The following is a 72089-nucleotide window of genomic DNA, read 5'->3' as shown; positions in this document are numbered from 1 at the left end:
TGGGATGAGTGGCCTGGTAAGCGGCGGTTAGCTGGTCATGTAAAGAATAAAAAGCAACAAAAAAAACGAAATAAAAGAGAAACTTTACTTGTTGCTACCACTGACAATTGGCGTTGTATCAAAGTGCTTGATGGCTGTTACAAAGGCTGCGCTCCCTTCCTTCAGCTCCTTCTCCAACTTTGCTCAATCCAGTGACAATATGAAGGTAAGTATCGGGTTCAGGACTTCAGATGTTTCCTACACAGTGACAGAAAAAGACTTGATTTGAATAGCGTCCAGGGCTACCTATTGTATGGTCTATATCATTGAGCTGATTATTTGTACATTCCACAGATAAATTATTCATTATTTTACTTAAACTTCACAAATGTGTCAGTCTTGCACTTTAATGCTACACTTGTGATTTGTTTGTAGGTTCTTTAGACAAAAGCATCTGCTAATGTAATGTAGCAATGTAACTCAAAATCAGCGAAGGTCTGCAGGGAGTAAAATGTTAGTTTTATGACCTGGTTCAATTGATGTCTTAAAGGATCTGACATGCCCATATGTACAGTAAAAAAGTTATCGGTGACTGTGCTGTCCGTCCTGGCTGCAAAGATTTCCCTTCCTAAAGTAGTTACAACAATGTAAGTGACGGGGGACAGAATCCATAATCCTCCTTATGTATAAAAATGACTTCTTAAATTCAACTGGATCTAATGTGAGGTTTCAGCAGTCTGAGTCAGACAAATCAAGTTGGTATCTTGTGAAGTTAGTCTTTGTAGTAAAGAATTCCCACTTTGTGTTTTCACTGACAGTGTTTCCCTGCAGAGCCACAGTGGATGAACACAAAGTGGGAATTTTGTACAAAAAAACAAACATTTGGAAGATAAACACTTGATCGAGGGATTAACACAGACTGCTGATGCCTCATATTAGCCTCAGCTGATCATTCAGCAGCCAGTATGGACAGTAACAATTACAGCAACCATTAATGCTTTGAATGTACATATGGACATGTGGGTATTGTTTAAGCTTTAGTGTGTAACTTTTTTATATTGTTGAATGCCCGTTACGTTGCCAAATGAATTGCTACAAAGCTAATTAAGACCATCAGCTCCAAACAACTCTCTCTGGATTTCTCAGTATGGCCATGTTCAGAAGATTGTGTTACTCACAGTATATGGAGTAAAGATAATTACCTCTGAAGAGTCCATCATGTTGTTTTAATCTTCCGTGTCCTCCTTGTATACTACTAATTGTGTGGAGGAGGAGTGGGGGGTGCGTGCGATCACGTAAGGCTTGTATCATGTGGACACACCGACAGTTTTATTGTCATTACTTAGAATTCGTCATGGCGGAGACAGAATCTACGCACTATAGCTTTAATACAGACTTGCAAAAATTGCAAACCTGTCCTTTAAATGCAAAAGCAATGTGCAGGAATGTCTTATTTTCAATATGTTTTCCTTGGTGATCATCCCTTCTCTCCAACACCGTCTAGGTGTGGAAGTCTGAGGGTGACTCTCTCCCTTTGGACTCTCTTAGCAACAAACTGTCACCAAGCAGCTCTGAGCAGCTGCAGTTCTCTAAAAAAACGACAGAAGAGCTCCTGGATGACGACAGCCAAGCATCCTGGGACATTGAGTTCCTGCTGTCTGATTGGAGCAGCCCATCGCCTGACCTTAACCCCTCTCAGGACAACAATGATCACCAGCTGCCACAGTTGGACCCAAACACAGCGTACCAAGAGGTGACCCTGTTTAAGGACCAACCAGGACAGGAGCATCTGCAGATAAACACTGGCTGCCTCATGACAGAGCTCCTGTCCCCTGCTGAAACCACAACATCGGTCCAGCCGGAGCTGTACCACCATGGTTATATCAACGACCAAACAGGTCAGGTTTCCTTCCCCAGTCTACCTAACGCCGATCAATTTGGGTTCACTCAGGGAGGCAGTGTGGAGAGGCACAGCAGAGGAAACCTCACTAAAGTCTTATCATGGGACTTGAATTCTTACTATTCCCAGCAACACCCCTCCATGGTGACCTACCCCGACAGCAGGTTCATACCACCTCAAATCGTGACCCCTGACGCTCGACACTACAGCTACATGCCACACTTTCATCACAACGCCACCCTTTTCTGTGACTACACTCATAGCCAGGCCACCAGTCATCTGCCCCTTCACCAGCAGCCCCTGCTGGTTGGGCCACAGCTGCCCCCTGGTGGGGTGGAGGGGAAGCGTGGTCGAAAGGCTCCAGGGAAGAAGAGGCCCGCCATCCACAGCTGTGAATACCCTGGCTGCAGCAAGACCTACACCAAGAGCTCACACCTCAAGGCTCACCTCCGCACCCACACAGGTACAACCCCATTGGCTCTACAACTGAAACAACAACAAAGTTGGTCACAATTAGTCTCAAGATATGATTTTGTCTATTTGTTTTGTTTTCTATTTGATTACCATTTGTTTTATTGTTAACTCTTCAGGGGAAAAGCCTTACCAATGCTCATGGGAGGGCTGCAGCTGGAAATTTGCCCGCTCAGATGAGCTGACGCGTCACTACCGCAAGCACACGGGCCAAAAACCCTACGAGTGTCTGCTGTGTCAGAGGGCCTTCTCCCGCTCCGACCACCTGGCTCTGCACATGAAAAGACACACCTGACCTGATACACACACACACACACACACACACACACACACACACACACACACACACAAAACACAAATCACTGCCATTTAAACAAAGATATTAAAAGGTAGAAGATTTGGATATTCTTTATAGTTTGAATTTATGTCCCAAATCAGTACACTGAACAGTTACATTTGGGACTCATAGGGACCTCAGATATTAACTGAACATCTTAACCAAAATTACCTTGAAATCTGCACTTGGTTATCTGGCTGGTTAAGAATACAAGCCCACATGTAGACTAGACTCTCATGTCACTCAACAAGTGGTAGGATGACATCACAAAGCATTGTGTGCATGCTGCCTCGGGGGAGTTGTCCGTTTTTGGTTTACTTCAGAAGACAAATGAGACAAATTTAATTCAGAAGCCTTCGATATATGAAATACTTTCATCTTTTTATTTTTTAGAAATGATTTATATTCACAGCTTAAAGAGTCACCATCAGGTAATGAATAACTTTTAAGAGTACTCCACTGATATAGCAAGGCACTCCTATAATAACATTGTTGGACTATAAAAAAACAATATAAAAATGGGTGTGGCAGAACCAGAGATATCGTTGCATTGCGTGTACAATAGCCACAACGCAATTAGGCCATTAACAGTTCTGTTGAAGATTCGGGTGTGGCATTCTAGTAGCAGCTAATGTAGCCGCTAGCCTGAAGCAGAGATGAGGAGCGGGCTACAGAGTTCTGGTAGGCTCACTTCTTTCTAACTCCACACACCCAGAAGTCTTTCATTTTCAAACTTGTATTCTTCAAGTGACATAACCATCATCACAAAAGGCTTTAGACTAAACTTTTTAACAAACACACACACACACACACACACACACACACACACACACACAAAGGACCAATACAAGAACACACTCATGTAAAGTTCAAATGCTTTCAGCAATAAGGGCCACTTGGACAAAGACTACACACGGTGGGCATGTAGCCAGCAAATATTAACACTAAGAAAAGACCTACCAAAAAGTGTGTGTAATACGGGTTATAATACAATACACAGCAGTATGTCCTGTCGGATCTCATGGTATGTTTGAATTCCCATTAGAACTTTAGTTGTTTGTAATATTGAATATTGTAATACAAATAAATAAACCATGAAGTATATGTGATGAGTATTCAGTAAATGCAGGTTTATGCATTTTTGTCACCTAACTCTGTTTGTCTTTTTGGGGTTTTTAATTTAAGAAAAACATATATGCTTTTGTCTCTCGCATCAAGCAGAATTTAAAACTGTAAATAATCCAGCATCTTTCTCAGTTGTTTTTCATCTAAACATGCAAGCAACATATTTATTAACATAATATTTTACATCAACAGAAGATACTATATTATTGTATAGTGTTTTTTTATTCTCAAAAGAGTGCTTTAAAGTCTAATAAAGACCTGTAATGCTGTAAAACTGTCTCGGAGTGTGACATGATTGATTCAGGCAGCTGACCCTTACAATAACCATGATTTCAATAACTCAACATTTAAAGTGCTTTACTCACAGATGGATTTGTCCTGCATAATGCATATGAATACAGTACATCTTTCTTAGAGCTTTTCAGGAGTCATTCTCACATGTAATTTCAGTCCTTGCTCTTTAGGTGGCGGCCTTCTGTTAGTATATCAGCCCTTATGGTCAGCAGGCTGTTGGCAGCCATGTCTGCATTGTTTCTAATCTGGGTGAGGGTGAGGGTAGGATAAGAATCTTCTTATGTAACTCGGCACTCACTGATTCATCCTGATTATGTCAGATGATGTAGGGCCGTCATGACATTATGGAACTCTCTCTCTCTCTCTCTCTCTCTCTCTCTCTCTCTCTCTCTCTTTATACACTTGCACAGACTTACTGTATATATTACGCCTCAGGAAAGACAAACACAGGAAAGCAAACACAATTACACCCTCATTTACCAACATTTGTAACAAGTACTTATACGCGCGCACACACACACACACACACACACACACACACACACACACACACACACACACACAGAAATTAATTTGCAAGTACTTGTAAACCACGTCTGAAAAACGAGAGGAGATTTTGTTTGAGTTTTGTTTTGCGTGATCCAAGGTGTAAAGCTCCATCAACAAAAGTCAGTTTAGTTGCACAAAACATCTCAAGCAAAACGTATCAATGTGCCGGGTGTTTTGGTAAAGCACCAATAAAATACGGTAACATCACAGTATTTGCTATGGACGAAGTTCACACAGCGATACACTGGTAAGAGCAAATTAGGTTTAACCATGTATCCAGCTCATTTCAATAGCTCAAGTTACTGTATTGTGTCAACAGTTAACTTCATTTTATATTGTATGTGGCTTTTTCTTTTGCGGGGTGCAAATGTTCCGCCAAAAAAAGTTCCTTCCCAAGATTGTCTATGCGTCGGGAGCTTAGCGCCACCCAAGACAATTGTTATTAGTTTAAAGAAATGCAAACAACCCAGTTTTTTCTCCTATCCTAGTACTGTGGAGATAGGTCTGGCAATGCGAGACTAGGCTCAGAGTTACCTTTTGTATATGAGATCTACTTCAGAGATCACACATCCATTTTAATCCCAAATATGAACAACATCCTGTTGCAGTTTATCTTGCTGGTGATTAATAAGCATAACTACGAGGTAAACAAGAGAGAGGGCAATTTGTTTGTAGTTTGAATATTGTATTTTGGCTTTAAAGGTCCCATGGCATGAAAATTTCACTTTATGAGGTTTTTTTAACATTAATATGAGTTCCCCCAGCCTGCCTATGGTCCCCCAGTGGCTAGAAATGGTGATAGGTGTAAACCGAGCCCTGGGTATTCTGCTCTGCCTTTGAGAAAATGAAAGCTCAGATGGGGCGATCTGGAATCTTCTCCTTATGAGGTCATAAGGAGCAAGGTTACCTCCCCTTTCTCTGCTTTTCCCACCCCTCCAACTTGCCCCGCCTCTCTCCTCCTCAATAGCTACAGACACAGAAATGGCACATACTAAGGAAAGCTCATTGTGGGACTGGCTCTAGTGGCTGTAATTCTGCACCAAGGCTGAATTTCGGGAAAGAGACTTCAGATACAGTATTAGGGGACCACTAAGGCCTATATAAAAGAAACTTCAGATACAGTATTAGGGGACCACTAAGGTCTATATAAAAGCATCCAAAGAGCACCATGTCATGGGACCTTTAAAGAGGCACTCCACCGATTGTTCACATTTCAGTTTACTCATCATGAACAGAAGAGCTCAGCCTGTCTAATCAGTTGTAGAATGTCTTCTGTGACTCTGGAGGGAGCTTTCCAAAGTGTCTCTCACAGGTCTTGCAGCAAAAGATTGTAAAGGGTTATAGCAGGTTTAATAGGATTTATTTAGTCCTACTTGGCCCAAAGGAAGACAGGTACAAACACACTGGTTCAGAGGTGTAGTGATTCACTTTACTTGGAACAGTAATGAGCTCCAGTCCAAGTTTCCTCTTTGGTACACTTTCATGGCTATGATTGGCTTCTTAAACCTACTTATCCAAGATGGCATGATGTTAGCAGACGAGCGGGGAGATGAGCCCACAGTGTGCATGCACATCACAAATTCGTTAGTGTCCTACTCACACCCAAATATATACACATGAAGTAATCCTAATTATAGTGCTGCAGATATACTCCTTGGCCATTAATAATCTGTTATCAACTGAGACTGTGCTCGCATAACAAGATATTACACATCAGCAGATAAATCCACAACACTTTCACTGATAGGTTAGAGATGGTTATGAGGCTCCATCTGCAGAGTGAGTTTATTTTAGTGCAGCGTCCAAGAGATTTAGAGTTGACACGAGGCAAAGCTCTGACCTGTAGTGCCCTGAAAAGAACAAACAAACTCTTTCTATTTCCACTTTCTAGCTCCTCCTTCCCTCTTTACATCATGGTATACTTCTAGAGAGGGTATTATGCAGTCATGGCAATATTCAAGCGTTAACAGTTTGCAAATCAAGCACTGAAGCATGAACAAGACCTGAACTATTATATGAAGTATATAAAATGTTTTTCTTGGTGTGAGCTGCTAAACAGATCAAAGGTGAAAATGTCATTATTATAATCTTTGTGATCAGGCCAAGGCTTAAAATCGGTACAGTGCCAACAATGCAATGTTTTCATGCAAGTTTCTTTCAGCAGGGGACAACTGCTCTGTAGATTTGTATGTTTTATTTTCTGTAAATCCCCACTGCACAATGGAAAATAATCAATAGAAAAAGCTCATTAAAACCACTTAATTTGTTTGATTTATATGAGAGAAAGCCAGCCACAGCCCAGAGGGGAGAACCATGTTTCGTCAACATGGAAAACAGAACAACGTGAATGCTGAGCAGCTGAAGCAAGGTTGACTGGGGACAGATGAGTAATTGAATTCCCTCTCTCTTTCTTGTTTTTCTCTGTGGAGAAATGATGTATGACTTGGAGAGGATATGTGCCCATTGCAGAGAAAACACATTCAACTTTTAAAAACCTATTTGTATTTTTGCATATAAACCATATGCCATGAAGAGTTGATATTTCAACTACAACCCCAGCTATCATGGATTTTAACATGAACACTTTTAGCTACCTAAAGATTATAGTAGTTCTATCCAAAGAGGTATTGTTTCAATCTTCCTGCAGGCACAGACACACTGTAAAATCCCGTGCATGGTAACACTGTGTCAACTCAGCAGAACAACACTTTGACGCAGCAGAGCAACATCAGTTGAAAAAACAAACTTCTGCACTCACAATCACAGTAAAAACCTCATCAATTAACAGTACAATATATTGTAGTGATATTTCAGGAGCTCTACCTCTCCAGTCACCAGTAGGCATCTGTAAATGGATGTTCTCTGCATTATTAAACCCTGCTACTTCAGGACAGCAGCCTTCAAACTGAGATATCTATCCACAGTTTGCATTCCATCTACATTTGTATTTTACAAGAGCTACACATTCATGGACAGAGCCAAACTGACAACTCAAAGGATTTCTAAATATAAACTCATCTAGCAGAATAAGGGTCTGTTCTCACTCCCGGGAAAGTCTTCACTAAGCTAATTTACTGTATAATAACTTTGTATGGGTGTGTGGAATTATTGGCCGTACTGTTTGGGATGTACTGCGATTACACAACCTCACAAAATGGCAATCTTGGCCTGATGTCCAAAAGCAGGATGAGGATTAGAGTGGTGAAAGCTGCTGCAGTGCTGAGATTGTTGAGAGGGACTGTGGGGCCAAGTGGATCAAGGGATGTTAAAAGAGGTAGGGATAGAGGGGAGGGGGAGGGGGGCTAACCTCCAAATAGAGATTTACTATTTGACTTGGGGGGACTTACAAGAGACAGTTTAAAATAAGAATGGTCAAAATGATAGCTGATGAAGATATCCCTAATTTTATGTGAAGTCGAGAAAAAACACGCATCCTGATAGTGTCTTTTGTTAGAATCTGCCTGAAACTCCATGTGCCCAGTTTACAGTCTGTATTAAATGTATATTGTCGTTTCCAATTTTAAAATGTCCAAGTCATTGTTGTGGTTGTGGTTACCTGTGTTATTGTGTTCATTTCTTCCCCGGTTCCTTGTTGTTTACTGTCGCTTGTGTTCTCTGTTACCCTGTTTTCATCCTTCCTGTTTGATTTTGTAGTCTCTTGCTGCGTCCATGCCACCTGGGAATATCAGGGACCGCCCCCGTGATTACGTTGTTTTTCCGAATGCCAGCGTTCACATAGTCGGGATGCATGTTCTTCTTGTTCTGTTATATTGCCGTTTGGCATAACAACTTGTTGGGTGACTGCCACCAACGGTTGGCCGTAGTCTAGAGCATCAGGTGTGTGAAAACATGGAGGCCACAATAACAAAAGATTTGCTGCTGTTTTCTTATACGAGCATAGAAACAGCACATGGACAGGTGTTTGTTTGTGTTATCTGCAGGACAACGAACAGGAAAGGACACGGATAATGTGTTGGTTTTTTTTTTATACATAGGCCTATTTATGAATAATTTGAAACATGTTATGTCTGTGTGTGTTTCTTGGCAGAGGCGTTTGTCCACAATATACAGTTTATTGTCATTGAAATATGTTCAGTGAACCAAAGTTGCCTCCATCAAATGTCAGTTGTCAACAACGCGTCACCAACTGGGAAACTCGGTTAGCAAAATCTAGCCCCAGTTTCCCACCTCTGATTCCCACAGGAAGTGACGTGAATGATGATGTTTTCACTGGGAAACATGTTTTTTTGATGTCTATGAACGCGCGGTCTGTTTCTCCCTTGTCATGTCTTGTTTTACTTCCTGCCTAGTATTTTCACGCCTTTGTGATGGTCTGCCCCGCCCTGACGGGTTTCACCTGTTCCTGAGCCCTCGTGTCACCTGTCCCTTGTTTCACCCTTGTTGCTTGTGTATTTAGTCTCTGTGTTATGTTGGTCTATTATCAGATCATTGTATGTGTTTGTTCTGCCCACTTTTTTTTGTGGTCTTTTGTTTTTCTCAGCTTTTTGTAACTCATTTTGCCAGTTTTACTTTTAGCATTTTTTTTGTATCCTCAGGTCTCCCTTTGTTGTTTTCCGTGTATTTTATTAAATCCTCAAACGTTGCACTGCCGCCTCGTCTCTGCATTTTTGGGTCCACCATTCCTCGCCACGTAACAGTCATGTCACCTGAGCAATTTTCAAAGACTTGACAAAGCTCCTCCTGAGTCATTAGACATACAACTGTTTTCACAAACTGAATAGTACTCCCCATGAGTAGTAAACTCACTTTAACATGTACATTTGGTGGCGTCTCCCTTCATCACATAGCAATACTTAGCCTAACCTCAACCTAATTCTAACCAATCATTGACCCACAAACTTCCCTCTGAAGTGAGAACAAAGCAAACCTGAATAAGTTCTTGCAAAGACAGAAGTACAGTAGAACACACGTTCTGCTCTGAACATATGCTAGCCCTTGGTGTAATCAATGAGGATTTTACAGCCTCCAGTTTATAAACTTTCATATAATATTCACATGTAATGCAATAAAGAACAATCAATCATTCAATTTTCTGCAACAACACTATCTATCATGAAATGGCTTTAATAAAAAAAAAAAGCTGCTACTGGCGTTCTTACAGTTAGTTTTTTTAGATGTGATGATGTAAATTAAAATGTTGCATTAACATTTAATGTCTCTCACGTAACCAATAAGTGTGTATCCTCAAAAGCGTGCCTTCCATTGCCTTCAGTATACTGAGCTATTCTAAAGTCTCTAAGAGCTTATTTCAGCATGAATTGAAACCACTGACTCTATTAAAGTTAAAACATCTATTTAAAATGTATTCTCTGTCAGTAATAGTTACTGGGCTAAAAAAAAACATGCTGAACTTACAGTATGGTCCTTTAATACCCATAACGGTTTCATTAATGTACAGTTCCTGCTTCTACTGAAAATGTCTGTACATTGTTGAAGAGGCAGTCTGTGCATGCTGTAAAGCAATGCATACAATATATACAGTAATAATCAACTATTTAATTGATTGATACCATTGCATTTTAAAAGATGTGAGCCCACCCTTCTGCAGAGTATCTATCCAAAGCACTGGAAGTAAATTGCTTTCTGCCTGAGTTTTCATGTTTGCACAATATTACAGTTACATAATCCATGATACAGAGTGAACACTGCCAGTGAAGCATGTCCAGTCATGTAGCCATTAATGACTGTTCAGCATCAACTTTCAGCAACACACATGGGGATGGGATTAGAGTCATGGAGGGTCGTTACGTTCAACGGTGAGTCAATTCAGAGTCTGTGATGACTCGCTTCAGAAGGGTTGAAAAACGGCAACTTTCCCCCTTTAGCGTTTAGCTTAGCGCAGCGTCATTGCAACCATAAGCACTGCTTGGCAGCGTCATCCTCGCCAGCGCCACCCGCTTGTCAATAATCGTCACACCTGATAAAAAACCAAGATGGCGACGCCCGTATTGCCCGTATCGCCAACCTGGAGGCTTCAAAATGGCAGTCCAAAAACCAATGGGTGATGTCACAGTTGCTACGTCCACTATTTTTACATTAATATTTCCCCTGACTTTTTATCCAGTGCCATCATTAGGCCAACTTTTTAATTTGTTCAGTACTTTGGTTTATGACAGATACCTGCAATAATAAAGCCATTCCCATTAGCCTCAGCTCTACTTTGGTTTCGTGATAGTGTTAATTTCGTCAGACGAGACAAGACTAAATATGTTCGTCAACGACCTTTTTTTCCATGACTAAGACAAGACGATGACGAGACTGCACCAAAGTCCAAAAACGATGAATAAGACTAAATTAACATGCATTATTGTCGACGAAAAAAGACGAGACTAAAACGTTTTGCATAAAATAAAAACTAAGATAAAATCTCTCTTCATTTTCGTCTACAATCGTCTCTACTTTTTCATCATGGGATAGAATATTCAGCTGTTACGCCTTCAAAATATTCCGAATGAGTTCGTGCTGTTGCTGCCAGCTTCTGTCTTTTCTCAGAAAACACTTCTCTCCAATCTCTGTCTCTGGTGTTTGACTGAAATGGTTATCACAAATAATTTGTTATTTAAAAAAAAGACTAAAATGTTTTGACTAAAACTTGACTAAGATATATTGAGTTTTCTTTTGACTAAAAGTAGACTAAAATGACGAGACTTTTAGTCGACAAAAACTTGACTTACAAAAAAAGATATGTGAATGACTAAATATGACTAAAACTAATATGGACATTTGGCACAAGGCTAAGACTAAGACTAAATTAAAAATAGGTGACAAAATGATCACTATTTCGTGCAAATATAAAACACCCCAAACAGAAAACACAAACCTTAACCTGGTAAACATTATATCTGCTAAACTTCAGCATGTAAGAACTGTTATTGTGAGCATGTTAGCATTTAGCTCAAAGCACCACTATGCCTGAGTACAGCCTCACAGAGACTTGGCTGTAGACTCTTTTTCAGCAATCTTTGAGAAGTGATTCCTGGAAAAATTATTCTCAGAGCATTTATCAAGAAGATGACACTTCATTGTGGGAAAAGTTGATTTGAAGTGGAAACAGATGAAATAACCACAGCCATGAAGAGTTTTTGTTTGTTTAAGACAATTATATTAAGATTAAAAATGTAATTGTTAAGATGATTTTCTTTTTCTTCTTTTGTAACCCAGGCAGTTGCTAGCATTTCTGGGAAAATACTTTCCAAATAGAGGTAACCTTAAAAACAGGAGGGAGAAACTGAAGTCAAAATGTTTCATAATTTAATCTAATTTGTTGGCAGGTCATTCAGCTGAACCTGGGGACAGCAGTACAGGTTTCTTTTCACAGAATTTCACCCCAACCTCCTCTGTGCACACCACTGCATGTCCCAGCCGTGCACCAACATGTGCGAACTGTCTAGGTTATAGAAACAAGTCCATAGTGACACTGATGTGACTAAAAGGTCCCGAGAGGATTTGCATAAATACAAGAGTGAGAAGTTAACTGTTGCCTTGTTTTGGAGAAACTGGTGAGATTGACACAGAGACAGAGTTCTGTGTGAAGCATTTCCATATGCAGGGAGGAAGTATCACTGTCCAGCAGATCGCAAATGGAACAATGTTCCTTTTTTTCTGAGCAACCTCACCCCAACTGAACTTCCAGCCCCGCACAGTCCTCACATGCTCTCTCTATCTCTCTCTCTGTGTGTGTATTACATAACAGCTCTCTATTCCTTTCATGCTATCCACTGGCATTCAAATGACACACACTCTGTGTGGCTCTCTATGTTTTTCCACTACAACATGGTTATAAAATGTTTAGATTAACTCACAAGTGCTGTAACACAGTGACAAGCTTCTTTTGTTCTTACACAGTTCTTACACAGTCTCTGAAAAATGAGAAAATACACTAAGTGACATTACACATCCTTACATTTGTTCTTTGTCAGTGGCAACTGATCATTTGTTATGGCGTAAACAAAAGTACAATTGTATTTGTTTGTAGAGAAACAAAGAGAGTTTGTACATAACACATTTTTCCATGTAGGTGAGTTACCTTGAACTCATCGTTATGGGTGCTTACCTGCAAAGAGCAAATAAGGACCATTGCTGTCCACACAGGCCTTTTTAAACTGGATGACCTTATTACAGTGATGTAAAAAACAAACACAGAAAGCAGAAACATGTTAGTATATGAGGCGTTAAATGGATGAAAAAAAATATTTACAGTATTAAAACTGTAAGAAATACATTATTTCGGCTAGTAATTTACCCTCAGTAAAAACATTATGTTTTAATGGTCAAATTTCAATGTGTCCATTTTTGAATAAATAACATTACCTGCAAAACTAATGACATACCTGCCTCAGCTCTTCTTTGTGTTTAATGCTAGTTAGCAAATGTTGACATGCTAACACGTTAAATGGCACTAAATATTAGTTTGTTAGCTAACAACATGGATGTATAATATAACCAGATAACATCAGCACGTGAGCATCATCCATTTTAAAGATGTTAGCATGCTGACATTAGCATTTAGGTCAAGCTGAGCCCCCCTAAAGGTCTGATCCTAGAATCGCCCCTGGGCTACGTCCGTGGTTGTAATCATAGACTAGCCAAATAAAATGTGCTGTAACCAGTGACTGTACATTGTAAATGACGTAAAACTACGGGTTGGCAGAGTCTACATTCCAGGGCTGACACATCACATGTTCTTTCTGACAGATAGAAGTGCTAACTGTGTTCTTATAATACATCCATCCATGGCGGCAGCAGTCTTTTACTTGTTGAATTTTGAATCCTTGTAGCTAACTGTTCATTTTTAATCTCAATCTCCTCGTTTTCGTTTTGGCATCCTTCGACTGTCAATGGCGTGCCTGTATTAAAGTCCTAATATACTTTTTAAACAACCTGGTGCTTGCTGTTCGGTTTTATTGTCGTTTTTTCTGCGCGTGTTTGCCTCCGCTGGTTTGACTCAACTGGCTTCCCGTTGGGAGGAGGGGGAGGAGGAGGAGGAGAAGGAGGAGGAGGATGAGGGGAAGCGGGGAGGGGGTGCGGTCACCCGGGGTGATACGTCCCCAGCTGAACCGGTGAGCGGGGGAGGAAACGACAGAGAGCTTTTGAGGAGCAGAAAACATGCAGACGTGATGAGAAGCTGAGATTTCCATCAAAGGTTTCAGCAGCTGTTTGATTTTGATTTGTAAGTAAGATCTCCTTTATGTTTCCCGAGATTTGTCACTGATTTATTTAGTTTGTTTTCTCATGCGAGCTAATGTGTTGAAGCCCATCTAGTTAGGGGGTAGTTTAGAAAGTTTCTGAATTCTGAATATTATTTTTTTGGTGAAAAAATGTTTCCTTTATCCTCTCATCCGATGAAATAGCATGGGGATTTCATATGGGATGTAGACTACTTTATGTAAACAGTTTAGGGCTCATTAGTCATCTTTTTTAGCATTTAGGCATCAATGAAATGAGTTAACTAGTACTAACCACTAATTGTAAATACCTGGTTATGGTCAGTGGGTAGCAAATCATTCATAATAACAATTAATAATTCTCAAACTGTAAAAAAATAAATGTTTTCTCTTGATTAACTTTTTGTATGGCTATTGGATCGCTAATATGTGATAATTAAAATGTCACTGTTGAAATCAAGATAATAACTAAATGAATGAGGTTTTGTATCAAATAAGACAATTATTATGAATCTATATTAATGTGGTTGTATCTCACTGGCCTGCAAGTTTTTATTTGATATGAGTTTTTATTATTTTTCAAGTTTTTTATTATTCTATTCTAGTCCTTTCCCGCTGTTTAAAACATTACAACATTCAACTAGCAGCAGTATAATGTTGATTTACGGATTTGCAACCTTGTAAACAAACGGTAACCTCACCAAAGGTTTTTCTTTTTCTTTTTCCACCACTAGCTGGTGCCATTACAGCACACTTTACCCCAGACCATCAACTCTCAGTCAGATCCACACACACCTCACAGCTCCCTCAAGTGTGAAATCAGTGTTAGAAGATGACAGGTCAGGCTGTGGGAGGCATCATCCAGGACCTGTCGGTGCCCTCACTGCTGGCTGTAGAGGGGCCGGGGTCCAGGCCTCAGGGAAGGGCTGTCTCCTTCTCTGATGAGGCTGTTTCCATCCTGACCTCCACAAGCCAGTTGGCCCAAACCCTCCTGAGTCACACCTTTTCCCTCAAACGCCAAGAGAGCATAGCCAACGCTGAAGCCAAGGCCGGGAGCAGCTGCGATGAAGACAACGCCAACGCTGCACGCCGCAAACGAGAGTTCATGCCTGCCGAGAAGAAAGATGATGGCTATTGGGACAAGAGGAAAAAAAACAACGAGGCAGCCAAGCGGTCCAGAGAGAAGCGGCGGGCCAATGATATGGTGCTGGAGAGGCGGGTCCTGGGCCTGCTGGAGGAGAACGCCCGCCTGAGGGCTGAGCTGTTGGCCCTGAAGTTTCGCTTCGGCCTGGTCAAGGATCCATCTGAGGTTTCCATCCTGCCGCTGTCTGCACCCCTGTGTGCTCACCCAACGCCCCGTAGAAAACATTTCTACCAGCCTCATACTGATGGATCCTCATACCCCAACACACCGCTCAGCACCCACCACGTCCACCCTCACCCTCCACAGCCAGGAGCCATCTATGGATCGAGGGGAGCCGGGATTCCGTCAAGTCATAGTTTATCCGAGGAGTCCGGTGTCTCCACCTCATGTAGCTCAGATGTGGGCAGCCCTGTGTTTTTTGATGACACACTGAGTGAGCGTGGTGGGCCTTCTCCGAGAGAGCTGGCGGAGGAGCAGCAGGGCTACGACCCCCACATCTGCCCCCTGGAGACCAATGAGAGTCAGTATGTAAACAGACTAGACTCACCTCAGAGTTTGAGGAGCCTCCCGCACAAGCTCCGCTTCAAAGGGCCCGCTGGTTGCAGCGACGGAGGGGAGACGTCTCCATCCTCTGATACCAGAACCAGTGGACCACCTGTAGCAACAGTGTGGCCAAACATCCAGGTGGGGAACCACCAGCAGACGGGATGGGACAGTCGAACACAGAGTCAGGCCCCTTGGTCCAGGGAGGAGGCCTGTGGTGGACTTGGGCCGCAATATCAGGGTCCGTCCTCTGGACATTGTAATTCCTCCTCCCTGCAGAACTCCAGGGACACCAAGTACTCGACAGAGGACGCCAGTCTCAGGTCTCAGATGAGCTGTTTGTCTCAGGAAGTGGCTCAGCTCAAGAGGCTCTTCTCTCAGCAGCTGCTGTCCAAGATCGCTTAACGCCTGAGCACAAGGACTCAAGTTAGTAGTGTCGACAGTAGACAGATTTCACACTACATCTGCACACCACTTCCAGAAAACACCAACGTATTTTAAAATAATGCTTAAGGAAGGCAAAACTCTGTTGTTGATTTCATGAGATTTGGAAGACGCTGTACATCTCTGATTACTTGACTGAACAGGTCTGTCAGAAACACTGCACATAAACATGTTAGATACAACACAAAGCACACGGTTATAATTTTTGGACTTTTGGGGAGTGTACTTGTTTTTGTGATCGTTATATTGTTTACTGTATCTGATTTATCTTATGACAGCAAGGTACATGCAACTGCATATTTCATTGTTGTTCAGGATTATAAATGAAGTGAACTGTACTTGGAAATAAATGTATTTTATATAAACGACTGGTGAAACTTTTATGACAAATGTTTTCAGGCTATTTTACATTACAAACCATTTGCATTCAGTTCCACTGTAATAGCAAGGCATACACTGTCTTTTACTGTAATATATCTGTATTTACAGTAATAATGATGCAAATTCATCAAATGAAATGAGTGTGATAGTTATAGTAATACAATTACATTACTGTTTTGTATTTGTTCTAAAGGCCACAGCTATTTTAAGAGATATAGCCATAAACATGCATTATGTAAGAGAGTTTTAAGCCTTTTAAGACTGCATTTTGCATTACACTCAGGCCAGGAGAGGCTGTGGTAAAAAAAAAAAAAAAAAAAAAAAGCTAACCCAGCTAGGGCAGAGAGAGCTATGGTAGGTGTGGCACTGGAGTGGAGAGGTGCACTGCGCAAGAGTGCAATATGTCACAAATTTCATTTTTAGCTGAACTGATACAATTTAAATGTAATGTAAGGCCTTTACTTCCTTTAATAAATGCTTTAAGACTGGAAAAATCCCTGTGGTGTCAGTCCATCCTCACTGCCAACCAAGGTTGCTGAAATAGGGGGGAGGGCAGCGGGGTGTTGGACAGTGAGAGGGGAGTGGTGTACGGATGCAGGGAGAGGAGTAAGACTCTGCATGAGTCATCATCACATCAGCAGTATGAAAGCTATTTTTAGCATTGAAGCAGCTGCAGTGGAAACTGATTGGTCCATATGTGAGTGAAGGATACAGGTTCAGAATACATTAACACCTGGAGAGAGTACAAATCTGCACATATACGTCAGAAGAGCTGCTGTGAAATACATTCTGATATTGGTTGTGGGCCAGAAAGCCACAATACATACACTGAATTATTAATGTTGGTCTGAAAAGATGATAAACTTGACTGAATGCCATTATCCTTGATAACAGTCACACATTTTGGAATATTTCCATTTTTAGTTTCATTCATTTTTTATCAACACTAGGTGGCGCCAAGTTTCTTTATCACCATGGATCACTGACTCTCATTCATTCATTCATTCAGTGTTACTACAGGTCGTTTCCTCCATTGTGCTTGCTGTAGTGCCACATGCTGCACATGCAGAATAAGCAAATATGTCATTTTGTGTTGGAAGTGCAGCACTCCCACCTTCAAATGACCCATCTTTATTCAAAAAGCACAATGCAAGATCGAGACTGGAGCTTTTAAAATGACATTTACAGTGCTTGACCATAACGGATTCATTTTAGTAATGACATGCGAGGTTAAACAGGTAACACATCTGCAGAGAGACACCTCCTTCAGGCTTTGGCCCGGACGATAACAGCAACAAGAGATACAAATGAGATCTTTTGTCTGCAATCAATCTTCATTCAGCCCAGTCTGCAAACCCCCATGCCACGAGCCATGAAGGAGTGAGAGCCTTCTGGTTGCTAGGCAGGCACCACCACACCACAGTTGCCAAGGGAATGCCTTCATGCAGAGGCAGCTGAAGAGATGGTGGAGTATGTTGGGGGTTGGTGGTTATAACATAGGACTGGTGGGGGAAGGAGCTAGACAAGTTCAAGGCCACCGTTTCCACCAACATGGTCTAATGGTGGTGGTGGTTGTGAGTGTGTGTGTGTGTGTGTGTGTGTGTGTGTGTGTGTGTGTGTGTGTGTGTTTTGCAGTGAATGGGTGCATGTGTGTAGTTCGAGACAAAGCAGGGGGAAGGGATGTAAGTGAGAGAGTGGGTTGGAAGTGGATGTGTGTCTGATACCAACCAGGGCTGACGTAACTGCTCATGAAATATAGTAGTGATAAGGACAATGGATTTTATGGGATAATGGAATAGCTCATAAGCAGATAATACACGTCCATTTCCAGTAAAGATAAACAACATGACAAAAAGATGGAAGGGATAAAGCTAAAAAAAAAAAAAAAGAAATAATAATGATTCATGTTTTATTATAGAAAAGAGGGTATAATTCCCTGTGTTATACTATTAGTATTTATAAGATATTTACATTGTTAAATATGCTAAAATGTTATTACAGAGCATGGCAAAATAAAAAAAACTTGATGAATGAAAATAGCAGATCACAGACAATGTTTTTAAAAAGAATACCACAATAAAGATCTTAATGTGTAAACAGAGGGTTCAACTCTGTTTGCCACTTCAAAAACTACTCTGTTAACATGTTTTGATCCAAACAGATAGACACTAGTGGTCTAAAGCTATCAGGATGCATTTCTCCCCTATATGCGTGTGACAGACCTAAAATAGAATAAACAAAATAGGAAAAGAACAGTGACTGTCAAAAGCAAAGGGATTTCCTAAGGATGCAACTACTATTCCAAATTCTTTATAATCTATATATAACAGTATAATATGTGGGTTGGTGAGGACGTTTATTATAACTATAACTGTTAACACATCTGCATGTCTTTTTTCCCATGACCTACAGCCTGTCCTTCTGTTGTGTAAATTAGCCAGAAGTCAAAAACCATGCTGACCTTTATGCAAAAATTAAGTTAAATTGTGATGTCATTTTAAGCATGCATCTAGAGTGGCAGCATCAAAACAAAGGCATCACAAAATTACAGAGTAAAAGTAATATCTTATACAGTATTTTTTTTTTAAACAATTCTTTCAACATCCTTCACATGTTGACAGTGAGTTCAAGTCAAAAGTTGTACTGGCAAACAGTAGTGGAAGAATTATTCTGAATAAAATGTTATCGCTGCCACTAGAGTAATAAAGTATCATCAGGAGAACACATAATGTCTACTAAGAGATAGCACAGCAGTGACTGTACACTTGCACAGTTGAAGGACATGCTGTAACATGCTATTATTGGACCTCTGGGTGTCCGCTTAAACGCATTCATGCCCATGTTATAAACTTAACCACCCCCGATGGTGTTACGTCGTGGAGGAGATATGGAGATAGATAGGCTACGTAGGGGTGGAGAAGAGGGGAACAAATAGAGGGACTAATTGCAGAGAGAGAGAGAGAGAGAGAGAGAGAGAGAGAGAGAGAGACTCGCGCGAGAGAGATAGAGGACAAAAACGTGACGAAGCAGCCGAAGAGCTGTTATGCAACCGCTGACCTACTAACACATATTTCTAGAAAGGGAGCCAGAGAAACTGGAGCAAAGTGTGCGGCAGCACACAACACACAGGCAGACCGAGCCAAGAGACAGAGAAACAGCATCCACCCGACCCACTGACTCAACCACAACTGTCCCGAGCACCGAAAGCAGGAGAAGAAAACTTTTCGGGTTTTTTTTTTTTTTTTGTTGGGGAGGTTTCTTCTAAAAGGCACAAGGAAAGGAGGAAACGGGAGCGAGACAGCTTTTGTGTCGGGGGAAGCCTGAATCTTTTTTTTCTCCCCTCCTCCTCCAGGACATGAAAAGGTATGTTATGACTTGCTGCTTTTCGGCTTTGTCTATTTGTATCTCTATGTGTTCTTTTTTTCGGCGTGGTTTCATATAGGTTTTTCTAGCGGTGCGTTGATGTGTGAGGACATGATGCGTATGGCCGGTTATTGTTCACACGGCGACTCTCGGCTGTGCCGCGCGTCCGTGACTTTGAAACGTTTGAGCTGCTGCTCCTTTTGTCACATTAAACACGGAACCGGCGAGGCTAATATGCTACGTTTTTTTTTCTTGGTTTTGTTGCGTTTTCCTCGCTTTGTTATTGACGCGAAACATACAGGACTGGGGAAAACGTGGTTGGTTGTTATCCAACGTTACACGCTCAATGTCAAAACGAGGTTATTCCCCCCGCATGGTGGCGTTTTCCAGGGAATGGGGGCAGCTGCTGGGCTCGGTCTGTGTTGTCTGCTCAATGCAGACACACAGGGTACTATATTAGCTCCTGCACGTGGTATGCTGCGGTTTGTATGTAGGCTATAGTCGTTCATAAAGGTCACTAGATCACTTTAGTTACTTAGATACTAATTCTCTTTTTGGCTGTCCATCTTATTCAAACATTAGACTGGATTACAGGCTTCTTTTAGGATACTAATTTATATAAAGGGTAAGGTAATGTCACATTTTTAATGAAATTGGCAAAAAGAAAACACACAAAAGATGTCTAATGTTTTTGAATAGATTGCCTTTGTTAATATTATGCTATTTAAAACAAATATGGGAGTATTACAGATATACTACAGAAAAAAACGTTTATGCAACAGTAATCTATTAATAAAAGAAGAAAAAAAGAATTCTTTCATGCTTATGTTTGTATAAAACTTCCAATGTGCAGGGCCTTTGCTTCTGTTTCTAGGTTACATTAGCCTAGTAACACATGAATAGATGTTCAAGTTCAAAGGAGAAAACAAAATGTCTGATTTTCATTCAAAGTGAGTCACTTTTCTTTTCTTTTTTTTCTGCTCATGAGGTAAAGCACAGAGCTTTGCTTTGAGGGAGTTGGAGGGTATGACATAACCAGCACACAGCAGGGAGAAGCAATAAACAGCAGCTCTCTCCCGGGACAGAAAAGCCTGTAATTGATTCCCGTTCACACCCTGCTCTTTCTTCCCATCATTCATACCCAGATTAAAACCAACTCTTTTATTTCTAAAGCAGATAAGATGTTTTAGAAATGGTTTCATCAATGACGTAACGCAGCTGCTCAGTGAGTTATTTTTAACTTCCTCAGTCTTTTAGACATAATAAAAAGCAGAAGGTTAAACCAGATAATAGTCTCTTTTGTTTGGTAAAAAGCTTGCGTCCCGAGATCCTGGTGAGGTCTTTGCGTGGCTTTGTTGTAAGAAGTGAACATCCAGGATGTGATGCAATGCATGGAAACCCCTGTCTGGCGAAGCCAGAGTTCTGGTGAGCTCTTAGTGCGCCTGCTGCCAGCTGGTCTGGTTTCAGAGCTGTCTGCATTGCTCCATCCCAGCCAGCTTTGGGAATATAGGTCAGACCTGTATCTGGGTGAGGAGACATGGCAAGCTGCGGACTATAGTGACAACTTGTCCCAGTTTCCTACTTTACTGTCTATTAATCAATTAGTGTTTGTTTTTAAAGATTTACCTTAAAGAAATAAAGGTTGCATGTTACTGTGGTCACTAATTGACCAAATAAGCTTCAAAACACTAAGCAGAATATTATGCAAATGTGTAAGCTTGGAGATTTCATAATAAGGTCATACTTATTTATTTGGAAACAAATATTTGATTCACTCTATCCGAAATGTGGAACCATTTTTGGTTAATGTTGCTCGGGAAAGGGAAGTTTGGGGTCCCCTGCTGGAGCTGCCCCCCCCGCGACCCGACACCGGATAAGCGGATGAAGATGGATGGATGGATGGATCCGAAATGTGGAACCTTCTCTGAGCATTTATTTGAAAGATCTGGTATTCTGTAACTAATCATTATACATGTTGAAGCATTTTTAGCTAAGTACGTGTTAAATGGCACTCAGGAACAGCTTTCACTAACTGACCTGGAATGTCTGGATTTTTGTCTGCTAGTTTTGGTTCTTGACACAAAGCTGTGTGGCAAAATGGAGGCTCCTACCTGGGGCCCCTCCACATGTGTGGTATTGGATCACTTAAAAGATGGAGGAGGGGAAGAGGATGCCATGCGTTTGACTCACACTTGCCTCAGAGGAGGTCAGAGGTGAAGCATTCCTCACCAAGCGGAAAGTACCTGGGAACTACTTCAGGCTTGTGTTTTCCACAGCCCAAAACACGGAAAACAAACTGCTTACAGTAGTTGGAGTGAATCATTATTTTCTTCAGTGGGAAATTAGCCTCTGCACAAGGAGCCAATTACACAGTGTAGCCATACCATGCCCAGTATCTCTTTGTTTTCTATCTTAAGTCTTGGCTTTTTATTCAGAGATCAGATCATGCACAGGGCAGAGGACAGTGAAAGGGGAGATTGCAGAGGGCATTCACAGCCAGTAACCTGTAGCTTCTGCTGCGATGTAATATGCATGTGTTACACAAGCTTTACTTCGCAACAAGAGTTATTCAGAGCACGTACGTTACGAGCCACAACAGCAGCCCCTCCCCATGCAGTCCTGAGAGAGAGAGAGAGAGAGCCTGTTATATGTGAATTTGGCTGCAGAGATGGGTGTGTGCTCTGACGTCAGTGCCATCACTCTATCTCGCACTATCGCTATTCATCTGCTATTGGTGCACATTGTTCAGTGCTGCATACGGAGTCGTAGGGTTTTCTAGAGCAAACCGGAATTAATGTTGCATGAAAATCACTGGGGCTTTGATAACCAGATTTTTAGGCAGATGACGTATTCAAGTTTGTCTCTTTATCCGTCCTGCTGCAGATTCTGTGTAAAATTCCTCTCATTTCCACCAACTGAACTCCCACTGTCACCCTATCTCTCTTCTGCTCCCCCCCTGTGCCTCTCTTCTTTCTGTCGCTCTATTTTTAGAGTGCATGCTAATACTCTTTTCCCCTCTCCTGGCCTCCTTTCCTTGCAGTCATACTGACCTATTTTATGGCGCACCGTCAAAGACAGGAGGAGTGTTTACTGCTTAGCGTCGTTTCTAGGTCAGTGGGACAGCGCAGAGAGTATGCATGCTTCCTTCACGCCTGCCTTTGTTTCCTGCCCCACCTCCCCTGCAAGTCTTTATTAAAATTATCCAGGGTTGGGCAGAGAGGGAGGGGCTGACCCTACATTTTTCCACGTCTGTTGGTGGTTGTGTCCAAATCCTTTTCAGGTCATTGTAGCTTTACTCCAGTTCTTTGAGATAAGGAGACAAACGAGACGGTAAAATCCTTGTTTTGGCACTGAAGGGAAAACTCAATTTGAAGTATAGCCTGCAGCATATCTAGGCTTAGCCCCTGAGTTACAACAGAACAGACATGGGGAAATATACGGCTAATTATTTAGAGCAGTAGTCAAGCTGTTTCAAGGTCTCAGTGTGGGTTTTTAGAATGTGAGATTATGTAACAGGGTCATTGACTCTGGGGGAAGCAGAGAAATGCTGTAACCAGTCTGGAGACTGGTTCAGGTCTGCTTTCTCTGCTGGCGCGATGTCTGGTCTCATACACCACGATAGAGACAACATAAGATAAATATCGGAGCATACATAGGTATTAGGAGCTGCTTTCTGTTTCCTTAACAACAACAATAGCAGCTGTAACACTATCTGTTGTAAGACACTGATGTTATTAATAGATTACATTAATACCAACATTTTTTCCTTAGTGGTTTTTGAGGTAGTGGGTGAAAAAGATGCAGCAAATTCTCTGCTTCAATAGCAGAAAGCAAATACATTATAGTACTGGTGCTTCTTGTTTGATTTGAAGTTGATTTGAAGTATTTGAAAGTGTGCATAAAAGTTGCTTGACAATTATAAAACTGTGGTATATTCCTGTAGATAACTGTCTATCAAACTGTTACTTGTGCTCCACTGATTCCAGTTCACAATACTTGGGTGCTCCCAAAAAAAATAGTGGAAACGTGAAAGATTAGGTTAATAAATGCATGCAAGTGATGATAAAAGTTCGTATTTATGCTGCGTTTAATTCCAGTTTTGCAAATGAAAATAAATCAACACCAGAGGGGTCATTGTTACCCACAGGCACGGTGACCTAGATTATTACGTTACCTCTGTGTGCGTGTCATAAGAAGATGTTTTCATGTTTGTAATTGACTCCGGGGCTTAGTGTAGTGGCGTGTTATTAATTACTGCATATCAACTGTGTAATTGAGTGCAGTGAGAGAACCAGAGGACTCTGGACGAAAACAAGTGCAGATCTAGTGATTACGTAACGCTGGACTGCCGTCAACATCCGTCCGCGCTGCATCCAGCATTGTTGTTAACGCACGTTGAGTGGGCAAGGCTTCCTTTTGAGCTACGATGTTGACACTGCATAAGGATGTTCAGCAGCTTGTGGTGTTGTGTAATTTCAGACTGAGACACGGACGTCTTTCCACTTCCATAAACAACCATTTCAGCCGCTTCCGAAACAAGTTTAAAGCAGTACTTTAAATCTGGTACCTCATGAGGCATTTTAGAAAATAAAATGTTAAAGCAGGAATTATAATTGCACATAATTTGTTTCATCATATGCCATACTATAATTACAGTAATATATCATAGTGTGGATGATCCCATCTTATACCCCGCCTCTCTCAGCCCTTTATCTGTCAAGTCTCTGCAGAGCTGGCACCAGGTCAGCCTCGCTGAGTCCTGTTATGTGACTATGACAGCACCCTGTCTTACACAAGAGCTCTGCAGTAGCAGCAGCAGCCGCACATACAGTATGTTTAATCCCAGCTACAGCCCCAAATGCTCATGTGTGTGCTGCTACTGAGACTCTGCATCCACCATTCTTTTCTCTGTGAAGTCAACGAGACAAAGACAAAAAAAGACAAACATTGCAGAACATTGGGGATTATGTCATAGAATTGTGGCGCAGCTTGTATGTGATGACATGTTTAACCTTAGAGGTTATACTCAAGGGACCCATATTAAAGCTTTGATAAGTCTGATTTTACCCTGTCTGAAACATAAATATATGTTACAATGAACTGCAGTGGTTTTGCAGCTAATATAACGCTCTCTCTTTCTCCCCCTCCTTTTCTCTTTCTCTCTCCCAGTTAGTTGTCAGCAAACAGAAGCACTGAAGCTCGATCCTCAGGGAGCCCCCAGAGTAGACGGACTGACCTACACCCTCTCTAAGACACTAAAAGAAGCAGTGCAGCAGCCTGACAGGCATCACAACTCTGCTGAAGATTGGGGAAGAAGCTGATAAACAAAAAATCACCTCCAACAAGACAGCTGGAGGACTCTTTGCTGAAAAAAATACAAACGTGTTTCTTTTTTTAGGTTCAGAACACTAGTTCAATGTCTGAGGTTTTTGGGGAGTTCCACCTTTTTCTAATCTTTTTGGCTAATATGGACACTTGAACGTTTTGATCGTGAAGAATAAGAAACAGAAATCAATGAGGCTACCCCTTCAAGGAGCACAAATACCTCATCAAGAAGTTTTTGCCGATGCTGCGACTTTGAATCTGCTTAACAACAAAGCAAAAGGCTCATATAGTTTTACATTTTTCCCTTCTCCCCTTTGCCCTTTGCTAGAGTTCCACTCTGGCCTCCAGCTGGGACAAAATGGAAAGTCTAAGTCTACATCTCCCGAACACCAGCAACAAAAATTCCATGGAGGTCGACACGTTTTCCTCCTACAGTGGCAGCATCCCATCCCCTACTCCTGGAAGTGGAGAACGCATCAGCCGCCAGTCTAAAGGTTCCAAGGCTAGTGCCAGCTGCCGTCGCAAGCGAGAGTTTATTTCCGATGAGAAGAAAGATGCTTCCTATTGGGAAAAACGGAGGAAGAACAATGAAGCAGCCAAGCGCTCAAGGGAAAAGCGTCGCCTCAATGACATGGTGCTAGAGAACCGGGTCATGGCACTGAATGAGGAGAACGTTCGTGTGAAAACGGAGCTTCTTCAGCTCAAGTTGCGCTTTGGCCTCATCAGCACAGCCTCCTACATGGAGAAAAGTCAGCAGATCTCCAACAGCGCTGCTGGTGGCAACAGTAGTAGTGGGAGCAGCAATGGCACCTCAAATGGTAACGCCTACCTCTCAAGCAGCGGCTACTCCAGTGCATCCCAGGTGATGCTGAATTCGGACTCATCTGAAACTGAGCAGTCGAGCCGTGGGGAGCGCCACAACCTGCTCCACCAGTACTCTCCCCGGGGCTCCTTCTCAGACATGTCCGATGGCTCCTCCAGAGACAGCCCAGAACCCATGGGCTACAAAATAAAGACCGAGCCCTCAAGTATGGAGATGGCCGGACTGGAAAGCAACAGGATGCCCAATGGTACGCCGAGTGGGGCTTACCATGGCAGCCACACTGCTCTGGTTTCTCCTCACCAGCAGGACGCCCCATTGGCTGAAAGTGCCATGGACTACCAGCACCACCAGCAGCAGCAGCAGCAGCAGCCGCAGTGCCACGTGGAGGCCTCCAGTCCCGCTCCTCAGGCCACATCTGCACAGAGGAGCGTCATCTTGTACCGCTCCAGCAGCGGCTGCTACCCCATGGAGACCCAGAGGCCGGAGGACCAGCAGTCCCAGCAGTCCCAGCAGAACAGACCACTACAGCATGGCCAGCACTCCTTACCCTCCAAGTTCTCTGACGGCTCAGTGACCATCACAGAGGTTTCTGAGAAACTAGAGAGGACAAAGACAATGGACTCGCCTCAGTACGAATACACTAATGGTTATGCTGAGTCGACAGAGGAGCTGCAGCAAAGGTACAATCCCAATGCCCAACGACAGCGTGAGAGCCATCATGGACACTGCAGCTACCAGGGTCAGGAGAGCAGTCCCCAGAACCCCTTTGCCCCTAATCTGATCCACAACACTGAGGAGGGCAAGTCCTCCTTCCCACAGCACAACGGCTACCTCAACACACTGGACGAAGAGCCCCCGGTGCTCACCTACGAGGGAGGCCCCGGAGCTGGCGGTTTGTACCAGGAGAACTCCTCTGCTAAAGACACCTCATCCAGTGACGGGGAGCCCCGTAGCTCGGACAAGGAGGGCTCCACAGACGACGAGTCCCCCTCCTCGTCCTCCTCAGACATTAGCAGCTACCACCAGAAGGCGGTGGGAGCTTCCGGCTCGAATGGCGAGTTCCAAGCCGAGGTCAAAGCCACTGCCCTGCCCCACAAGCTCCGCCTCAAGTACAGAGCTCTGTCCAACGGGGCAGCAGCAGGGCAGATGGAGGGAACAGTCAACACCTCCATGTCCCCCTCTCCCACTCTGCCTCAGCACCCTTACTTAGCTCTACCCAGCAACCCTAACGGCACCCAGGCCAACAGGGAGAGCAAAGAGGCGGACAATGAGACTGAGTATGCGCAAGAAGTCAATCCTTTGAATGAGAGTGCGGACGCTAAAGACGAGGTAGGGAGAAAGGGATCCAGCAGCAGCTGGAGTGGGCACAATAAGAGGCGAGATTAGGGACAAACTTTCCTGTCCCCTCTCTGTCGTCTTCAGCAGACAGACATTTACAGACAACACAACTATGACTCACATCGGCACCTTAACAAGGCAGAGAAGAAGCCGGTGATCTGTGTGAGGTGCAGTTAGGATGTGATTTCACCAAGTTCCACTGTGTCACCTGATCCTCTTTCCTTTGCTCTCTCCTACCTCCCATCTATCCCTCCAATTAAAATGATAGATCACTTATGAGGAAGAGGACAGAATGAAACTCTCCAGAAACATTATTCAATTATTCATTATTGTAAACTGCCTTGGTGGCTGGCCAGCATTTTTATTGTGGCATTATGGTAACATTCCTTTGACCAAAGAATACACATCCTTCGTTTAGTGTCTCCCTTTTTGGCATCAAGAGTTACATTCTTCCTCCCTCTGATCACACATGTCCCATTTGATCACCCACTCTCTTACCATCTGTACACACAAGTCCCCTTCACTTCTGAAGCACTTAGATTGTATATTACTGTGACATATAAATTTGCATATATGGAATATATATTTTAAGAAAAAAAATGTGGTGAAAACTAAAATAAATTAAAGCAGTGGGTTGCGGAAGTCGTAGACTTAAAAGTGATAATGTTTCTCTCGTTGTTATACTTTGTACAGTCGCTCTTTGTCTAGAAAACGTCTCAAAGATTTTCTTTGAACTAAAAGAACGGGCCACAACTTAATTGAAAAGAAGAAGAAAAAAAAAAGGTACACTTTTTCCAGATTTATGGATCAGATCGGGGGTCTCATTCAGGTGATCCGAGCTCTTTGACACTCAAAGCTGTCAAAACAGTCACGGCCAGTTATCCGCATATCAGTCAAGGCTATGCAGTCACACATTGCTGTTTGCAAAACCTGACAAGCACAAGGCAAGCCTCGCCTGCCAGCCCTTCAGCGTAAATCAATACATCTACATTTCCAGACGAATATTGCTCGTCTAATAAATGAAATGGCTCTCCAGTCGCAAACAAGAAAAGCTGCTCTCTCTTCATAAGGTGCCTCTTTATTGTGTTGTCCCTCGTCCCCACTTTGGCCAATGTCTTAACGGTCCCACTCACCTCCACACTGAGTTGTTTTAGCTGCAGTAGATCATACAGTCTGTACAAGTTTAACTGTTTCACTCCCCGGTGCCTGCCTCTGGCCACTATGTATAAATGTAAAGTTGTCTCTCTATCTCTTGTATACTGCTGTCATTGTTTTATTATTATTTTTATTAATATTGTTATTTTCTATTATATTTGGTTATTATTTTGGCTATTATTATGTGCATATTTCTTTCATCTTGTTGTGTCATTTTGCTCTATGCTCTTCCTGGTTGTGCTGTGTATTTACCCATGCTGCCCTTTGCCCCAGTTACCATTTGTACTCTGTCTTACCGTATAACCTTGTTGTTTGCCGAAAGGCTTTTCTGAAAATGAAAGAAAAAAAAATTGAATAAGGCTTGTCCAGAAGTGGTTATGTATTGCTATACTTCACGTGGGTATGCAAAATGGTTACAAAAACACTCTTTTTTTTTATTGTGAAAGAATGAAAATGGAGAAAACAATAAAAGGTTGTTACATTTATATGTCTCTATTGAACTTTTTGAGTCACTCTAATGAAATGCATGGTGAAGGTGACACAAGCACGCACGTACACACACATACACAGTCACATATGACATTGCATAAAAAACTGCCTTTTATTAACTAAATTGGTATTATTCATTCATATCTTGCAATTCATTAATACTTATGGCTGTATCGTTCAAACATTTTAAATACCAATACAATGACTTCAATACCGGTTTCTGAACGATACTTTTTTCCGATACTAATTTCATAAAATCCATTTTAACAAAAAGAAATTACAACATTACGCATTACGGCACAAATCTTTTCATTTATTTCTCAGCTCCTACTACGTGAGCCCAGTCTTTGTGCATAAGGTAGAGTTTTTCCTGCATGTCTCTACGACGTGTCACTAGCATTATTAGATCTGGGTAGATGCTTACTGGCTCATTGTCGCTGATGAGATTTACTCCTATTGGTATTGAATGACGAGGCATTTTTCGATACTCAATACTATAGAGGCAATTTGGTGGGTGTCTAAAAAGTATTGAATTTGGTACCCAGCCCTTTTCATACAGTAACCTACGTTTTATTCATCCTTTTATTTTGTTTTACTCAAATTATTTTATTTTTTAAATCATTTTTTAGCCTTTATTTATATTACTGTCATATCTTTTCTTAATTAGCCTACCATTTATATGTCTTAAAAGAACTTTTAACTGCTTTATTGTTTAAAGGTGCTATACAAATCAAGTGGCCTGGCCTGAATATGTGTCACTGTGGCGATGGTTTTAGGTCAACGTTGTTTAAGGTTAATGAGGCAGGGATAATTTGAGGACAGGATGTGTGTCTGTAGGGCGCACACACACACACACACACACACACACACACACACACACACACACACACACACACACACACACACACACACACACACACACACACACACACACACACACACACACACACACACAAACCCAGCCTTTTTCTAGCAGAAGACCAACTAGCTGATGCACAGCTCAGGGACAGCAGCATCCCAGTCTGCCAGTACAGCTCAGTGTGAGCCGATACAGAACAACTTCTGAGGATGAAAGCTGGGGAGTGTGTTAGACTACGTGTTGCTATGTATGAGTGTGTGTTCACACTTCTGTATTTCAGGTTTGAGTCATTTTAGCCGCTTTCCTACACACAGAGGATGTACAGTTTATATCATGCCGAGCAGATGTCAACAACTGGTTTATTGCGTCATCACTTAATGCCGCCTACTAGCATAGATTCACTGAAATGAAACAAATCAGAACAACACTCAGACTGGGTGGTACAAGCAGTGCAGGAGGGTACCTGTTGGCAAAACTGTAATATATCATATTTTACAAACTGTCTGCGCACATGGGTATATTCAGCGGATGACATATTCAAGACATTTCATGAAAACTCTCGATGTCGAGCATTAAGCTTAAATGAAATAGAGACTAAATGAATAAAATATGACATCAATAGTCCCAAATTGCGTGTGAGTAGGGCAAGAGCTTTACACAAGGTAAAGAAATGCATAACAAGAACATTTAGAGTTAAAGTGCAGAAATAAACTACCCATAATTATACATATTATAGTGGTATAGAGAAAAATGAAAGCTGCATTTTACAATATTTTAATACTAACAATGGATTACTATGATATGTAATGTGAAAGGACTCTGCTAGATGAATCCACAGAGTTATCACAGACTCTGCAATTCCCATCAGCTCTTCCAAGAATTTGTAGCATCTTTCAGCTTGTTGTTTTGATTTTATAGCGGCTACTTTGTTTTGATTCACTCTCACGGCTCTCATCAACCTCGTTTCTAGCAAAAAGAACTGATAAACCCACTGTACTCTACCTGCCCGGCACAAGCCTGCCAGCTTCAACCAAATGTTTTCCTCAGGAGTTGGTAAAGACCAAAATTATGAATTATTATTACTTAAAACTTAAAGTGGCTATATGTAACTTTCAGTTTGTGTTGATTCTAGCAGCCGCTTTTGGTAGTGTTTTTACCACATCTGCTGTCGCACTTTACGTTGCTTTATTACTCACTGTAGATTACTGAGTTAGTGTTCCCAAGAGGTCATATAGTTGCGATGAATATTTTGCTCAGACAGAAAATCATTCATTTACAATAAAAGAATAAGTTACAGATGCATCTTTGCATTTCCAGTGTTGCATACGGTAACTTAGCGTACTTTGGATGTCTCGTGAGATAGACTGGGTGTCGTTGTCATTGTGTCCAACATAATAACTTATATAGCGCATTTCATGAAACCCACGGACAGTTTACACAAGTACATGGGGACAAGGGAAAAGAAAATAGTAGGCCAACCCAAACACAGACTAAAAGGAATAAAACATCTGCGCTAAATGGAAGGGGGGCGTGATTTAATGTCTGCTACTGACGTACAACCACATCATGCATTGTAAAGTTATTTTATGAATGAAATAGACATATTACATACCTGAGGGACAATTCAGGGACATTTTTGAATCATTTACAATCCCATAATTGTCTCCATCTGTTGATAGCCCGACCGAGATTGATTCGGTTTTGCCCGTTTTCTTTCACTTCCCCTTTTAGCTTTTAGTTGTTCTTCGTTTAATTTCCTTCTTACCTGTGATGGTCCTGCCCCAGTATCAGCCATAATTACAGCAGATAAAATTAAAATACAATCAGGCCTACATAAAGGAATCTCCTGCTACCTTTTACCTGGCTGGATACTCACTAACAGCCAAAATCTGTGACCCGTCAGAATGTGTTACTGTAGCGTCGTCTACCTGCCGTAAACCATTTTGTGACTCCGCGGGATAAATCGGAACCGGGCAGAGTCATTAATGAAAACGATAGCTGACTAGTTCTTTTCACTGTTAGTCTCGTTTGCTGTTACAGGTCATTTATGATCATTAGATGGAACATTACACAGTTTAAGAAATGTGTAAAAGTTACATATAGTCACTTTAATTACTTTTATGCCTTAAGGTGGCCACTGAATGTGAGGTGTGGTTTTTGTTTTCATTTTGTGTGAGCTCACCAAACAATATTCCTTTCAGCTATGTTGAAATGGTAATAAAATATTGAATCTTGAAACAGAGCTAAATGGAGATGATTGATTTTTGTATTTGAATTTGTCCACTAGCCAGAGACACAACTTGAATTGATTGCTACATAATTGCTGAATGTGTAAATAAGCAACACCTTTATGAGATTATGTTTTGGGCAATTTGGCCTTTAGTTGATAGGACAGTTTTAGACCGGAAAGGGGGGGGGGGGGGGGGAGAGGCATGCAGCAGCTACCAGGGCTCTCCGTCAATGTCACATTTACAGCTTGTTTTGCAGCCCTGTGGTGGCCAAAGCAAAAATAACAAGCCATAAAATACGCAAAACAAATAATACTGCTTTAATTAATAAAAGACACAAGGTAACAGGAGAGCTTTTCATTTGGGCTGTATTTAAGATCATTAGAAAGTTGACTAAACCAGTGTCAAATGTCCTTTTACTGTGAGTTACTGAGAGAAAAGCTCATGCCTTTAAAACCACATACTAAGCAGTGTTACAGTACATCGTGTAGTGCTTCCAGATAAGCAAACTGTCTGATGTAGTCCATAAAATGAGCCAATACTAACAGATGTGCTTTAGTCGGACAAAAGAAGAGAGAAGAATCGCAGAATGTATCAGAATGCAACAAGCATAAACAAGTTATATAACAGTCTTGGGAGAAACCTGCGTCAGACTGTGAACACATCCTCCATCTGACCCTGCGGTTAATGGAGCAATAGCTGATGGGAACAACAAGTTGGCATGGGCAGAGCCTGCCGCTGACTACGGTTAGATAAGAGCCATTACAGGAACGAGAGCCTCAGATATCAGATACAGAGGTGTTGCGATTTCAAGGAAACACCCACATTTCTTGAGAACCTCGAGACAGCAGCTCTGGTCTGAAAATCAACAAAGACAGGAGGACCAAAGTTTATTACCGGATTTGGAAATGAAATGCATCCACAGCACTTCTCGTGTACAGTAACAGTAGCTTGTTGCTGCATCTCAGTTTCACATAGACAGGTAGGAGAAGGAGGCCTACATGTGTGGATGCAGCTGACCACAGGTAGGCCCGCTGATGCTTCGGTTGGAAATTTGAACCACTTCTGCCTCCATGCCACCCACCAGCCAGCTGTAACATGGTGACATTCCTAAGAAAACCGCAGTGCTTTGTTGGGCACTCTACTTTCCTCATTCTCTCTCCCACACCTTTTTCCTCCCCCTTCCTTTCCTCCCTCGTCCCACCTCTCAGTGTCTCTTGTTCTCTCTCACTCATCCCCCCCTTTTTTGTTTTTTTTCTCCAACCCATCTTTGAGCTGAAAAAGCTGCTTTGTATTGTGCGGAGGCTTGTGAAAACGGGCCAGGAGAGTAAAAGTAGGTCAGTGAGGAGGGACAGGACAGGATGGAGGAGAGGGAGAGGAGGGAGTGAGGAGAGAGAGAGAGAGAGAGAGAGAGAGAGAGAGAGAGAGAGAGAGAGAGAGAGAGAGGGGGGGGTTATTCAGGAGGGAGTGAGGGTTACGTCACATGCCCTGTACCGTGTAAACTTTAACAAACTACTCAAAAAGAAGCTATGTCTTGTTGCTGCCTGAGGGAGCACTTGAGTAGCACGCACGCGCGCACACACACACACACACACACACACACACACACACACACACACACACACACACACACACACACACACACACACACACACACACACACACACACACACACACACACACACACACACACACACACACACACACACTATCAGTTTGCATCAAGCTGACATGTATAAAAAAAATAAATAAAAAATACACATTGATTAATGCCTCAGAGATGATAGAATTATCTTTTGGAAAGCTCCATGACGTCATCATTACCATTTTCATGGGTGCTAGTGAGCTCTTATGAAAGATTGAAAGTTATTCTTAGGACTTTAGTTTATGAATCTACTGAAATTTGGGGTGGGGAAAAGTGTAGTTTAAATCCACCGGTCTCTTAGGTGGATGACCCTGGGTTTTTAACTCCCTGCTATTCGGGAAGTCACTGAAAGCTGGTAAGTCATAGCGAGGAGTGAGTGCATGTGTGTGTGTGTGTGTGTGTGTGTGTGTGTGTGTGTGTAAGAGAGAAGGGGGAGTTGGCCCTGGGCTGCCTGCGGCGATCAACAGCCCTGGCTGGTTATGTAACTGCGATGCTGCAGTATGTAGGTCAGCAGCACAGGGAGAGGCAGGGATGGGGTAAGGAGGATGAAAGCTGGGGAGTGTGTTAGACTACGTGTTGCTATGTATGAGTGTGTGTTCACACTTCTGTATTTCAGGTTTGAGTCATTTTAGCCACTTTCCCACACACAGAGGATGTACAGTTTATATCATGCCGAGCAGATGTCAAATACCATCACTTGCTGTAGAAATGTCTGCTGAAGGACACTCAAATTCACAGGCTGAGAGGGAGAAATTGTCAGAAGCTCGGCGCGGTAGAAAGTCATTGTGCAACGGAGCTAAACTGACCCAGCTTTAAACATTAACTTGGTGTGTAAATAGCAGATGCTTGCTTTTCACAATCAAATCCCCCTACATTTTACATGGTAAGGTTTTGCATCATATGCATGCATTTCACCATACCATTATCAGCTTTTTAGCACCAGCACCAACATGCACAAGTCTGGATTTGATTAGGATCAGTAATCTTATCTCAGTTTAGGATGACATTTGAATTGAATTGAATTGAATTTAGGATTTTTGGTATTACAAAACCTTGTTTTCTAACTGCATTTAGGAAAGTAATCTATCTTATCTCAGGATAGGAATTTAGCTATTACATAACTGTCTTTCCCAAGATCAAAATCCTACGTTAGGATGGCATAGACCCTGTCCTAAATTCAAAATAACTGCCAAAAATGGCAGCAGCACTAGGTCGGTATGACAATAACAATGAAGAAGGGGAACAACACAAACACCAAAATATCATGATTAAAAGGCTGTTCAAACCGTATGAAGACGCTTTAAATTCCCCGGACCGTGTACAGTATATATCAACTGCCAAGACAATTCATTTTATAATTTGATCGGCATGCCATACGTCCGACTCTGGAGAGGCCTACAAGGAGGGATGAGGCTCTGCCAATGGTCGCACAGATCACACATGCACTTTGTTCTTTTTTAACTGATGGTGACTGACAGACTGAGGATGCAGACTTGTCTTTAACATCACAGCCTACCTGTACATTCTAATCAAAGATACAGGCATGACAGGACAAGTGCCGATTTACAGTTTTTGCCGATTGCTTACACACTGAAATCAAAAAGTATTACACAGTTATCAAAACCTTACACTCAAGGAGCAAAACATTGGCCCAGATGTGATTTGCAAAACACTAAACACACTTGTATATATTAGACATAGAAGTATATCATGATGTCACTTCCTTGCAATTCCAAAGCACTGACTGTCAAATGACCACACCTAGGAGCCAATCTGTGAAACACATGATCGCTTAATTGTAGACACACCAATCAGGTTCAAGCACTATAAAAATGCAGCAGGTAAGTCTAGTATTTTCCATACAGTAGTTTCAGTTTGTGGTTTTTTATGACTTATTGTAACCTGTACTGGATACAGTATTTTATGTTTGCTGAGCTAACAGTGTTATGCACACTACTGTAGTACTATAGCATGAAAACTGGGACATGTTGTGTTGTGATTCTCCATGTTGACATGTTGACTGATCCTCAGTCTGCAGCATTGGTCTTGTGTAGTGTTTGGTTATTACACACTTCTTAGGCCTATTACAAATCATACAATCTATTTAAAATTTTGATGGATACTGAAGGAGTATTTAAAACGGTTCAATTTAGTTTTTAGGGATTCTATACCTTCTGCCAGAAGGCAAGAGCTCGTATTCCGTTTGAAGGATGTGGGATGTGGCGTGAGGTGTTGTGCTGATTGGGTGTGTCATTGTGCTAATTGTGTGTAGTGTTCTGAAAAACTGGTCCCTGTTTTCAAAATAGTGCTTAAGCAATCAAAAAAAGAAAAGAAAATCACATGAAAACTGGGACATGTTGTGTTGTGATTCTCCACGTTGACATGTTGACTGATCCTCAGTCTGCAGCATTGGTCTTGTGTAGTGTTTGGTGAACTTATTGTAAATGTGCACTGTTTGCAAAATAGTGCTTAAGCAATCAAAAAAAGAAAAGAAAATCTAAATCTACAATCTATATTTAAAGTTATTGTTAGGATTTCTTAAGTTAAGAAGATAGGAGGTCTAAGATAGGATAGGACACAGCCATGAGTTTAGGAATTGCTCCTGTAATAGGAAGATAGGATTTATTCTGTTGTTAAGTTTTAAGTTAAGATAGGACAACCAGTTAGGATATTTTTCTGTTGTGCTGTGTTTGTTGGAAAAATCGGATAAAGCAATCAAAATAATGCTAATTGTGAATGAATAATGGTCACTGAGAAGTTCTCCAGTAAAAGAATAAGTAACACAGTCAATGAATTAATAAATGCTTTGCGCCATGACTGGACACGGTGCTAATGGAGTCTCAGGTTCTCTTAGTGAGGTTTATTAGAGCTATTAATAAACCTTAGGTGCATCTTTTGAATTTCATCCTTCATTTCCTGTGATGATTATTTGAATAATTTGAATAAATACGTAGTGTTGTGGATCACTTTCTTTGTCTTTCTTTACTGAATGTCTGATTCAAGTTGACATTTTTGATGTTTTTCACTTTTAATAACTTCATGTTTTGCAGTACATTTTTAGTTTAGTTTGAGTGTATATTTATATAGGCTATTTCTAAAAGTGGCTATATGACAATTTCATAATCTGAATATATGTTTTATTTCCACCACCATAAATGGGGATCAGATTCAGTACACGCCCACGGAAAGCCTGAAAGAGAAAACAGAGCGAGGGAGAAAAACGACTCCTCTGTTGAACATGCTTGGTTGGCTGCGGTTCAGGAGAGAGTTATGTTGCCTGCCATGACCCATTCCATCCCCGCTGCCTCTGTCCTACACAGCACTGTGAAATAGGTCAGTATATACAGTATAAGCATGTATGTGAGGGTGTGTGCACTGCTACAGATGGCTGTGTAACAACGATTTGACAGAACTTTAGTGACTTCACTATGAAACACATCCATATAGACATAGACACATACACACTATAGCCTACTGACGCATTTACATGTAAAAATAGGCCTCAAGAAAGCTGAGCACTTTTGAAATGAAAGTAGGTCACTAGGAATAACTGTGTGTGTGTGTGTGTGTGTGTGTGTGTGTGTGTGTGTGTGTGTGTGTGTGTGTGTGTGTGTGTGTGTGTGTGTGAGAGAGAGATGAATCAGCTCCATGTTATGCAATGCTTAACCACCCTTGGGTCCCATTGCCATATATTGTGCTGCAGGAAGTAGCCTGTTTGTGTGTGTGTGTGTGTGTGTGTGTGTGTGTGTGTGTGTGTGTGTGTGTGTGTGTGTGTGTGTGTGTCCAAATGGAGTTTTTGTGACATTTGCCATTTTTCCCTATCATGCTTTTTTTAGGGAGTTAAGTATTTATTTCTCTAACACAAATGAAAAGTTGAACTAAAACACAAATTAAGTAAAACATGGATTCATCATGATTAGTCATTTTACATAACACAATACTGTTCTTTTCCCATCTATGTCACTGTGAGAGGAGTGGCAAAAGTAGTTACTTCCACTTCAAGGCCCTATATTGAGCTCAGCACATTTTACACAATCCAATCCTACTTTTGTCTCAAAGAATAGTTTGAAATGTTGTGAAATACACTTATTTGCTTTGTTGAGAGTTAGATGATAGATAGATTGATACTTAATTTATGTCTGTATTCTAAAGCAACAGCCAGCAGCCGGTTAGCTTAGCTTAGCCCAAAGACTGGCTCTGTTGCTGGATTCTCCGCTGGTTAAAGGTCCCATGGCTTAAAAAATTCACTTTATGAGGTTTTTTAACATTAATATACATTCCCCCAGCCTGCCTATGGTCCACCAGTGGCTAGAAATGGTGATAGGTGTAAACCGAGCCCTGGGTATCCTGCTCTGCCTTTGAGAAATTGAAAGCTCAGATGGGCCGATCTGGAATCTTCTCCTTATGAGGTCATAAGGAGCAAGGTTACCTCCCCTTTCTCTGCTTTGCCCACCCAGATCATTTGGCCCACCCATGAGAGAGAGACATCATGGCTTTCAAACGAGCAAAGTGGCAGTTGGTCAAGGCCACACCCCATCCTCCACCTTGCCCCCCCCTCTCCTACACAATAGCTACAGACACAGAAATGGCACATCCTAAGGAAAGTTCATTGTGGGACTGGCTCTAGTGGCTGTAATTCTGCACCAAGGCTGAATTTCAGGAAAGAGACTTCAGATACAGTATTAGGGGACCACTAAGGTCTATATAAAAGAGACATCAGATACAGTATTAGGGGACCACTAAGGTCTATATAAAAGAGACATCAGATACAGTATTAGGGGACCACTAAGGTCTATATAAAAGAGACTTCAGATACAGTATTAGGGGACCACTAAGGTCTATATAAAAGAGACTTCAGATACAGTATTAGGGGACCAATAAGGTCTATATAAAAGCCTCCAAAGAGCACCATGTCATGGGACCTTTAACTGGTAACTTCACCGTGAATACAAGACTCCAAGTAGTCACTGTGTCCAGCCAAAAAAAAATAGTCCAACACATAACCCCCATAAAGCCACAGTGTGTCTTCTGTACACTTAGATTTTTGTAAGACTTAACAATCAAGATATACCATGTTAACTAGTGAGCTTTAGAGGTGTTGGTAGGCAGATTTTGTTTTTTTGGACAAAGCCAAGCTAACAGTTTTCCCCGTTTTCAAGTGTTTATGCTAAGCTAAGTTAACTTGGCTCGGCTTGAGAGAATGATGAGAATGGTATCTCACCACCGGCAAGAAAGCAAATAAGCGTATGTCGAACAATTTATGTTTTTTAAAGCTATCTGTCTAATCTATTTTTATTTTATTTATCAAATACTATGCAATGTACAAAAAATATTAACAGAAATCAGCAGGGGATTCATCTCATTAGTAAGCCTCATTAAAACTATTTAAGCTGAGCAGGAAACACTTCCCATTACTTGACACAACCAAAGAGCAGCTCCATGCTCTGTAAACATGAATACTTATTCAGTCCAGACGTTTTCCTTAAGTTTCCCACCTTAGCTGTTGGAGAACTCTGACTCGGGTGTTATGAATGTGTCTCCCTTACTTCCACTTCAACTGATGCATATTTGTGAGCTGTGTGTGTACAATACACATATTTAACTGACATCAGAGGGAAACTAATAGCCCTCGGAACACTTTAACTCAAGTGCATAGTTTTAAAGCCAAGCTGCCACGTTGTTCCATAAATATTTGACCTGGAACATCACTGGAGAAGTTAATTAAACACTGAGAGGAGGTAGACGACCTGCCTGTACAAGATACTCTGATAAGACTTCACAGGAAGGCAATAAAGTGAGGTTGTTTCTGATTAAAAAAAAACCAACCTTATTAACAAAGAATTTATCAATGGTTTACTGCTCAGCAATAACAATAAGCCACTGAAATTCGTAAGCAGGAGACATTTGAAGCTGTGCTTGAGAGGACGTCACTAAAGAAACTGTTATCGATCATGGATAACCCTGACCACCCTCCCCCCCCCCCCCCACACACACACACACACACACACACACACTGGTTCAACAGCGGAGCACTTTCTCCACAAGGCTCCAACAGCTTCAGTGTCACACAGACTGCTACAGTGCCATGTCCCTTGTTCTAAACCTGTAAGGGTGTGTGAACATATTTAAGTGAAGGATGGCTTTTGTTGTGGTATTTAATGCTATTGTAGCCTGCTTTGTGTTTTTTTTTTTAGCTCTTAGCTCTTTAAGTAGCAGTGGTGGCCTAGGGGTTAATGAAGCGAGTTCAATCCCCAGACCGGCAGGATAAGAATCTGGGTGGGAAAGTGAAAGAAAAGAGCGCTTGTCCCGCCCTCATTACCACCACTGAGGTGCCCTTGAGCAAGGCATTTAACCCCAACCGCTCCAGTGGAGCTGCTCAGATCAGACTGTGGTTGTACTGGGCAGCTTCCAGGTATGAACGTGTACCTGTGTCAATGTGACAGGTCGTCGTTGCAAATGAGAAATTGTTCTCAATCGACTAAAGGTTAAGATAAAGATAAAAGATAAAAATCGATCAGGAGGGACACTTGTGGACCATTGATGATGATGATGTATTATATACTGTATTATATACTGTATTATTTACATGTCTACTTATAACCCATCACATTTGCAATTAAAGGGATGTATGCTTTTCAGTTTGAACTAAATTATCAAGCCTGCACCTAGCTCTATATATATATATATATATATATATATATATATATATATATATATATATATATATATATATATATATATATAATAAACATTTCTTGAAGATAGGAGACAAAATCCACAGTCATTCTAATCTGAGTCTTCAGCAGACTGGATTGGCAAAATCATGCGAGTATCTCCCAAAGTTATGCTCTTTTTAGGAATAAATTCCCTTTTAGTATTACTGCCCCTTCACTCCGCCGCTCTACTCAGCAAGAAAACTCTGTAGAGGGGATTTGCTCTAAAAGGCCTGTAAATTTAGGAAGAACACATGACTCCGGTCTTAGCTACACTGCACTGGCTCCCTGTATCCTCTAGAATTGATTTCGACTTGTATACAAAGCTCTGTGCGGCTTAGGACCGGCCTACTTCACAGATTCCCAGTCGTCTTATGTTCCTTTACAAACCCTTAGATCCTCTTCTGCTGGTTTTCTAAATACTCAAAACCCCACCAAAAAGAAAGTTGTTGTTCCACAGCTCCCAAACTGTGGAACAGACTACCCAAAGATATTAGAGAGGCAGGCTCTGTTGACATTTTTAAACAGCACTTGAAAACATATATGTCCTACCTAGCCTTTTTTATTTACTTGATACGTGTTATAATGCATTTTTACACAAAAACAAAGTCATTTCAACTCCCATCACTTATTATATTGAAATTACTTCAGCATGGGATGTCTTCAGAGGGTAAACGATTACAGAGATACATGTGGGCATGTGAGTATCCTATTGAGACAAACTTACCTATCCTTTAACCGACATGTTTATATAACGTTGATGCTTCAGACACAGCACACACAGCTGATCAGGATTAATGCACAGTCTTGCATTTTTCCATTTTTGGAGCTCCAGCAGCAGCCTGACAGACAAACAACATGTTGAAGCTTTGGTTAGTTAGGTAACGTGCAGTCCTTCGTGATGGTTATTAAGTGGATTAACCCCTTTAGATTAGTCTCAGCCATTTCTCCCATCTGTCTACTGTTACACCACAGATCTGCTACTGTACAGCCACCACAGGACACACACACACACACACACCCCAAAAGAGGCATTAGAAATATGTTTACATGAGCATGTGAGCCGATCTTCTCCCACTGACCTACTGTACTGTATATCTGTGCGTGACTGCGCGTGCGCACACACACACACACACACACACACACACACACACACACACACACACACACACACACACACACACACACACACACACACACACACACACACACACACACACACACACACACACACACACACACACACACACACACACCTTACTGTATGTGGCCTCTGCCTCACATACACTAATCTGTGATTAGTCGTTGGTTATTATTCTCAGTTGAGTGAACCGGAGACATGTAACTCATGTTGAACGTCATGCACAATCCTCCATACTGTCTCTTTATAGTCGTTTTACATCTCTTTGTAGTCATTTTGTGTCTCTTTCAGTCATTTTGTCTCTGTCTAGTTGTTTTGTCTCCTTGTAGTCTTCTTGTGTCTCTTTGCAGTTGATTTGCATCTCTTTGTAGTTGTATTGCGTTTATTTGTAATTGTTTGATTGACTTTCCAAGAAGGAATGATAAAAGTTTGTTTACTTGGAGTTTTTTTTATTCAAATTGGTTAAGCTTATTATGATTAAGGCCTGAAGAAAAGTAACAAAGAGCAACATTTTTCTGTAGAAGGCAACAGAGGACAAGAGTGCATAAATTCCTCGTGATTTTTTTTCTCCTGATCAGCAGCAAAATAATTACAGATTAAATTAAAGAAATAATTATCGCATGATTACATGAAAACTTACACCCTTACCTTAAAATATCCCTGCATGTTTCAGTCTCTCATACAAAACATCGTCATTTGATACCTGATAGAAATAGAGGGAAAAAAACGCTACAAATTAAACAAAATATTACATTTTTAAATATTTTATTATAAGTGGTGTCCGAATTCTGATATGCGAGGCCTTTTTGGTAACGACCCCCATAACTTTTGTGTAGCATGATTTATATGACAAGTGCACATAAACTCTTTCACCAATATGTGGAACTTACAGAAACATGCTCAACTCACGCTGCCACGCTCTCTGGTCAGAAATCTTCCTCACCTGAAATCTGGTACAATTCACCCTTCCTCAAAGCAATAATATTTCCAGGCAGATAGATGAAATAATCTTTCATCAATTTGCCTAATCTTTTACATAAATTAGATTAGGCAGCCCTGATACAGCTGCAAATGCTCTTTGAGTGCTTTCTAGCTCTCGTTGTGTTGCTGCTTATCCAGATAGATGACTGTTGTTCTTAATTACTCACCGAACATTTCTATCTTTACATGTAACGTCTCTAAAATGTTGGCTCCAAACAAACTATTATACTAAACCAAACTACTGATGATTTGATTTTTGCTGCAGGCCTAATTTATTCCATTAAAAAGAACAAACGCTCCATTAAACACAAATCCTGTAAAACTAATTTCAGTAGCTCCGAGTGAATCTTCCGTGAGTCAACCCAGAGTGAACAGAGACTACTTTATATTCGCTTCTCACATGACGCCAGTTGACTGAATGTTAGTCAGTCTATCGATCGATTCATCGGTTTGTAAGCTCATGCCAGGAAAGCGGCCTGATCTGGCCCCGTACGCACTGGAAGTCATTAGGACTCAATTAGCCACGAGGCCCCGGGGCAGAGGAGGACAACAAGAAACCACAAGTGAGGAAAAAAAAAAAGACGCTGCTCTGCCCTGAGGAAAGAAAAACACACAGATGCCTTTAATGTATTAGAAGTGGTCAGTTGAGGGTAACGTGAGCATTTGATCCAAGTGTCACTGGGACATCCTGCACAGGTGGGGGTCAGTCAAAACTAATACAGGTAACCAGACACATGAACCATTTGCATTGAGCTCTTTGAAATCCTACCGACAGTTAAGGGGTTAAAGAGTGTTCAAAATATGGAAATTACAGCTTGGACAACAAGTAGCTGACTGGCCAGACAGGTCACAACCTATTACTACACACACACACACACAGGTCACAACCTCTTACTACACACACACACACACACACACACACACACACACACACACACACACACACACACACAGGTCACAACCTCTTACTACACACACACACACACACACACACACACACACACACACACACACACACACACACACACACACACACACACACACACACACACACACACACACACACACACACACACACACACACACACACACACACACACACACACACACACACACACACATCATGGTTTCTGGAAATTAGAGCTTCGACAACATGCAGCGGCCTGGCCAGACAGGTCACAACCTCTCACAATCCCCCCGCCCCCCCCCACACATCTGTCACTGTGACCTCTGACCTCCCACATTGTTGAATGTGTTATCAGGGTGCAGAGGCAGGCGAACGCCCCTGCTGACCCGACTCTCCTCTGCTCACTCGCTTTTAGCTACATTTCTGCAGATCTTTTTGCAGAGGATTTGGGTTTGTTCCTTTGTTTGATTCTCACCTCAGTAGGATTTCTTCAGCTGCTTAGACAACGTTGTCCCCCCACCCCTCCACCCCACACATGGATGTTATGTTAACTCGCTCGACGTTGTAGGAAGTGAAATGTAGGTCACTCCTGAACAGACTGGATGTTGGACTAGATAAACCAGTTGTTTGGCTTTGAACTAGGCGGGTGAGCAAGCGAGAGAAAACATTTAAAAGTTTGGCTCCACCTGCTGGTCAGTTACCGCCATCATCTTTATCCAAATGGTTCCGTTTCAGTTGTCGGCAGTCCCTCCCTGGCAGACCGACCAAGCCAGAGCTCATTTCAATTTTTACAAATATTCAACATATAAACTAAAGCCTACATTTTATATGAACCCCGACAGAGGTATGAAAAAATGTCAGCCTTTTCTTTTTTTTCTGGACTCAAGAAGTTCCTAAATCATAAACAACTCAACACATAAAAACAAACAATTGTGGCACTATGATAAATAGCAAATTGTCTTTATTAGTGGACATTAAATACTAATTATGAACAGGAAGTGCCGAGATTAAAATTTAAAAATAAAGTATCTGTTGAAATAAAATAATAGAACAAAGACATGTACATTAGGCTTGAACCACAACTTGCATACAGTAACGTTTGACGACTTCACTTACATTTCATACATAATGAAGGAAGATAATGAACATGAAAGCTGCTAATAATACAGTCGACAGACAGACAGACAGACAGACAGAAAGATTCACTCTGTGGACACCTCCTTCATACTTTATGTTGCAGCTGCCAGACCTTTGTCACCAACCATTCTTGTGACTTACAAAAAACCCCAGCAGCATTAAAGCTTCCCCCAGAGATGCTAAATCCTGCCCAAAACTGAGGAGAAACGTCACCAGTGTGTTTGTTTTGTTCATTCTAAATATGTTAACCACTCCAAAATCTTTTACTTTTAATACTTGCAAAAAAGCTGCCTTAAGAGTTTTGGGGGAGGATTTCACATCACCGAGATTAGCGTAAATTCACATACTAAAGACACTTTGTTTTTACATACACAAACCATTCTCCAGGTTAATCTCTTTCACAGCCTCACACGGGTGGAGTGGGCTTCATACCACTCACTGTATTACAGACTGTAGTGACTAGCAGCCCCACGTGAATCAGCCTTCATCATCAGCAAGGAAAACATACCAGAGATAACTTCTAATGTCAGCTGTTCAAGTCCTCTTCAGACCCTCCGACGTAAATGCCACATTGTGCGCACATATACAATGTCTCCTTTGTTCAATTACAGCAGACAGTAAAAAGCCAAGTTTCTTCATTCAAAATAATGCAAACTTAAGTTGAGCTTCAAAGCAACTTTAAGTACACTAAAAACAGATTAGCATTGAAGACCGAAAAGAGAATCCAAAACCAACAAAACAAAAACAGAAACTAACACATTTTCCTCGTGCCACTTTTTCTCTAAAAGCTGAATACTGAAATACATTTAATAATTTAAGTTGATTAAATTAAGTTACGTTAAAAACATTTGAATCCTCAACTAGAAGATGACTGAATACTTTTTGATGGCTCTCCAGACAAATGAAATCTCAGTGTCAGGAGTGCAAACAGTTTCAAACACCATTTGATTTAAAGGGGGGAGTCTCGTTGTTCTTCAACGCGGTCAGCATGACTAAAACTGTTCCTCATAGACTAACAGGGAGCATCCCTACCTAGTCACTCTGCTTCGCTTAGTTAAAAAGGAGTCAGTTACTCATTCAGTCACACGCGTTGAAGGAAAAGTCCCACGTCCTGTCCGAGTCCCGGACGAGAAACTGCGGCCACGTTTTCTCCTGACCATGACACCACTGTTTTCCCAGACCAGCTGATCCTCATCCTGTTTGTATGTCGCGGCAGTGATACGTTAGGCCCTGTTCGCCTCATTAATGCCCAATAGTCCACGATGCAATGTGCCTTTGTCTACATAATACAAGTGTGTTTATCTTAGGAAAAACAGCTCCTGGGAATTGCGGTTCATTTATCCAATGATGTTGATGTTCAAGATGATGGACGACAACTACAAAATCCTACTTGGTGTCTCACTTCGGTGTACTTGGATATTTCTCTCTTCTTGCATCACTCTTTTAAAAACGGTCCACGATAATTCTCAGTAGAACACATTTCAGTGTTGCTCCAGGCAAAGAGGAGAAGGATATTTTGCAGTCAAAGCTCGGTTGCTTGCGAGTCTCTATTTCAGAGTGGCTCATACCTCGTGGCGGTGAGTAAATATGGATGCGTTTGTTTGCACACGAGCAGCTCCTCTGTCCTCTGGATAAACAGTCAGCCAGGACAGATGCGATTCACCTGGAGTAGCGGCTCCTGGGTTGAGCTCCAGGACTGGAAGAGGAGCCCAGATGTCTCCTGTGGCTCCTCCAGCGCTGACGAAGCACAAAGTCATAGTTGGCGGAGGTGCACATGGCATAAAACACGTTGGCTTTGTCAGGGATCTGGAGCTCTGAGGCAGAAAGAGGAATGAAGTGATGAAGTGACGACACTTATTTTATTTTACCTTAGCTTACTTCATCTGCTTCTATTTCAGTTAGGGATTACAGCGGTTTCTCACAATGATAAAGAGTATTTTTCAGAAATACCGGCGTTTTAAATTTATTTAGAAAGAATGAAAGCATCATTGAAGACAACAAAAATATAATAAGAGTTTTCCAGCTGAAAATAACTTGAGTTATACCCCTTCATGTCTTGCAGTGGATTTGCATTATAGTTGATTAATAGGAGCTGGTTTTTGCTTCCTCTGTAATGGATTTCCTGACATTTACCGTTTATACAGAGGCCCAAACTTCTTCTGCTACTAGATTAAATATTGCTCTACATTTAGCCAATTTACACAAAAATGTTCAAGTCAATTTTTCTCTTTGGTGTAAAAGAAAAGAGAAGAATGACTCCTGTCCATTAGACTGAACCTCATAATAATAATAATAATAATAATAATAATTTATACTTTATTAATCCCGCAAGGGAAATTAAAGGTTTTCACTCTGTTGTTATTATACACTTTACAAGCAGGTATTTGAATTTCACACACATGCTCAGTACCTATATATGCACTAATGGAGAGATGTCAGAGTGGGGGGACTGAAGCTGTCAATGAACATGGACACCAAGCAGTTGGGATTTCGGTGCCTTGCTCAAGAGCACCTTGGCAGTACCCACGAGGTGAACTGGCACCTCTCCAGCTACCACTCCACCACCATACTTTGGTCCGTATGGGGATTTGAACCAGCAACCCTCCGGTTCCCAAACCAACTCCCTACAGACTGAGCTACTACCACCCCCAAAATATAAAAACAGTACGTTTTAGGTCTGATGCTGCAGTACATAATCAGTTTAAATACTACACATGATTCATGTCTTCCTTGTGTCTTGTATTTGATGACCAGTAACTTACAAAAAAAAGAAAAAAAAAACATATTCACCTTTGCCATGATTGTTGAGCATCTGGCAGAGGTTGTAATCATAGGGGCAGACATCCTCCATGTTGTGTTTTTCCAGAGCCCTCTGAATCACCTGACGCGTGTGGTCCTGACTGGTCAGCTGGAGAGGAAACAGGATTTAGAGAATTCTCAGAGATTCCAGTGACTCTTTCAAATCAGATGAAGAATATTTATTGACACGTTTCTTTCCGACCTTCATCATCATGTATGTGAGCAGCAATTTCACACAAACGCACGCACGCACGCCACTGAGACCTACAGAATATCCACTTAATCAGTTTATCGGTTCAAATACTACAGTTACATTGACGATATTTGCTGCGTCTTTCAAGGTGACTGAGAGGAATTAAATGATTTAGAATTAGCTAAATGGCTTTAAGAACAATCTTCAGTTTACACGTTGAGTTTAGTAGAGAGAAAATACACTTTCTTGACATGTGGGTTGTGATTATCAATGGGAGACGGTCTACCACGCTTTACTGTAAAGAAACTGATAGGAATCAATGCTGTTGGCTACACTCCGCTTACAGCTACAGTTGGTAACTTTGCTGAAATAATGGCATAAGGAAAACGACCAATCAGAGCCGACGAGTCTCCATCGCTGTGTCAATGACGGCTCGAGAACTCCAATCAAACTGTCAAACTAGCGCAAGATTCTATTACTGCATTGCATATTTTCTCCCCTCAAATGTTTTCAGAAACATATTTTTTTAAATAACTGTCAGTAGTTTCAGTTGAAATTAATAATGTTGTCTTAAAAGGGTTCATTCATAAATCTTTGGCTTAAAACAGCTTTTTTGCAAATGCCACAGGAAAAATCCTAAACTTTTAGACTTCTGATCATGCATTTTTTTAAATACTCTTTGATGACACATCAGTTTTCTTTACCAAGACCTTCCTGTTCTGCTTTGTTCTTTCTTCTACTTTCCTACTTTTTACTTTAAGAAAGTGTTCGACTAAGTCAACCAAAAAAACAAGCTGGCTGACCTCAGAAACACAAGATCAGGAAACCACTGTCCTCACCAGTATGCTCTTGTAGACGTTTCCGTTGCTGACGCACTCCACGCTCACCCTGATGATACACGAGTCAGCGACCTGCTTGTTGTAGACGGGCAGCACGGCCTGAGGAGAGCAGCCCGGCAATGGCGACTCCGGGCTCAGCACCAGAGAAGAAGAGCTGAGGTCTGGGTGTGAGGAGCTGCTGGAGGAGCTGGACAGATTGGGAGAGGAGGAGGACATGGAGCTGACGGAGAAATCCTCTGCAACATTGTGGAGCGAGCTTGACAGAGACTGAGGGAGGGGACGAGAGGGAAAGACAGAGGGGAAAATAGGAATATTGTGTTCCAATTTTAAAACCATTTACACAGTTTTTTTAAACCAACTAAGTGGAAAACCCTTTTGAAATTTTTTAAAAAAGGTCCCATGACATGGTGCTCTTTGGATGCTTTTATATAGACCTTGGTGGTCCCCTAATACTGTATCTGAAGTCTCTTTTATATAAACCTTAATGGTCCCCTAATACTGTATCTGAAGTCTCTTTTATATAGACCTTAGTGGTCCCCTAATACTGTATCTGAAGTCTCTTTTATATAGACCTTAGTGGTCCCCTAATACTGTATCTGAAGTATCTTTTATATAGACCTTAGTGGTCCCCTAATACTGTATCTGAAGTATCTTTTATATAGACCTTAGTGGTGCCCTAATACTGTATCTGAAGTCTCTTTTATATAGACCTTAGTGGTCCCATAATACTGTATTTGAAGTCTCTTTTATATAGACCTTAGTGGTCCCCTAATACTGTATCTGAAGTCTCTTTTATATAGACCTTAGTGGTCCCCTAATACTGTATCTGAAGTCTCTTTTATATAGACCTTAGTGGTCCCCTAATACTGTATCTGAAGTCTCTTTTATATAGACCTTAGTGGTCCCCTAATACTGTATCTGTAGACCTTAGTGGTCCCCTAATACTGTATCTGAAGTCTCTTTTATATAGACCTTAGTGGTCCCCTAATACTGTATCTGAAGTCTCTTTTATATAGACCTTAATGGTCCCACAATGAGCTTTCCTTAGGATGTGCAATTTCTGTGTCTGTAGCTATTGAGGAGGAGAGAGGGGGGGGCAAGGGGGGAGGGGGGGGTTTGGCCTTGACCAACTGCCACTTCGCTCGTTTGAAAGCCATGATGTCTCTCTCTCATGGGTAGGCCAAATTCTCTGGGCGGGCAAAGCAGAGAAAGGTGAGGTAACCTTGCTCCTTATGACCTCATACAAAAATTCAGAGGCGTACGACCGCGCGCCGCGACAATGTGCTGAGCCTTTGTGGTGGAAACGATACCATAAATCTAGTTTATATCTTTGGCGTATCACTTCCGGCATTGCGAAATTTCCGAAATTTCGCCGGATGCATGTATTTTCGCTGATTTCCATTTCCTTACGCTTTCTTTGTGTTGGCATTTTTAAACTCCGGTGGATTTCTGAGGACTATGGTTAACTGCTCCTCAGATCTCTGCAGGGTAAATCCAGACAGCTAGCTAGACTATCTGTTCAATCTGAGTTTTCTCTCGCACAACTATTTTTTGTAGCAGCTCCGTGCGGAGCTTAGCGCAGCCCATGACCATTGTGATTGGTTTCAAGAAATGCCAATAAACCAGAGCACGTTTCTCTCCCATCCCGGAATGCTATGTGGACTAGCCAGACCCTCCTCCGCTCCGCAGCGTGTGGATGGTCTGGCAAAGCGAGAATACCATAAATCGAACTTCAGTGCTCACCTTGAGTTTGACTCTGAGGGGGGAGGGCTGAGGGCCAGAGAGGTCCTCCATGTCTGAACTGCTGGAGCCAGAAGACGACACACTGATCTGGTCAGCGTGGGTCTTCCTGAGGGAGCTGTCGCTGGATGATCGCAACCTGCACACACAAACACGGTTTAGTTGTGTACGTTTTCCCGAAATAGCAACGGAAACACATTCCATTCTACACTACAGGTGAATAAGGTGTACATTTTAAACTCATAGATATCACCATGAAACTTCCCCAGTTGATTACTTATATTAAAGGCAATTCTTTTTTTGTATTATAATTGTTCTGAAATCTTATGGTTAAATATGCAAATAAGGCATTATTTAAGTAAATATGTGCCAATTAGCAAACATTTCCAGAACAGAAATGTTAACATTGGATATAGTCACAGTTGAACATTTGTGTTTCATTTTGTTGACATATTAGAGTCAATTTTGGACATCTCTCATCTCTAAAAAGATACGTATTGTAAACTGATACAATTTAGTTGGAAACCACTATTTATAGACACAATATATCTAATATAATCTCTAATCAAATCCTTAGCATCCTATAACTTGTATCATATATACACCTAATGTGTCCTTTTCTTTCCACTAGTCTAAAAGACGACATGTTACGGAAACAAAAAAGCCCAAATTCTCAAAATTGACGAGTACCGTGTCTGGCCTTAAAGATAGGGAAGCTAAAGATCCAGGAATGTTTATTTCCTCTAAACTACTGAATTTGCTCAAAAATACAATCTGTATCTCATGACTGTATATGTGTATTTGGATGCAGATCAAAAACATCTACATCTTTTTCTACCATTAACATAACTGACATGTCTTATATTAAAATATTTATATGACACCAGTCAGTGTCACATCAGGTAGGGCTGCTCAATTATGAAAGAAAAAAAAAAAATCATGATCACGATTATTTTGGTAAATATTGAAATTCCGATTATTTAACAAGATTACTCATTGACTTTTGGAAAGATGTTGCAATTATTGAACATAAAAAAGTGAAACAAATCAACAGTGAAAACACCTAGAACTGTGAAATTTCTTTAACACTCTTCCCATTTGAACATTTTTGTTTTCATTCAGAACACAAGACAAAATAAGAGTTTACTTACAAAACGGAATGTGCAAAATAATCGTTTTTCTCGATTATTCTGTTTTTGTGATCATTAGGAGCTAGAGTTCAGATTAATTGCACAGCCCTAACAACAGGGCAGCTGTGTTTAGAGTTACAGACTAGAGGTGGTTTCCAGACTTACGTGGCAAGTTTCTTGGCGAGCAGGCGACTGCTCCATGAGTTGGGAGAGCTGGGACAGGGGTCAACTGGAGGCTCCAGGTCACGAGACAGCTCATAGCTTCAGGAGACAAAAAAAAAAAAAGAGAAATTAAGAAATGATGCAAAAAGCTTTGCAAAAGCCCTCCAATCCACTCGATTGTCTTTATATTGTATGGCAGTGGTGTTAGAGCGTGTCTCACCTCTCCTGGTCCGTGAGCAGCGTATGTGCCTGCAGCCAGGCGGCGATATGATGGTTTACTGGTAGGCTGTAGTTGGAGCAGGAAGCCTGAAGCTGCCGAATCTGAGAGACAATCTCAAACTCCTACAAGAGAATTAAATAAAACAACGCACAGATTAAGTCATAGAACAGAAAAGAATATAGCAGAACAGACAAATAGACTTCGGCGCTGGCTATTCAAATTGAATTTAAAACCACCCTAGTCATTCATGTAAGACACCACTAGGAGGCGACACCTACCCGTCTGCGCTTCTCAAAGTTGATGAGTCCACCCTGTGAAAAAAAAAGAAATAAAAAGCAGTCTTACAAATATGGCGTGATTAAAAAGTACCATAAAGCAGAACAAACTAAAACATCAGGTGGGTGTGTGGGTGTGATGTGTCCTCACCTCCACTGTGTCAGGCAGCGCTGTGTCCAGCATGGTGAGGACAGTCAGGTAAGTGCCCAGGTACGGCACCACACCACTGCTGAAGCTCTGAGGACACAAATCAAGCCACACTGGTGAACATTTTGGTGATCACTATGGCCTCCATTGACAAAAAGAGAATCAATCAACTTATTACTTCACGCAAATGAAAATATACATGTAAGATATTTGCAAAAAGCTGAAAATATTTCATTTTGAACTCCTAAATGTCGCTCTAATAGAAAATTAGCTTAAAGTAAGAAAGAGTAAGAAACTTGAACACAGGAGGACAGAATATTGATCTTATGTTATGTTGTGTTAATGAAAATCAAAGATTCTACTGAAACTGAAGTAGAAATGTACATGGACAACTGAAAACACAAGATCATCACTATTTAAACAGAGTGAATATGGGGGTATAAAACATTTTACACATAGCCCCACCCAGACTAAGTAAACTGCCAAACTGTGAGAAACCCTTCACACACGTCAGCTTTTATACCCTTAACCTACGTAAGGGGCAAAACTAACAGTTGGAAGTGTTATCACTGATTCGAAGAAGAAGAAGAGGGAACAGGGAATCTGGTTTCTATTCTCTTTTTTTTTTTTAAGATTCTTTTTTGGGCATTTTAGGCTTTTATTTGTATAGGACAGCTTAGAGATGAAAGGGGAGAGAGAAGGAAAGACATGCTGCAAAGGGCCGCAGGTCAGAGTCGAACACGTGGCTGCTGCGTCGAGGAGTAAACCTCTATATATGGGCGCCCGCTCTACCAGGTGAGCTACCCAGGCGCCCGGAAATCTCGTTTCTATTTTAGCTCAATTATTTCAGCTTGAAATCATGTGACTTTTAGGGAAGTAGAATAGATGATCCAGGCAGAGAAAAAAAATAGACCTCAGCCTTTCATTTTTAGGTGGCTGGTATAGCTGACACATTCACTTTATTTTGGTGGTCAAACCTGAAATTGGGGAACCAAAAAGGTTATTTCCAAACAAAGTGATGACCATTATCTTACGTGTCTGGACGCTGAGCCGGGGGTGGCGCTGCCATCTGGTTGAGTCCCATCCTGCAGGAAACACACAACATGTCCTGTCAACTTCGATAAAACACAATAACTGTAATTCAGGGTGTTGATGTGAGAGGGCTGCTGGGTGTGAAATGACAACAAAGCACATCCACTGATTTAGGGTTGAGCGCCTGCTGACAGGGTTTGGCAGTAAGTACTCGTTAGTGCCCAACTTACCACTTTTATTAGTGGTTTTATTTGCGTTGGCTGCTAACAATGACCTTCTTTATTAGTCTATAGAAACTGGGCTGCTGATAACATCACTGAATACACATTCATATCAATTGTTTTTTTACGGGGAACAAAGGACACAGACTGGCAGGTGAACTGGAGACAGAACATTCAGTTTTGTGATTTGAAAAAGAAATGAGACCATAAATAGCCAGCGATTAGAGGCCATTTGTAGACAATACGTTCAGTAAATGGATCAACAGGTGACGTGTGTATAATACTTTTCACAGGGCTACATCAACACTACTACGTTTTAGTTTTAAAATGCATATCTTTCGCTAAGTTCACGCCTCGCATCCACACCATTAAAACCAGCGTTTTAGAACCACTAAAAATGGAGACATTTGAAAATGCTGCTGACGCCGTCTTGGTCTGACAACTGCGTTTTAGTCTGGCCCTTTGAAACGATGACACAAACATCTATGTTCGCTTCCTGATTGGGCCTTATTAGTTACAAGGTGTCCTTCCCTGGTTGGTCATGCCCCTCTCATGTTACCCTTTTTTGTTTGTTTTTTTTTTCGAGAGAAAACCAACGCAACAGACTTGACTACTGTTGGTTAATTCAACATGGATAACAAATTACAGCCATTTATGACCTTGTTGTTGATGCTAGCAGTTCAATTTTGCATTTTATGATGCCACTACTGCCTATAGAGTGTGGTCTAGACCTACTCTATCTGTAAAGTGTCTCAAGATAACTCTTGTTATGATTTGATACTTTAAAAAAAATTGAATTACATCTGTAGGAAGTAAGCTTGTGACAAATCCCGTGTCCAGTGGCGTTATCAGCCTTACCGGCACACACATGCCCAGTGTACGTGAATTCTGAGTATAATACTGAGCATAAGCTGTTACCATCTGGCACGCCTCAGCGCCCCGGTTACCAAGAAAAATTATTTTATTCCTGTCGCCATTCATACTTTAAATGCTATAAGTAGAAGGAGGTCACCATCTTAGTTTCCATTGCCTGTGGTGAATAGTGATCCTGATGATGATAATAGATTGAAAATGACGGTGACCGATATAGTACACGCTGTATTGTGGCTTGTTGTTGGTGATGATGATGATGATGATGATGATGATGATAGGATGACAGTAACAGTTCACACTGTCGTGTACTTGTTGGTTGGTTGATTGATTGATTGATTGATTGATTGGTTGATTGGTCAGGGATATGCGTTTTCAGGCCTTTTAGTACGGATGGAGATTAGTTCTAAAACAGTGCTAAAACGCTCGTGGATGGATATTTTAGTAGTGTGGAAGTAGCCTAAGTCTGCCTGCAACTAATAATTATTTTCAGTATTGCTTATTCTGTAGATAAATAAAATGTCAGATATATTAAATATCTTGTTTTGTCTCAACAACACTCCAAAAGCTAAAAAGACATTTTACAATGATATAAAACAGAGAAAAGCAGCAAATCCTCACAGGGAATGGTTGACGTTTTTTCACTCACTAAACAACCAAAATAATAAATCAAGAATTCTGTCAACTAGCTGAATAATCATAATAATTTTTACAGTACATACAGTTTTAACCATGCAGAGCCCCAACATCCCAGTCAAAAGAAGAAAAAAAAAGGTTGTATGGTAGAAGCCACACAAGCAACCTGTTATTATCTTTATTATCTAGCGCATTTAACAGTTTGTGTTACCGCCCACGCCTCGGGAGAGAAGCTACACACAGATCTATTTCCATCATTATTCAGGCAGAGCAACCAGTCTGCATTCTCTCACGTGTGTGTGTTTATGTCACGTAGTTACCTCCACCAGGATCTCTCTGCTGGTTAGCACACAGTTCTCATCAGGGAAAATCTCACACAAGAGGTCGAAGGTGGCCATGCTTTCCCTGAAACCAAAAGAAATTCACTCTGTTAAGACAGTGTTCTTCGTGTAGGGTCAATATTCATGGTAAACAAGTCTGCATGCTCAAAAAAGACAAAATGATTCAGGGAAACCCATTATGGACTTTATTCCCCCTCAGCCAATTTTCACCTGCTATTTTTCAATTTGTGTACTTCACAGAACTCTTTTTTTTTTTATAAGTTATGAACAGTTATTAGTAGTTATTAGTATTATGAAAGCATAGTGTGTTTTCTAACAGTCTGCAGACCTGCTGACAGCAGCCCAGGTCTTCTTGAGGCGATACACAGCGTTGGACTGCAGGGCTGAAAGGACAGCCCTCAGAGAGGAGAAATTCTTCAGCTGCCTGCACTCCTGCACAGAGAAAAAAAACAAGGAAAGGCTGTTTGGTTACGACATTCTGACAAAAGTCATGTTCATTTATATCACTTGATGATAAACTCAATTCTAAAAAGGTTTCTGGACACTGACCTGAGCTATGGCGATCCACCTCTCGATGATGCGTGCCCTGTGGGCGGGGCTGGTGTGAGAGCAGCGAGGTGAGCTCGGGGCCGTCGAGGGGTACAGGAAGGAGGAGGAGGAGCTGGGCGATGACATGGGAGAGGAAGTGGAAGGGCTGGGAGAGGACGGCCAGAGGAGTGAGGTGATGACACGGTTGGTGACGGCGTTAAACTGGGAGATGGTGGCGCGGACGGTGGGCGCCAGGTTTCGGTTTTCCTTCTTGTCGCGCTGGGACCAGACGCAGCCCAGGCAGTGGAAGGGCACCACTCGGACAAACAGCTCCTGAGGGAGAGACACAACGCCAATGAGTGACCCCACACCGACACAGATATGAGCTTTGAGATATATATTTGTTAATGAAACCTACAGCGTCCAGTCGGGTCAGCTGCTCCGCCACGTCTCTCACAGGGAAGTCCATAAAGTGTTTGTCTTCCTCCTTAGTGGACGCCTGTCCTCCGTCCTCCTGGTCTCCGAGCTCCTGCTGCAATGATTCGCTGTTGTGCTGTGACGCAGAGTCGCTGCAATCTGTCAAACAAACCAAATCCTCAATGACAACGAAACAGGACGCCGCCGAGGATTTGACATTATCTGCGGTCCATCAGGAGGACACCTCCCCCGTACCTTGTTCCTGGAGCCTCTTGAGGAAGGTCTCGGCGGTCTGAGCCAAGCGCCTGAAGCAGAGGCCATGCTGCAAGTGGACACACAGCAGCCGGAGGTCTTGGTACTGAGGGGGATCGCGGAAGTCTTCACCGTATTCCTCCAGCCACAGCCGGATCACCGGGGGTAAGGGACTGGGGAGGGAAGGGGAGGGATGATGATCAGGGACATTAAGAAGTGTTAATTATAGTGTCAGCCCTTTACTTGTTCAGGTTCACCCTCGATTAAGATTAAAAAGGAGACCTGGACAACATTGGCCTGCGTGAAACAGACACATAAACAATTATATAATTTTCCTCAATTACATCCAATTATGAAAACTCTATTTGGACTGACGGCAAATCCAAACTAATCTTTGCTAATGGAGGAGTGGCTGCACTCACCTGCGTTGACAGACAGTGTTATCCAGGTTGGCGATTGAGTCGTTTCTGTGGAAAAAGGTAAACACATGTTCCTATCAGCTGAGCACTACATTTCAAGGATAATCATCACATAAAGAGGCTACATGGTGAAAGAAAACATCCTGTAAACAACAAGTGTCCCAAGGTTGATCCTCTAGAACGGTTCATCCTGTGGAAATGTCCTGCAACACCCTGGATCCCAGCAGAGACACCGGGGCCTTACAGAGCGCCGAGTGAAAAGAGATGAACGATGTGTCCCTCACGGGTCAAGTCTCCCATCATAAAAATATATACGCAGTATCAATGAAGTTTTATAACAGGGTGATTCTCTTTACTGCGTCAAAATGTGACACAAGAGAGCAAATAAAAGATTGTGAAAGTTGGGTTTGATCAAACAAATAAGCACCTATCACGTTTCAGAGCAGGTGGTTTACAAGTTAATGACGGCAACAAAATGTTACATCCTGTACAAAAGGCAAAAAAAGGAGGGAAAACGCACTTCCCAGGTTGTCCTGACCTCGCATCAAGCTTACAGGAATCCTGTTGCCACCAGCACCACAGATATGAGGGCGACTGTTTGACAAATAACACAGTATATCAACTGAACAGAACTAATGGCCAATTTTTGCAATGGATTCAGCAAAGGTGAGCTGCAAGGAGGCGAGAGAGACAGAAGACCAGGCAAGTTCTATGGACTGGATCTCAGCCTGTTTTAGCCGTTCAATTGTGTAAAATCAATTAGATTACGGAGAAAAGAAAACTACTACTGGCCTCTCGGAGAGCATATAAAAAAAAAAAAAAAAAAAAAAAAAAAAAAGAGGCTTTCTGTGTCTAACCCCAATTGTATTAGTAGGATTCCCCACTCAGTCAAATTAAATGTCAGTGTTCAGGTCACTGAGCTTCAGTTCGGTAAAGAAGCTCCGCTGGGTGTGGAGGGTGTAGTCATGACTACACTGGAATAGAACAAAGCTGCTGAATGCTTTGTTTCATGACGTTAAGACCTGCCATAGAAACCTGCCAGGCATCAATAGAGGGTTTGCCGAGGCGACCTAAAGAGGGTGTGAGATAGTTGTCTTCTTTTAGAAATTGATGTGTGCATCTGGCAACCTGGTCATGCTCCAATTACATCAAACAGAGTGTTGACCTTTCTAAAAGTAGCACATGCTGGAAAAACAAATCAATGTCAAAAAAAAAAAAAAAAAAAAGAAGAAAAAAGTGATGAAGAAAATATTAAAGCTCTCCAATCTGTATCTGGCTTCCGATAAGGTGACGGGTCACTGAGGCAAAGAGATTTAAAATTTTTTTTTAAAAAAAATAGTTTAGAGCAGAGATCTTCAACAGGGGGTCTGTGACCCCAAGGGGGTCCTCAGAGTTAGTGGGGGGGCTGCCAAATTATGTTAAAAAATATTTTTTTGAAAGTTTCTTTTTTCAAAAATTAAAATATGTCTGAAAATATACATTAATATGAATCCATCATTTTTATAGCAAAGATAAATTGGCCTACTTGTGAAAAAAAGAAGTCACTGTGCCTTCCACATGTATGTTTAACGTTAAAACACGATGTATAAATAATATCCATTCGACCCAGTTTAATATGCAACTCCATTGTATACAATATATACAGAATGGGGTCCCTACTCAAGTCTCTCTTTCAGCTTAGGGGTCCTTGGTCTAAAAAACGTTGAAGACCCCCTGGTTTAGACTGTTAGGGGCCTTCTTGCCGAGAAGCTCTATCATTACTCTCAGCAAGAAGGCAAAAAAGTGTCTAAATGTCAGGTTCTCCATCAGGATAAATCAGCAGCAAAGACCTTATACTGTAAGTGGGCTTACAGACGGGCTGACTGAGCCCTCACGGTTGCCTTGGTGGGGACAGTTTCTAACCTCTGAAACAGCAGCTTGATAAGGGTGCTGGTGGAGGAGATGAAGGCCCTGTAGGTGGAGAGGAAGACACGGATGAAGTCGGGCTCCTGGTGCTCGGGGTCCAGCAGGTGGCTGAGCAGACGCTCCAGGGTGGCGGCCTTCAGCCTGCGCACCTTCACCGCGCGGTACTGGGCGAAGGTTGTAAGGAGCTCTGCAGTGTCCAGGCTCGGCAGGATGGGCTCCCTGCGCAGTGTGATGCCAAACACAGCCCCGTCCTCCTCCTCCTCCCCCCACTCTTGCACCAGGTCCTGCAGGAGAGAAGGCAAGGTCATCAAGATCTGGCAAATAATCACCCAAATACATGATACAGCCTTCTGTTCTGCTTCACAAGATGGTAGATAACACAGACTTTATTGTGCCTGTCAATTAGAGCTGGGCGATATGGCAAAAATCAAATATTACGATATTTTTGACAAAATACCTCAATGTCGATATTGTGGCGATATTGTAGTGTGTGACTATTGATGCTTCCACAAAATTTTAAAACACTGAGCTTTGATAAATAATCACCAATAATGTGGATACAATGACTAGGTGGGTAAAGGCAAATAATAGAAAAGCTAGAACAGTCTAGGAACACTTGTGTCATATCACGATATTACGATATCCAAAATTTAAGACGATCTCTAGTCTCATATATTGATGTTGATATAATATTGATATATTGCTCAGCCCTACTGTCAATGTGTCACATACAACATAACGGAAACACGTACAATAATTTAATGAACCAAGAGAAACAAATACAAACATATCACAACAACAAACTTTTGCCAAGTTTTTCTGAATCCCCGGCAGTCATGGAGCTTTTTCGACACCGGCTACTTAACTGAATTACGGTGACTTACATATCTAGAACTCATGACGAATGAAATAAGCCTTCAGACCGAGTCATTTCGTTAAAAAGGCCAAACTCAATGTCAATGGACCTCATTCTTGAGATTCTGCTTGTGACCCCCCAGCCTTGAACTCTGACGCAGACAGACACCTGGTGACTGGGCCCATCATTGGACAAAGAAGCATTCACTTGTTTATGTCCACAAACAAAGGGAGGAACAACGTCTTGAACCATGATACCATTTTTTTCTTAATTTAATTCCAACTTTGGATCGGTTAAGCGATACGCTTCCCCCTCAAACTACACCACACGTTACAAAACTGTAGAGAAAACAATAAAAATTGTCCAGGAGAGGTCAGGATGTTTTTCTTTGACCTGGACCAACAAGTAAACACATGTTTCACTGGATTCTTTAAGTGTGAGGGATATAATATCCCAATAATTATCACAGCATTAGCTCTCATATGGTCATATTGTTAAGAGTATCGGTATCGTCTCCGATACTGCCTAAAACGCTGATATCGGGAAGTACTGGAGTTTATGCACCGATCCGATACCACGTAATAAAGCCCTAAAGAAAATCTACGTTGAAGTAGTTTATTTATGTTCTTTTTCCGTTATAAGGGACAACTGTCAAAACTGGAGAATAAAAGAAAGTTCTGCGGCATTCATTGTTTGTATTTGTTCATGATTTACAAAGAGTTTAACCTGAGCGAGACCGACAACAAAGATAGAAATCTTATCACATCCATACAGGGATAGTAGTATACAGCTGTTAAAACATAATAAAATATGACACACTGGTATCGGATCGGTACTCTGTATCGGTCAATACGCAAGTTCAGGTATCAGAATCGGGAAGCAAAAAATGGTATCGGGGGGCCATCTCTAGTTTAAACTCTGCATTTTAATAAACTAAAAATGTTTTACTGAAAATAGTATCAAGCATCGAATATCCTGGGTTATGACAGATAATATATTTCTCATTATTTTACACACCAGAGCTGAGAAAACAAAAACCTACAGATGAAACTTTTGTCATATTTGGAGTGACGATGAACAATAATATTACATAATGGGCGAGTACTAAGAGAGGGATTTTACTGTCACACCACAACGCAACTTAGTGGAAGAAGGTGAGAGCTAAATGTGTGGCAAGAAAATCCATCTATACGACACAACATGACATGTAACTGGACAGTCAACTGTGTGTCCATTCAAAAAGCAAAACTATTTGATGCAAGTTGTCCCATTATCTGTCTCTTCACTATCAGATGTCACACTCACATATAGTTGTCTGGACTCTATAATATTGTGTGTACAGTCAGTCGAAGTACACAAGAAACCCAGGCTGAGGAATGTAGGGGTTGTTGACAAAATGAAGCAGGATGCTGACTATGATATCTGGGTTTAATACACTCACACAATTGTATTTGGCACAAATATGTAACAGAAGCAGACCATGCTTCAGAACAGCCGATATCACATAACAGAAACTCAGACAAAAAACAGTTTGCTATCTGCATGGCAGAGACACTTGTGGATCTAGTTCTCTTAATACATCCTCCATGGGCCCTACATGAATGAAACCACTAACGTTATAGCAATAGGTTTGTCCGGGTGACCAGAGACAACAACGTCCACATATTGCTGACTGACTACACAATAAATAAATAAATAAATAAAAAAAGTTTGACAAAATGACATAGAAATGACAACAAGGCCGAACACATTTCATTTAACCTACCATCGACAAGTGCCATTTTCCCATGCTTGTGCTCTCGGGAAGAAAAGTATTCCAAAAACTTGTGTCAGTAAACTCAGCAGCTGATTAAGCTAGCTGCCCAGGCAGAAATTAAGGAATTAGCGCTGTACTGCGACAGCTCACTTCCGTCTAAATGATATCGTTCATTTTTTTGAATTAAATGGCACACAGCACGATAAAGTTAAAAAAGGATGAAGTGTGTCCAGACGTAGTAGTAGACGAACAGCGACAGTGGACGTGTGGGAGACGGTGGACGGACCAGTCTTTGAGTGAGAGCACAGGGTGGGGGCTGTTTTGCATTGGGCGTGGCTAATGAGAAATGTGTGGGCGGTGCTTAATGTATTGCCAATGAGGATAAGGTGGGGGAAATCACCAGCTATTGTTATGCAGACTTTTAAAAATGAGGCTATGACTGAAAAGAATTGTTATTGATACTCATGGCACTGTTACTACAAGCAATGGGCTGCCTAAAAGAATAAGTAAACTAAAAAGTTAGTGGGCTAATTAAAAGCATAATTTACATGACTTACTAAATTATTTACAGTTAAAGATATAATATGTAACTGTTCTGCATTTAAATGTCTAAAAACAATTAGACCTATGTTATATATTTTGTTGTAGTTGAGTAGTGTACTTACATTATCCCAAATATTTCCAACAACGTTCAAACCCAGAAGATCTGTAATCTTAATCAAGGACGCGGTCCGCGTTGTATCCCCTTGCACATGCATCAAGCATTGTGGTTGACTGCCAGAAGCCGTCATAAAATTATTTTTTGTCCAGTTTAAAGCCACATTTTTAGATCTTGGTCGTTTTTACTATACTGTACATGTTTAACCGGATAAAAGATTTTAGTCATCGGAGCTAAAGTTCAGAAAGATCAGAGAAACAAAAGAAACATGGCGACTTATTGGGACTTTAGCTAAAGTCCGAATTAGTCGGCGTGTTCCTTTAAGTTATCAGAGATAAAAGCGGACTGTAAATGGACTGTATTTATATAGCACTTTTCTAGTCTTAACGACTACTCAAACCGCTTTAACAGTACAGGAACCATTCACACACATTCATACATGCAGGCGATACTGGCATATAAGGTGCCACCTGCTCATCAGATAAACATTCACACACATATACACTCTGATGGCACAGCATTGGGAGCAATTTGGGGTTTAGTGTCTAGCCCAACGACATGGGACTGCAGGGCCAGGAATTGAACAATCAACCTTCCGATAGGGAGGAGAGAGCTCTACCACCTGAGCCACAGCCCCCTAAACCTAAAATCAAAACTCCAGTGATAATTTTCCAGTAAGAGATTCAATGCAATATGCAAAAGGAATGTTCCGTCTGCTGAGTAGTTTCAGGCCAATATTGATATGCTAGGAATTTTGCATTTCAGTGCCACTGCCGCTAAAGAATCCAGTCAGGACAGTTTTTCTCGAGCGCCTCCATTTGTTCCTGCTTATGGTGTCAGGGGCGTGGTGGGGACTAGAAACAGGTCTGTTCTGCTCCTAAACACTGACTTCAACATTGTGACTTCGAGGAATGTACAAATGAAGAGCCTTCGGTAGTGAAAACAGGGAATTTCATTACATCCAGAGATAACATTGACTAGCAGCAACACATTACAATGACAAGCTGAGCTGATGGGACGTCTTTAAATCAGGCTGTCCATTACTCGCTAGTTCAACAAAAATAGTGAGTCTCTCTCTCTCTCTCTCTCTCTCTCTCTCTCTCTCTCTCTCTCTCTCTCTCTCTCTCTCTCTCTCTCTCTCTCTCTCTCTCTCTCTCTCTCTCTCTCTCTCTCTCTCTCTCTCTCTCTCTCTCTCTCTCTCTCTCTCTCTCTCTCTCTTATATATTTTCCCATGTCATGATGTCACCCAGTCTCTCTACAGCTGCTCAACAACAGAGCAGAGAAAGTGCCAGGAGAGATCTCAATTAGTACTCATTAGACACATGAATGGGTGATGAGGCGACGGGCAAGCAACAAGCGGAAGCATGCATGCAAGATGATGCCGAAACATGCTGGTTGAAGTTGTGTGCTCAAAAACCCTCAGACTATTAAAAAGGCTCGTTTTAGCTGGAAATACACAGCACACCCACAGGATCACAATATACTTCCTGGAGCGTCTGCAGTGTCACTAAATGTCAGGTGTTGATGACGTCCTGAGTGGAAAAATGTTAAGCTGAACGGGAACGGCAGAAGTTCCCAGAGAGAAACCTGACGTAGACAATGACTGAATTTATGACAGCTGTTCCGTCACAGATGAGTGTATGGCCAGTGGTCCAACTACAATTAATAATTTACGGAGCACAGTGCCACTCGCGCGTGGGACCTCGCAATCACAAGAGACTCAGCTCCAGCACCACAGTGAGCAACTCCGAGCGCAGCGCCGATCCAATGATCCCACGGAATTTCAGGATGCCCAAATACTACCACTTCTATCAGAGGACTCTCAATACAACAAGGAATCTAATATAGGAAGGAGTCAATCAAAATGAACAATCATTCAGCAGTCAATCATTTAAAATAACACCCCTACTATACTAAAAAGGTAGCATACTTTAGAACACCCAGCCTCATTACACACACACACACACACACACACACACACACACACACACACACACACACACACACACACACACACACACACACACACACACACACACACACACACACACACACACACACACACACACACACACACACACACACACACACACACACACACACACACACACACACACACACACACACCTCGTGTTAGTGCTGGAGCCATTTGTCAATAAAATCGATTACTGACCAAGAAATCAAACAAACATCATTTTGATAATTGATTAATCCCTCAATTATCAAGCAAAATGCCAAATATTTGCTTTGGAGGCGAAACAATTAGGCAATTACCTTTAATTAGTTCATCACCAGAAAATTAATCGACAACAATTTTAATGATGCGTTTAATCGTAATTCTTAAAATCGATTAGATATCATTTTAAGCAAAACAATTGTAAAATCTCACTGATTCCTGCTTCTCAAATGTAAACATCTTTCTTTTCGCATTTTATAGACCAAACTATTACTAAGACTATTAATATTATTTGCTGGTTCTAGCGTAGAAAAATCAACAATTGGCTGCTTTTCTTTGTTTTATGTCACTGTTCATCTAATATCTCTGGGTTTTGGACCGTTGGACAAAATAAGGAACTTGAAGATAATGCGTTGGGCTCTTGGAAATTGTGACAAGAGTTTTTATTTTTTATTTATTATTTTGTTCAAATGTATAGACCATGTATAGAACATTTAATATGAAAAAAAATGGACAGATTAATCAACAAGGAAATAATCATTACTTGCAGCCTTTGGAGTGGATGATGTGGACTCATTACTAATGCAGACAGAGACATCAAATTTGTGTTTTCTTTACACTACCAAGCAGCCAAATAGCCTCAGGCATTTGAATGTGTTGCGTCTCATGCAGCCATAAAACATTATAATTACCAAATCACCAGGCAACGTTTAACAGCATATTACAATATGAATATTATATTAACTCCTCCTAGCTCTAGGTGGAATACATCAGACATTTTAATATTCTTATGATGATGGATGATGAATCCTCCTACATCTGAGAGACCCTCCTACGTTTGGTGTGTGTGTGTGTGTGTGTGTGTGTGTGTGTGTGTGTGTGTGTGTGTGTGTGTGTGTGTGTGTGTGTGTGTCATCCATCATGCTCTGTTTGCCCAATAAACCAGGTGTTCACAGTGGAGATTTATGTGTTGCTTTGACTTCTTTGCATTATTTCCATGCATGACACCCATACAACAAAATTTGAGTTTTAAATAAAGCGAGGTCTGAGGACACCAAGAGCAGCTGTTACAGTAAACTGCAGCACAGGACCACAACAGGTGAATCCTGCATTGATAATCTGGGGTTCAGGGAATCCGGGTTCCGACTCACCTCGTGCTGTCCATCAGTGTCCAACGACTGGAAGCTGGTCAGCCACACGCCGGGCTCGGTGTCCATGTGGACGTCCACGCACTGACTCGGCCTGAGCCAAAGCAGATTCTTCATCCTGCCCACCCTGCTGCGGAGGCCGCGGGACTCCCCTCCATCGCCCCCTCCAAACACAGGAATAATGGTCCTCATCTCACGCTCTGTGTCACGCTTACGGGCCCACACACAGCTTGTCAGATCTCTCCCACACCTGCTGCCTCATCTGTGCCAGGGAGGAGAGTGAAAACATTAGGCATAGTCCCTTGCTGTAACATTTTCTTGTAATTTCATGTTGTTGTTTTTTGTTTTTTTTTACAACCATCAAAGAAGTGTCCCGGTCAGCTGGTTACACTTTTAAACCTACTGTTCTTAAATTTTATTAAACAAAGATCAGTTCTAAAAATACTGAGTTAGTTGTAATGTAATTTGAGCATAAAAATGGTTATTGGATTTGCCATGCTGGGACAGAAATAGGGTTGAGGTATATTAGCTTAACTCAGGTCATTAGGAGCAGCACAGCACAATGACGTAAATTATCTTAATTCAACGAGTTCCCTTCATAATAAAAAGGCCACAGAAAACCTCTAAACTGACATATAAAAATACATTTTGTCTGAACTGATTGAGGAATCCTCTCTACAGCTTTACACCTGGAAATAATCTGCATTAAACAAAAGCATATAGAGGACTGTCTCTCTGCCTGTATTGTTTTTACTGAGATGACAATACTGGAAAAGTGTAGGCCTACATAATATTAACTTTATTTATATGATCTTTAATGCAGTCTCAAATGGCTTCAAAATTGCCCATCATGAGAACAATCACTGAAAATATGAAGACTACAATGAGGTACAGAATACGACTTTGAATTCAATGTTCAATATCCATAAAATATTTCTTTAAAAACAAAAAAAAAGGTACAAAATCAACATTATTCAATAACATACACAATTCACAACTGTAGCTATTGAGAACAATGTATCCTCTACGGCATCCCCAACCGAAATCTGGATAACTTAGCATTCAAAACATATACTTTGAATAAAATGTAAAACCCTAAAAGACAAATAGTTACTTTACCATAATCTTGCTTGTCGTGAATCTGCGTCTCCTGAGTCCTGATGAAGACTATGTTCTGAGCTGTGTTTGTCCGGCAGCCACAATATTCATGTAGAGACAGTCAGTGTCAAACTTGGATGGAACTGGCATGCATCACTGAGGACTGATTGTTCTTTGTGTTTGTGGGTGGATGATGCTCCGCGGGCATGTTTATGTGTGGGTGGGTGTGTGTTGGATTGGCCTCCTTCTGTTGGCTGTAGGCTACACAGTAATATATAATTGTGTCCCATTTTGATTTCATTTCACATCCCATCATTCCAGTTCACTAACCATCTCATTAGAATAAAAAGCACAAACTCTCTGCCTTTTTCACCATCACTACAGTATAGAGTAATATACAAACACTGAAGCACACATATGGATGGTTGGATTCTGCTTACAGAAAGTGCACAGAAATGCAGAGTCATCCACATTATTATATTCTTTCAGTGTGTATATAGTTAGCTAATTTGAACTGGAATTGCTGATGATATTATAGAGTTTGCTGAAAGCTGTTAAGGGCTGAAATGTTTCTTACCTGAGGTTGGGTAACAGAACACTGTTCAGACAGGGTGCGCCTATAAAAACGTGACCAATTCGCCATTTAAAACCTCTACAGACTGCTGATACTTGTTGAATTGAAATTGGAGGCCGGTGGATGGCTGGAGATGTTGAGGAAACCTACTCACGCTGCTGGCAGCGATTCAAAATCTGCACCAAGACGCCGGCACGCCTCCTCCCACTGATTGGTCAATCAGCTAAAAAAAACAACACCCACCCACCAATAAAATCACATCTATATATATATATATATATATATATATATATATGTATAGATGTGATTTTATTGTGTGTGGGTGTGTGTTGTTTATATATATATATATGTGTGTGTATATATATATATATGTGTGTGTGTGTATATATATATATATATATATATATGTGTATACTGTATATATTAATATATATGTGTGTGTGTGTATATATATATATATATATATATACACACACACACATATATATTAATATATATACACATATATGTTATTTCTCCCGGGAAACTCACGTAATGTGCATGGCCCAAACTCCTTTATAAATAATCGGACCAATATGGTTGTCTAATGTTGACCAGTTGCCAGATCTTGTATGAAGCGCGTCCTATTCACACAATCCACACACCATACAATTTTCAACCCGTTTGTCACCTCAACCTGGCAACCTATCCAGTTGCGCAGTTGATCTCTGCGCAAACTTCGCGGAAAGTTCAGACCCGAAAGCGAGCAGATAAAAATGGGAGGGGAAGGTGGTGTTCCTGCAAAGAAATCGAAGTATAGCTGTACATTTCAACAGTGTTGGGCGCAACACTTTACATGCATCTACCTAGTCATATCGACAACCTCCACGCTTTTTGTAAGGTGTGTCGCGTTGATTTTAATGTAGCGCACCGTGGAGAAAATGACATTAGCCAGCACATTAAAACACAGCGGCGCCATCGCGCAGAAGAAGCACATAAGGGCACACGGGCGATTTCATCCTTCATCATGAAAGCACAGACAGAGGCAGAAAGCGTGAAGCAAGCTGAACCCCCCTCAATATTAAACAGTTCTTCACAGGCATCATACAATGACACATAAAACAAAAGACGGGGGGAAAAGGTCCTGGGGCTTCTCTAAGTCTGGCCGGCCTGTAGGGTGAAGTCAGGTAAAGTGGGACACTTTTTGGTAAATTGAATTTTAAACAACTTAAATCAGTTAAAATGTATTAAAATTGTATGTGTTTTGTTTAAATAGATTGTAATGAAGGCCACTATGGTGACATTTTCCCAATTTATGTATTTATTAACAAACTGTTCATCTTTAAACACCATCTGAATCAGGTTGAGTGGGACATTTTGTTAGGGAAAGTGGGACACTATTTTATGGTTAAAATGAACATGAGAAATACAATTCCAATGAAGTTGGGACGTTGTGTAAAACGTAAATAAAACCAGAATACATGCATTGAAAATGTGTGGCGCATTATGAAGCGCAAAATACAACAATGGAGACCTTCAATTAATTAATACTTGGAAGGATTTTTTAAAAATGCATTTCTGGAACTAATGCAAAAAAAATGTAACATTGTAAACTTCACTCTACATTCAATGAATGGAACTTTAATTAAGCCTACATCCTTTTACCACCTTTTAACATCTTCAGTGAACACATCCAAGACAGATGAAGTCATTGTCATCCATAAGTCCGTTGTGCTCTCCGCAGGACTCATGATACCACCGTTGGTAGTGGCAACAAGCAACCCATTCCTCATTGGCCTCTGGGTCGCTTGCATCCCCATAGACCCCCTTGCAACCAGTAGGCCTACAGGGGTCACTTCCCTGAACTGTTTGCAGGGGAGGAACGGCAGCTTTTGGGGGGCGGACAGCAGCAGGCTTACGCTCTTTAGTTGTTTTTTGGTTTCTTTTTGTCTGCTTTGGTCTGGACAGAGTTGAAATGTTCCTGGCTTGTTAGGTGGTAGCTGGGTGGCTAAAATGTTATCTTCTTGTTCATGAAATGGCTGCACTGTTTGCTAGCATTAGCCCTAAAACTGTCCCACTCAACCTAACACTGTCAGGTTGAGTGGGACAGTGCTCTGAATCTAATTTTCACAAATATTTTATACAGTTAGATGCTCATTGTTATTAATCTCTAATACACAGGCAGTATAAATGTATGTAAAAGCAAAAGTTTTATTGTTACATCATAAGTGACAGAATTATCAACCTTATTATTCTAAAATAGATTTACACTTGCCAGGTGGCTTACTGTGAGATCCCAGGAGTCAAGCAATTTGAAAAATAACAACTGGACCACATCTGTGATGTCACACCAATCACAACCTTTATTTCATATCCAATAGACATTCAGCTACAACACAGTAACAATTGTTGTGATTGGCTTACAAAATTAAGCCTTTACAGTACCCAAAAGCTTAAGTGTCCCACTCAACCTGATGTCCCACTCTACCTGAATTCACCCTATATTAGCCAATCAGTGTCCAACATGACAGAGGTTCTCTCCAGGCTGTGGGACATTCAATCAAACTTTATTTTTGTATAATGTTTAATATTTGATGATGTGCTATTTGTTTGATGAGTAACAACTACAGTAGTCAAACCTGTAATGTAGCATAGACACAACAGTCTTTGTTTGGTATTACAGTATTGGGCAGGTCAGGATCACTATGAAAATAAAAATCTATTACTTTCTATGCATACACCGTTTTTCTGTTATGTGCTATTTATAGTTTGTTTTGAGAGTGTTTTCTTATTTTCTTATCTTTTGTGAGAACTTGGACGAGTGTGTCACGAGTATGTGACTGATCTAATCCAATCCGATCAAATGTCCTTCTTTGACATGAAACTTCTGTGTAAAGTTTGAGTTTGTTCCTATTGGAGGTAGCTATAATGGTGAAGCAATGGGGGGAAAACACAGATAGATCTGCACACCTAATAGCTCCCATTAGAAGGATGTTAAGGCTTTAAGTAAGTCTGGCTCGAAGGACCACTATTTAAAGCATTACAATTCTTCTAATAGAAGCTATTTGGCGTGCGGATCTATCTGTGTTTTTCTACTGTATTCCTCTGATCCATCACCCATCCCAGATCCCAGTGGGCACTAGGGTTGTGTTATACTATGCTGAAGTGGAGTTCACAGACTGAATGTTTAGATGACAGATCTGCTGCATTTGAATCCATCCTATAATAATCTTGTCAATAACAACATCCTCCGATTGTTGTTCTAGGTCTCTAGTTTGTGTTCGTAAAGTTGCATGAGGCTGTGACGACGACAACGACGACGACGACCCATTTTCATTTGCCCCTGGTTGTCTGTCTGGTTACAGGTTATAGTTCTGTACACTACTCCAGTGGTTCCCAACCTTTTTTCCTTGGCGCCCCCCCTACTCATGTTTAAGAAAAGCTGAGCCCCCGAAACCGAAGCTGAGGTAACTCTCGAGATAGAGCCTTACTTTCTTTTGTGATACAGAGCCATTATCAGCACTGTTACGTTTCTCCGCCATGTTAAAATAGTGATGCCGTGGCGGCAGGAAAAACGAGGATACAACAAAATATATAGTTTTCATACAAACTTTTGTATACATTATATATTCTAGTGTATTATCATAATTTGTTTAGCATGTGCAAATATTTTTTTTTACCTCAACCTCAAACCAGATAAAGACTTGCGCCCCCCCTGTGATCTTTGCCGTCCCCCCTGGGGGTGCCCGGACCCCAGGTTGGGAACCACTGCACTACTCTATCTTTAACTGTTGGTTACTGCAGCAGCTGCAATTATTAGTTAGACAATTAAAAACAGTGTACATCATAAGGTTACATTCTGACATTTTGGCACAAAGTATTATTATTATGCTGGCCACAGATTTTCATCCACGTCACAGCGTATATTCTAACTTGCGATGCAATGAGGGAAGAAACAGCATGCATGTCCTCACACGGAGCAGGGACCTCTGATCTTGAGCCCGATGCTCATACACTCTCCATGTCCAAGCGGAGAAATACTCCTCAATAGGACTGAGGAAAGGAGAGTAAGGTGGTAGGAACCCCATGACCATCCTTGGATGAGTAGTGAACCAGGCCCTGATGAGCGGGCCACGGTGGAAATTCACATTGTCCCATACAATGACATATTGTGGTAGGTGAGGCCCTACAAGACCTCTCATTTTTAGGGATCAAATCAAAATGAAGGTGGTCCAAGAAGAGTAGGAGCTTCTGTGTATTGTATGGGCCAAGATTGGGGATGTGAGTGGCCACACCATTCTCAGAAATGGCAGCACTTAGTTATATTGCCCCCTCGCTGTCCTGGGACATCCACAGTGATAATATTACGGCCACGTCTTCGGCCCTTGGCCAGGTTGAAGCCAGCTTCATCCACAAACACAAGGATGTGAGGGGTCTCGTTTCTAAACATACTGGTTGATTGGTCATCTGAGATGTGTGAAACTCCTTCCTTAGTGAAGTTCTAGTTTCACCTGACTGTCAATTGCTGTAATCAATTCATCAAATGTTCCAAGAGATTCACATATGGTATTCATGGTATTATGTTCTTGACTAATTTTGACAATTGAACAGACTATTGTGCATGTGATGACTTATACAATGAAATGACGCCGACACGTTTTGGAGAAAACAACCATTAGACTGAGAATCAACAATCAGTTTAGATCAACAATATCTATTCACTTGGAAATTGTGCTAAATGTAGGCTACCTGTACTTAATCATTTGAAAAGATGTACTGAGACATTGAGACATGTACTAAGACATTTGCAATTTGATGAAATGAAAGAGAAATTCAATTCTGTTGTGAACAATTGCCAAGTGGTTTGGAGATTTGTCCATGTTGTTTTGAGAATGTCTTTTCTGTTTCAAGAAATGAGCCAAACCAATGGAGAAAAACTGTAAATCCTGCCTTTATTTGATGGGGAATCACGTTGACACTTTAGACACACATGCATGCTTTGTCCCTGTGTAAAACTTGACACAGTTTGTAGACATGCAGCGCCACCTACTTCTGATATGATCAGAATCTCAGAAATGGTTGGGCCTCTTTGCTTCAATGCTTTGAGATGGATGGAGCCAGCTCTTGGGTGTTAGGTGGAACGTGTTTGTTGAGTTATTGGCAGAACAATACAACAATTATAGATATGGCGTCATTGTTGTTATATATATATTGCCACGTGCAGAGTGTGAAAACAAATGTCCCCTGGGACAATATCTATC

The 72089-nt window shown here is 41.4% G+C and overlaps 4 protein-coding genes across 6 annotated transcripts in view; 3 read left to right on the top strand and 1 right to left on the bottom strand.

Moving 5' to 3' along the window:
- The window catches only part of klf1 (Kruppel like factor 1 (erythroid)), a 2720-nt gene extending 61 nt beyond the window's left edge, over positions 1-2659 (top strand). The window contains exons 1-3 of the mRNA XM_028589607.1: positions 1-205; positions 1484-2342; positions 2470-2659. The exon at positions 1-205 is cut by the window's left edge and continues 61 nt beyond it. Coding sequence (XP_028445408.1) covers positions 131-205; positions 1484-2342; positions 2470-2645 — 1110 coding nt within the window. The 5' untranslated portion in view covers positions 1-130 and the 3' untranslated portion in view covers positions 2646-2659. The remainder of the gene's footprint in view (positions 206-1483; positions 2343-2469) is intronic.
- Positions 2660-13714: 11055 nt separating this feature from the next.
- Positions 13715-16339, top strand: LOC114572789 (nuclear factor interleukin-3-regulated protein). Its single transcript, XM_028604551.1, has 2 exons — positions 13715-13845; positions 14575-16339. The coding sequence occupies exon 2, from the start codon at positions 14673-14675 to the stop codon at positions 15930-15932; it is 1260 nt and encodes a 419-aa protein (XP_028460352.1). The 5' UTR covers positions 13715-13845; positions 14575-14672; the 3' UTR covers positions 15933-16339.
- Positions 16340-19148: 2809 nt separating this feature from the next.
- nfil3-5 (nuclear factor, interleukin 3 regulated, member 5) lies at positions 19149-28841 on the top strand. Its single transcript, XM_028563594.1, has 2 exons — positions 19149-19715; positions 24885-28841. The coding sequence occupies exon 2, from the start codon at positions 25399-25401 to the stop codon at positions 27247-27249; it is 1851 nt and encodes a 616-aa protein (XP_028419395.1). The 5' UTR covers positions 19149-19715; positions 24885-25398; the 3' UTR covers positions 27250-28841.
- A 15417-nt stretch (positions 28842-44258) lies between these two features.
- On the bottom strand, positions 44259-68567 carry rgl3a (ral guanine nucleotide dissociation stimulator-like 3a). 3 transcript variants are annotated; one of them, XM_028606051.1, is made up of 20 exons: positions 68497-68564; positions 66853-67072; positions 66297-66356; positions 65181-65439; positions 58581-58867; positions 56682-56726; positions 56263-56432; positions 56009-56166; positions 55612-55923; positions 55391-55494; positions 55042-55126; positions 52997-53047; positions 51966-52052; positions 51818-51850; positions 51540-51661; positions 51323-51418; positions 50031-50166; positions 48288-48554; positions 47247-47364; positions 44259-46270 (listed from the first exon to the last, which is right to left on the bottom strand). In XM_028606051.1, exons 4-20 carry the CDS (start codon positions 65367-65369, stop codon positions 46116-46118), a joined length of 2415 nt encoding a protein of 804 aa, XP_028461852.1. In that variant the 5' UTR covers positions 65370-65439; positions 66297-66356; positions 66853-67072; positions 68497-68564; the 3' UTR covers positions 44259-46115. The 3 variants fall into 3 exon arrangements, 2 of the variants coding, with proteins under 2 accessions (XP_028461852.1, XP_028461857.1); XR_003694936.1 differs by lacking the exon at positions 44259-46270 and having other exon boundaries at positions 47278-47364; positions 48288-48474; positions 68497-68567; XM_028606056.1 differs by lacking the exons at positions 65181-65439; positions 66297-66356; positions 66853-67072; positions 68497-68564 and adding an exon at positions 61205-61503.
- Positions 68568-72089: the final 3522 nt, after the last annotated feature.

Source organism: Perca flavescens, chromosome 2 (genome assembly GCF_004354835.1).
Source record: "Perca flavescens isolate YP-PL-M2 chromosome 2, PFLA_1.0, whole genome shotgun sequence".
In the NCBI taxonomy this organism is placed as follows: Eukaryota; Metazoa; Chordata; class Actinopteri; order Perciformes; family Percidae; genus Perca; species Perca flavescens.
Note: the sequence above shows the minus strand (reverse complement) of the source record. Positions and strands in the feature narration are given on the sequence as shown.

Bases quoted from the DNA above. Each gene is read 5' to 3' on its own strand.
- LOC114572789 (XM_028604551.1), top strand. From the start codon at position 14,673: ATGACAGGTCAGGCTGTGGGAGGCATCATCCAGGACCTGTCGGTGCCC.
- nfil3-5 (XM_028563594.1), top strand. From the start codon at position 25,399: ATGGAAAGTCTAAGTCTACATCTCCCGAACACCAGCAACAAAAATTCC.
- rgl3a (XM_028606051.1), bottom strand. From the start codon at position 65,369: ATGAGGACCATTATTCCTGTGTTTGGAGGGGGCGATGGAGGGGAGTCC. The intron at 53,048-55,041 runs GTAACTACGTGA...TGTTTCCTGCAG, and splicing joins GCAGAGAGATCCTGGTGGAG to GATGGGACTCAACCAGATGG. The intron at 47,365-48,287 runs GTGAGGACAGTG...TTTCCTCTCCAG, and splicing joins ACGTCTACAAGAGCATACTG to CTGACCAGTCAGGACCACAC.